Consider the following 60,948-nt stretch of genomic DNA (forward strand, 5'->3'; position numbering starts at 1 on the left):
GTGGGAATGTTGATACTTGCTGCCACTGGAGACATTTGAGATCTGTAGCCAGAGGAACTTAGTGAAGGGGAACTTGGTGCTAAATATGAGCTCTACTATTTCATAATAACTAAAAATCTGACCTGTTGTTTGGCTGGTGTTACTCAACTAAACAGTGGTGACTGAAATTCGTGCATATCAAAGCCATGCAAAGTTGGACAAGCTGTGTAGACATAGATTTTCATGCATACCTATCAACACAAATTTGTAGATGCTTAAAAGTTTTTCCTGGCAGAGTGGGTCTTCAGATACTTAGGAGAACTCTTACGTAAAGGAGTGTTCCCAAGATTACACATTATCTATGCCCTGAACAGACCAGGGCATTCTATATCATTAAAGACCCAAATTCAGTTCTCTCCTGACTTTATGCTATTTGTTAATCCAGTTTGCATCCATACCAGATTCTAAGCTTCCTGAGAGTAGAAACAGTGTTTTATGTATTTTATATATCCACAGAAACTAGGATGCTTTCATGCCTACAATGTATTTTATGTTTGTGTGTACTTATCTATACGTATATAGTGTAAGGGAGCAAAATTTGCAACCACAAAATGTGTCCTTTGGTATGAGGATTAACTTAAGCTGATTATTTTTAAGAAACAGAAGACTCAGGACATCTATCTTTTTACATAAAGAATTTAGATACAGGGCCAGTTCCTGGAGTAGAGCTGCCACCAGAGAATCTGCAAAAAATGAAGGCTAGGCATGGTGGGGGAAACTGCAGTCTAGAGATCCCAGCCTACTCTGTGTCCCATTGTCTCTGCAGAGCCCAGCAAACATTTGTTCATCAAACGTTTGCTTTTCCATCTCCAGGTAAATTGATTTCCTCCCTTTTGAAATCCCAAATCCCTGCCACCAACATCCTCTTTTGTCTTTTGCTAAAGATGGTGTCTAAAGTGAGGGTTTGGGGCCATTTTGACAAGTTACTTAGTTTTCCTGGGTCTCGCCTCTGTATACATTTTATTAAATTTTTGTTTGATTTTCTTTTGTTAATCTGTTCCATGTTAATTTATTTTATTTTTATTTAAGTATAATTGATTCACAATATTGTGTTAGTTTCAGATGTACAGAATAGTGATTCAGTATTTTTGCAGATTATACTCCATTACCAGTTATTACAAGATAATGGCTATAAGTCTTTGTGCTATACAGTATATCCTTGTTACTTATCTGTTTTATGCATAGTACCTTGTATATGATAATCCCATACCCTAATTTGTCGCTCTCCTTTTCCCTCTCCCCTTAGTAGAATTGTAAATTGGTGCACCCATCATGTAAAACAGTATGGAGTTTCTTCAAAAACCTAAAAATAGAACTCCCAGACTATCCAGCAATTCCGCACCTGGCTGTATACCCAGAAAAAAAATGAAAACACTAATTCAGAAAAGGTATATGCACCCAGTGTTTATAGCAGCAGTATTTTTGACAGCCAAGACATTGAAGCAACGCATGAGCCCAACAGAAGACTGAATAGGATGTGTGTTACGCAGTCATAGAAAAGAATGAAACTTTGCCATTTGCTACAGCGCAGATGGACCTAGAAAATATTTGCTTAGTGAAATAAGTCAGACAGAGAAAGACGAAACTATATGATATCATTTATATGTGGAATCTAAAAAATAATACAAATGATGCATATGCAAAACTGAAACAGATTAACAGATACAGAAAACAAGCTTGACGTAGAGAGTATTATCTTTTGTTAATGTGGTGTATCACATTGATTGATTTGCAAATGTTGAACCATTCTTGTGACCCTAGAATAAATCCAACTTGGTCACACTGTATGATCCTTTTTATATATTGTTGGATTTGGTTTGCTAATATTTTGTAGAGGATTTTTACATTTGTATTCATCAAACAACCTGGCATATAATTTTATTTTTTGTAGTGTCTTTGGTTTTGCTATCAAGGTAATGGTAGCCTCATAGAATGAATTTAGAAGTGTCTGTCCTCTTCAGTTTATTTATTTATTTTTGATCCTCAAGTTTCTTTTTTTTAAATTTTTTTAGAATTTATTTTTAATTGGAAGATATTGTTTAACAATGTTGTGTTGGTTTCTGTCATACAGCAGCATATCATCAACATGAATGATAGACATCATGCAAGTATACATATGTTCTCTCCCTCTTGAACCTTCCTCCCATCCCCCTTCCCACCCATCCCTCTAGGCTGTCACAGAGTACTAGTTGAACTCCCTGTGTTATACAGCAACTTCCCACTAGCTGTCAGTTTTGCGCATGGAAATCTCTTCAGTTTTTTGTAATAGTTTGAGATAGGTGTATGGTAGAATACCCCTGTGAAGCCTCTTGGTCCTGAACTTTTTGTCCAGGGTGTTTTAAAATTACATATTCAACTTCACTTCTAGTGATTGGTCTGTTCAAATTGTCTGTTTCTTCTTGACTCAGTCTTGGCAGGCTACATGTTTCTAGAAATGTGTCCATTTCTTCTAGATTTTCCAATTTGTTGGCACATAACTGTTTCATAGAATTCTCTTATAATTTTTTATATCTTTATGATTTCAAAATTTAAAAGGAAGAGGTAAAACTCTCATGTCAATTTAATTCTTAGACCAGTCAGAAGAATCTAGAATGAAAGAGGAAAATTTCTTCCTCCCTGACAACATTAATACATGAATTAATAAATTAATTGGGAATTTTCACTATGTTTTTCTTTCTCTCACCACAAATAACACAAAACAGGTAGTGTACTAAACATCTTATGTAAACTTTTTCTAATTAACTCAACAGTGAACTTGGTGAAGAATTAGTTCCTAAATGTCTTTTCTCTATCTTACAATTGTGATTATTTCAGATTAATCAGATATTTCCTGTTATAAGGATCAACTTCATTTGAGGATTCGACTGTGAACTTCACCTGCTCAGAGGGTCTTGTACAGGGACATAATGCTAGAGAACTACAGCATCCTCATCTCACTGGGCAAGCAGAGTAACAGCATCAGCCTATCCTCTCTTTGTTACCAGAACATATGGATCATTTGTAGAGTTTAATGATATTTGATTTTGGATACCAGGAATATAAGGTGGCTCAATGGTAAAGAATTTGCCTGCCAATGCAGGAGATGTGATTTTGATCCCTGAGTCAGGAAGATCCCCTGGAGGAGGAAATGGCAACCGACTCCAGTATTCTTGGCTGGAAAATCCCATGGACAAAGGAGCCCGCTGGGCTGCTGTCAAAAGTGTCGCGAAGAGTCAGACACGACTTAGTGGCTGCATGGACCAGGAATATTGTTTGTGTTTTCACCTGCCCATTGAAAGATTCCAATGGATTTTTTCATTGTGCAGCTCCTGAAGCTGGATCTTGGTTTTTCTTCTAAATTCCTGAAGTCAGACAGCTTTCTCTATGTCCTATATCACTTTCTACTCAGGGTATTGCATTACCAAATCAGAGGAGATCATCAAGTTAGAGCAAGAAGCACCATGGATATCAGAGGAAGAATTTACAAGTTAGTGTTACCCACGTGAGTAATACAAGGGAAACTAGATCCTTGTTGGTTGTTTTAGGTACAGGCATCTTTGGAGCTTCAACAACAAAAAATCTTTGGAGCATTTTCAACAAATCCTTTAGAAGCTCAATCTATTTGGAAATGACTAAGGATATTTAGCTTACTTGCCTCAGATTCCTGAATTCACCACAAGATATAGTCTCACACATAAATGTTTTCTTTCTGGCTTGGCTTTTTTAGGAGTTTAGTCCCTATTACCTGTACCTTGAGTTTCATTTCTGTCTTGTAATAAGTATTTTATCTTCATTAGTTCTCTTTCCTCTAGCATTCTCCGTTGCCCACATTCCCTCCTATCAAGGACTTCTTTTGTTTTCAGGAGTTAATTAATTAACCAATACTAAATTGAGTATTTGATCCATTCCAATCATGTTCTAAGTGAAAGAGCTACCACAGTGGGTGAACTAAGTCTTTTGCTATTAGGGAATTTACATATTTGCAGGAAACAGACACAGGAAGGTGACTGCAAAAAAATGGTTTAGAAGAGTGGCAAGAGTAGAAGCAAGGAGATCAGTCGGGAAAAGTGATAGGGCCATGGACCAGGCCTAGGAGGACAGAGTGTATATAGTGATGGAGTTCTATATGATGACAGTGGGGTTAACAAAATTAGCATTCAGACTCTAATATACCTCCTCTGGTCATTTCTTGGAACACTTTCATTCCTCTGATAAATTCTTGGAACAACATCCTTGTCTGCTTGTGCTCCATGTCACATTTACTGCATAATTCTCTGATTGAGCATGTTTTATGGTGAACTCCATTCTTGGTAATTCATCCATTCTTACTCAACCTTTTATTCTCTATTCCTGGTGTTTCTTTCACCTCTTCTATCCATTTTGAAAGGTATGTATGTGAAGGGCCACATAAATATATGTACATTCATTGCCAACTTTCCTCTCCCCTTTTCTACCCCAAAGTAGCTTTGATTAGTTGGTTCATTGTCACCCCTTCCCCTCAAATCCTCAGAAAAGTGGAGGAAATGGGAAAATGTATTTGGGAATTTTATCTCAAAAAGATGGTTCTGAAACCAAAGAGATAAATAGAGTGTATTTGTGTATTAGTCCAATTTAAGAATTATTTTCATTCATAACATATGTTTAATTTTTCTTGTCTTTAGAAGAGTTGAAAGTTGATGGCATGATAAAGAGCAAAGAAAACCAAGATAAACATATATGGCAAGGTACATTTATTATTAATAAAAAAGTAATTACAGAGAAAGAGAATATATTAAGAAAGTAATTTTATTTTTACATAGACTATTCCTTCCAGAAAAATGTGGAATAAATATAACCTAGAAGAAATCAGTTTAGAAAATAAGTCAGAGTTAACCACTAATAATAGAAACTATTCAAGAAAGAAATCTGGTGATGCCAATGGATGTGAGAAATTACTTCCTGAAATTAATCATGAGAAAACTCATACTGGGGAGAAACATAATGAATTTAATAAAAATGGGAGCACTTTTTATCTTAATGAGGATTTTATTCAACAAGAGAGAGGCACAGTGTGGAGCAACTATTTGAATATAATTAGTGCATTAAAGCCTTCCAAAGTAATGCTCTTTTCATTACTCAAGAGGGAACTCACACTAGAGAGAAACTCTGTGATTATGATGATTGTGAGAAAACCGTCAGGGATGAGTCAAATCTTATGTTACTTCAGATAATTTACTCAAGGAAGACTCACTATAAACAATGCATCTAAGGAAACCTGTGATAAGTCAGTCTTCTAGAGGAAATGTTGTCCACTTTAGACAGGTGAGAAATACCACGAGTGTAACATATGTGGAAAAAGTCTTCTTCCAGAAGCCAAACCTCACAGTACACCAGAAGGCACACACAGGAGAAAAACCCTATCAGTGTAATGAAGTGGGAAATCTTTTTATCATAAGCCAGCCCTCACTGTACATCAAAGAATTCATACAGGAGAGAGACCCTAAGAATGTACTAAGTGTGGGAAAACCTTCTATCAGAACTCAGCCATCCATCAACATCAAAGAACACACATGGGGAGAGGCCTTATAAATATAGTGAGTGTGGAAAATCTTTCTCCCAAAAGTCAAATTTGACTGTGCATCAGAGGTCTCACATGGGAGAAAAATCTTATAAATGTGATGACTGTGAGAAATCCTTCAGTATAAGGTCAAAACTCACAGTACACGAGAGAATACACTCAGGGGAGAAGCCTACAAATATAGTTAATGTGGAAAATTTATTAAATGAAGTCAACCCTTGGTAAACATCAAAGACTTCACACAGGGGAGAAAATATATGAATGCACTGAATGTAGGAAGACCTTCTGTGGGAAGTCACTTCTTCTTAAACATCAGAGACCTCATACAGGAGAGAAACTTTGTGAATGTTTTATGTAGAAAAATAGTCAACACTTACCAAACATCAGAGGATGTTTGGGGAGAAATCCTATGAATGTAACAAGTGTGGCAAAGCTTTCTGCCAAAAGCCACAATTCTTTCAACATCAGAGAATTCATACAGGGGAGAAACCCTATGAATGTCAAGAATGTGGGAGAACATTTTGCCAGAAGGCATCCCTCTAGGTACATTAGAGAACACATACAGGAGAGAAGCCCTTTGATTGTGAAGAGTGTGGAAAATCATTCTATGACCGTTCAACCCACCTTAAACATAAGAAAATTCACTCAGGGGAGAAACCTTATAACGGTAAAGAGTGTGGGAAGACCTTCAGGTACAAACCAACTCTTGTCACACATCAGAGAATACATGCAGGAGAGATACGATGTAAAGATGGGTGTACAAAACATTCCTCCCATAATTCAGAGCCTTTGGTATGATAGAAACTGTATCTGGGAAAGAAACTTTATGCATGTAATGAATGTGGGAAGTCCTTGCACCCGAAGTCAGCGTTCAGTTTACATCAGAAAACTACATGGAAGGAATCCTGGCAGTGTTTTTATATGCAAAAATGCATTTCCCTTTGCTGCTAGACACATTGCTCATCTATATTTCTCAGCCTCTCTCACATCCATATGGGACAATGTGAATGAGATCTGGCGAATGGGATGTGAACATAATGATGTCATTCACCTCCGGGCTCCATGGCAGTCCTTCATGTTCTCTGTTCTCTGTGAGGTAGGAAGGTAGTTGACTTCCATTGAGAGGTCTGTACACATTGTATACTGGTGAACTGACACAAGAGTAGAGACTTCTGTCAAAATCCTGAATTAAACATGTGCACACGGAACAATCAGCGCGACTCTCAGTGGAGTGCTACTCCATTTGGCCAGTTGGAGGATGCAGTACCTGGGGCTTTTGAAGTGGATGGGCTTAGTGACTCCGGTGTGACTAGGACAAATGTGTCATTTCTAGCTTTTGTCCCGAACCAGGGAACGGGTACCATGCCGCACCATCACCACGGCTTCGGGACGAACCTGAGCGTGTGCGACGCCGGGATGGGGTGCGTAGGGGGGCTCCCAAACCCATCGTAGCAGCGCGGGTGGGACTGGGCTGTGGCCCGGGGCGGGGTGGGGCTCCGGGTAGAGCGCACAGCGTAGTCGTTGCAACATCTGCCCTCAGCCAATCACAAGCCTTCCTTCTGGCTTTCCTCTGAAAGTCTTCCTCCCACTGCTCTTTTTCTTTTGCCTCCTTGTTTCCCGCCGGCGTTTAGAGTCCGCTGGTAGGTTACATTTCCGCTTCCGGCGCTGTCCATGCGGGCCTGAGGAAGAGTAGCAGTTGTGAACCCGGTAACGGCCGCGGGCTGGGGGAATCGGCGGCAGTGGGGTCTTCCGGCCTGGGGCTCCAAGAGAGTCACGAGTCGCGCGCGTGTTAAGGTCCTCCCTCGGTTCTCCTGGACAGTCTGCTCCTGAGGAGCGTCTCTTCCGCGGGCAGACATATTTCGTAACTGCCAGACAAGTGTTGAATGAAATTCACTCAAGAGAGCCAGGACCAGGAGGGAAGGTGACAAGGTGAGGTGAGAGGTCGTTTCATAGCTGGGTAATCCTAGCAGTGACTTAGACCTGAGCCAGATCTGTTGACTGTAAATTGTGCTTTTCTCATCACCCCCACCCCCACGCCACCACGCCCCACCCAGCCGTAAGAAGGAGAAAGTCATCAGTACAAGTTCGGAACCAAAATATATTCATAGTAGAGAGGAAAAATAATGTCTCTGAAATTCTACACGTGTTTAGTCAAAGCGTTCCTAGAACCCAGCACTCCCAACTCCCTGCTAGTGTTTTTCTGGGTATTTGTTTTTATTTTTTACATTATGCTGGTATATGTGTTCTTTCTGTTTCCTCTGGTGAGTGTCCGTGGGAAGTCTTTGCCAACAATTGTGCAGACTTCTGATGTCCCTATAGAGTATCACAGAACATGGGTTTGGGTTTCCTCCACTGGATCTTAGGTGTAGTCGTCTCCATGTACAATGTCTAGCTTATTATAGGCCGATGCAAATATGTATTGAACTGAAATAAATTTAGTACCTTAATTGAATTAAGTAACCTCACCCCCCGCCCCCCAAGCAAGCACCAGATTGTATGCGACCTGTTTTCCTAAAAAACTCTCCAGTCTAGTGGTTCCTAATTTATGGGCCATGAATTCCTGGGACTCAGAAATCATTGTAAGGGTTTCTGCAAACCCATGTGGTATCCAGGCAACATCCAGAGTCAGTCACATCTCAGCAGGGAGCTATTGCCATTTTTTTTAAATATATATATACACATGTATTAGAACTTAGAAATGTTGCATATTCAACAGTTGATAAAAATAATACTGCTAATATGTTGGAAGATGATCAGATCAGATCAGTCGCTCAGTCGTGGAAGATTATAAAATGATTTTATTTTTCAAAATAAAATATCTTAAAAATATGTAAGTATGAAAGCCATTTCATTAATCCAGTTGATTTTTAAGGCTGAGTTTATAGGGTAACCACTAGTCACATGTGGCTATTTAAATTTAGAGTTGAATTAAGTAAAGTTAAATAAAATTTAAAATTCAGTTTCACTAGTTCTCAATACCTACATGTGCCTGGCAGCTACTGTGTTGAAAAATACAGGATATTTAAGACAAAAGTAACCTAAGCAGAGGTAACCAATTTATAGCAAAATAGAAAAAAGTGAAATTGGGGATAATATTAAGCAGTCCCCCCTCCCCACCCCCGTTGAGTAACAGGGGTGGGAAATATGTATCCCCTCATAAAGATTCAAATGAAATTTACTATGTTTCTCTGGGGTTTTATTTTTATTTTTTTTTTGATTGTAAAATGCTTCTCTTGCCTTCATCCCACTCAGTGTAGGTTAGAGTTACTTGTGAATTGGTAAAAAGCCATTATGGAGACTAAGGACCAGAAGAAACACAGAAAGAAAAACAGTGGGCCCAAAGCTGAAAAGAAGAAGAAACGGCATCTGCAAGATCTCCAACTTGGTGATGAGGAAGATGCCCGGAAGAGAAACCCCAAAGCATTTGCAGTCCAGTCTGCTGTGCGGATGGCGAGATCCTTTCACAGGTATGTTTAACTGGAATCTGAAGGAAATGGCAACCCACTCCAGTGTACTTGCCTGGAGAATCCCAGGGATGGGGGAGCCTGCTGGGCTGCCATCTATGGGGTCACACAGAGTCGGACACGACTGAAGCGACTTAGCAGCGGCAGCAGCAGTGGTTCTTCCATTTATTTTTTTTAAATAGTAGGAGCCTCTCCAGTTATTTCAGTTCATGAGTCTGTTCCAACTCTGAAGGACATGGAGGTGCAAGCTGTGTTTCTTTTACTGAAATTTAAGAAGTCTTTCCTGTGGAAGCCACTTAGCCTCCAGCATTTGCATACAGATTGGCTTCTTTTGTCCAAGAGAAAAGCTTAAGAATTTATAGAATTTGTAAATTTTAAACAATTTCTATGATAATGGGTACACTTGTGTTACTTTCTGGATATCTTTCATAAAGTTACAGTGTGTAGTATTAAATAGCTTTCATTAATGAGTCCTTATTATAGGTATGTTAAACATTATTGAATTAAATTCTTCTAGTAGGAGAGCCAAATTTAACCCCAAAGCCTCCTCTTTTATTTATTATGGTACACTGCCTCCATGTTTGTCTCTTGTTTTCTTTTTAAACTATTGAAGTCAACTAATAAGGCAAACAGATTTAAGGTGTGTATAGTTTTCAAATCTGTACTATTGAAGTCAGCCTGATATAAGTATATTTACTGAAGTGGTTATTTGGATTGGGACCAGAAGTTAACAATGTATAATTGTATTCACATATTGTCTGTTCTGCTCGCTTTAAAGTCTTTGCTTCTAGGAATAATGCTGTCTATATTGAAAGTGAATTTATTTATTTTTTTAAAAAAACAAATAGGACTCAGGATTTGAAGACAAAAAAGCATCACATTCCAGTGGTTGATCGAACTCCACTAGAGCCCCCACCAATAGTGGTGGTAGTGATGGGGCCTCCAAAAGTTGGAAAGAGCACTTTGATTCAGTGCCTCATTCGGAACTTTACCAGACAGAAGCTGACAGAGATCAGAGGCCCAGTAACAATCGTGTCAGGTAAGAGGTGCTATCACAGACTGGCATGGCAAGTGTTGTCATCTAGGGGACATGCCTGTCTTTGTTGAACACTTTCTTGACTGGTAAATGTTAAAGTAATACTGTCGCTTCATGTTACTGCTCTTGTACTTTTATTGTGGCTGTAGCTTCAGAAAAGGATAGATTCCCCAAGGTAATAATAATGTAGATTTATACCTTATTCTGACTGCTATATGGATTTGCAAGCTGTGCTCCTCTGAAAGGCTTGGCTGACCTGGGTGGGCTGACTTGGTCATGGTGAGCACCTTCATTTAACAGATAATGAGTACCTGCTTTGCACCAGGCACAGCTGCTTGCCCTCATGAAGCCACATTCTTGTGGAAGTGAGTTTTTCATTTCTTTTTCCTGTGAGAACTCATCTGCTCTGGGAAATGGTGACCTTTCTATAAAGTCTGAGGGAAGATGAAACAAATTCCCATGTGACAGTGGTAAAATGTGAAGTCTCTTCTGATAGCAATAATATATTTGGATTAAGGCTTTTCTTTTTCTTTACGGCATTCCCATGATTATGACTGATTTCTTTTAGTTTAATTTAAAAATAATGATTGCTACAGGAACTTTCTGTTGCACTATGTTTGAGGGTTTTTTCCGCTGTTATGAGAACAGGGAAAACTTTTATAGAGATAGAAGTGTTAATCCACTTCTAAATAGCATGATCGTGGCCATCATGAAGCCTACTTATCTGCCCATCCAGTTGGAATTTTACCTGTTTGAGCACTTAATTCATAGGATGGACTTTTGATACTCTTTTAAAGTTAGAGAACATAGCAAGAAAACTAAGATGGAATTTGTTTGATTAGTTTTCTCCCATAAAAATGAATTTCTGATATACTCTTGTGAATGTATAAGGTGCTTTACCAGATGCAATTAAAAAATAATAACAATTATAGTTAACAGATTTTTTCCAAGATTTTTTAAAAGTAAAATTTTCATTTTTTCATTTATAGGTAAAAAGCGCAGACTCACCATTATTGAATGTGGCTGTGACATTAACATGATGATTGACCTGGCTAAAGTAGCAGATTTGGTAAGTCACTGGGGACAGCATGGGTTTCTGATGGGGACTTATAGCAATGAGATAGGTTATTTATCCCATGTTGAAGGAAAGAAAGGTTTAAGATTATAGAAAGAATGATGAGTATCATCAGGAATACAAAAGATGTGTTTGAATTGGTGATGATAATGATAATTGTTATAATAAAAATAGAATGTGCGTAATGAAACATATTCGGAAATCTAAAGGCAAAGAAAGGTCAGAGAAAACGTTTAATGAATGTAGCTAATAAAAGCACATTGATGGAACTTCCTTGGTTGTCCAGTGGCTGAAACTCCATGCTCCCAATGCAGGGGGTTCAGATTCAATCCCTGGTCAGAGAATTAGATTCCTCCATGCTGCAACTGAAGATCTTGCGTGTTGCAGCTAAAACCTGGCACAACCAAGTAAATAAATATATATATTTTTAAAGCTCATTAAGATATACATACGTACATACATACAAGTTTATAATAATACCACTTCTTGGACCTTTACTAGGCACTGTGCTAACCGTTTCTACAAATTTAGCTCAGCTAATCCCCCAGTATGCCTTTGCAGTAAGTAGGTATTAACTCTAGTTTACATATGATGAAATTGAGGCTCCCAGAAACTAAGCAACTTGTCTCAGGATGGAACCTCTGTTCTTGGTTGTGTCAGAAACTCTGTTCTTAAATTATGATCAAATATGGATCTTTTTACCATATTGGGCAAAAAAATCTCATGACAACTTCTGAGCATTTACAATAGAAAAATCTGTGTTTTACTTAGCATAGGGAAATTTTATAGCCTTGATTGCATTTATAGAAATGTTAATTTCTGTTAATTACCTTTAAAACTAGCAAAAATAAAGCCAAAGAGAAAAAAAATTAAACCATATTGATTAGTAAGTGTGGGTTGACAGATACCTTTTTAAAAAAAAAAAAAAAAAATTTGTTTAGCATCTCTGAAGAGTTTGTTTAGCACCTCTGAAGAGCTTTTTGGGACAAAGAGCTGCAGATTTTATCCTTTGGCCCAGGAACTCTCCTAAAACATAAAAAGTAATTTAATATAGGTGTTACAGTTATGCCATCTTAATATCAGAGAAATAAATACCATTCAAATTTTGAATATGTAATACTACCATTAATAAAAATGTGCTATTGCCAATACAAAATAGTATAAACTTATTAAATCTTGTATACTTAAAGTGATTGAAATAGTTCAGCATGTCATTAGTTTCTCTTTTATGTAACGTACACCATATACTAACTTTAAAAGCGTACACGTAATAAGAAAAGTGCCTTTCATATACATACAAGCTTTTAAAAGGCACACATGCCTTTGATGAGATATTCAAATTGCTACAGGGTATGCACAGCGCAGGATTTTTGCTTTCCTTTCTCTGACCCCTCATTCTCAGTCACCCTCCAATATCTTTCCAGATATGTATATAAACACACATACAACCCTTTTAAAGCTAACACTATTTATCATACATGCTGTCTGTGCTTTGCTTTTTTTTCACTTAGTATGCCTTGAATGTGTAAAATAAGTACCATAGTTCAACCTCATTCTTTAAGTATCCAGTTATGTAGATACTTAAAATATTTATTGATTTATTTATTCCAGCTTAATTTGATTTCTCTGTTCTGGGTTGTCACAAAGCCTCTGAAGTCACAGTGAAGGCACAATGGTATATGGATTTGTGTGCACGTGTATGAACATTGAAGGAGTAATAGTGGCTTCATTTATCTTGAGTTGACAAAGGGTAGTGCTCTTCTCTATCACGGTGATTCCCGAAATAATCATTTGTTTTAGTCTAGAGCAGGAATTGGCAAGCTTTTTCTATAAAGGACAACACAGTAGACATCTTAGGCTTTGTGGGTCCCAGTTTCTGTTGTAGTTACTGAGTTGGCGGTTGTAGTCCAAGTGCAGTATAGACTATATAAACCAATCAACCTGGCTGCGCTCCAGTGGAACTTCAGTGATAAAACAAGTGATAGGCCAGATTTGGCTCATGAGCCATAGTTTGGTGGTGGTCTATTTTGGGTAGCCTCCTTAAGAAATTGTGTCTTCTGTTTTTAGGTTTTGATGCTTATAGATGCCAGCTTTGGGTTTGAAATGGAAACATTTGAATTTCTAAACATCTGCCAAGTACATGGCTTTCCTAAAATTATGGGTGTTCTTACTCACCTGGATTCCTTCAAGCATAATAAGCAACTGAAGAAAACGAAGAAGCGACTAAAACATAGGTTCTGGACAGAAGTCTACCCGGTAGGAAAAGAATTAATTATTGAATACTAACACTGTAATCCTTTGAAAATAGAATAAGTAGGAGAGATTAACAAGCGTCTCTACAGGATCACCTCCTTAGTTTCCTTAATATATCTGTTCATAGTCCCTGAAATATCGCCTTTAGATAGTCTTTGTTCTGGGCCTCTTTCTGTGTCTCATTTGTCTCTGCATTCCTCCTGCACCAGGCAGTGTCTCGCTCTTAGGTATTTTGAATTTGTGATTTAAGAGAATTTATCCAAAGTTTTTCCTTGTTGCGGGACCAGGAACTACAGTGCACACACACTGCCCCTCGTTCCTCTCCGCAATACCACTGTGTCCCATCCGTCATAGAATTTTTTCTGTGCCAGGGAGCCTGTGTTCCTTACGTACCATACTCCAGACACATGCTACTGCTTAACTTGAAACTAAATATATTTGCAGTTCTGTCCTTACAGAGCCCTAACAATATGAATCCTGAGAGAAGCCAGAGAAGTTCTGGAAGCGTTGGCACAGTGGGTTGCTAGAAGTCTCCCTTTCTTAGAATTACTTCTTTAAAGGCCTTTATTTTTGTGCTGTATTGACAAGAATTTGATTTTTTGTTTTTCGTAATATTTAGGGTGCGAAGCTATTTTACCTTTCTGGAATGGTACACGGAGAATACCAAAACCAAGAAATTCACAACCTGGGCCGTTTTATTACAGTTATGAAGTTTAGACCTCTTACGTGGCAAACTTCTCACCCTTATATCCTGGCAGACAGGTAAAAAGTGAATGTAAACTTTTTCCTTCCTGACTCATGTGTTTCAAAGCTAAAAAAGGTTAGCTTATTTTGTCTTAATTATTGAAAGTATGGAGAGAATTATAGTTGATGGAAAATATCTACTGTTTTTGTACCATTACTTATAGATACTATGGCTTCAGGAGTAAAAAAAAGTATGAAGTGTTCAAAAAAATGTGAGGATTTTGAAGGCTATAGGATGTGAGCCCCGTCCTGCTGTTTGAGCCTTAATTCAGAGTGATGCTGTTTTTGGACTGTGGTGCTCCGGTCACTCCGATGTGCTGTGCGCTCTCCTTTCTTTATGCTTTTTTCATATTTTTTTATCAACCTGGAATACCCTTTCTCCACCTACCAAAGTCTAAGCCACACTAAAAAACCCAGATCAAAGCTTATCTTCTCCTTATAGGGTTTTTCTGGATTTGTTCTCTACTTTTCCTTAACCCCAGGTACATGTCGTTTCCCATTTCTGGTGTCTCGCTTATGGAATGGGGATCTTGTAGAGCCTAAGAGAGATATAGTCAGGCCTTGCTTCTTTTTCTCTGGTAGATGGTGAACTCTGCTCCCTTATTTTTGTATTTTCTATACTTTTCTAAATAATATGTGTAGTGAATTACTGAATGTGAGAATCATTGAAATGTGAAGAGAGTTATAAGAGCTCTGACATTCATTTCTGACATTGGGTTTGTTTTTCTAGGATGGAAGATTTGACAAACCCAGAAGACATTCGAACAAATACCAAGTGTGACCGGAAGGTGTCTCTTTATGGTTATTTAAGGGGAGCACACTTGAAAAACAAAAGCCAAGTTCACATACCAGGTATCCTTTTGCTGTAAAATATATCTGTAGAACTCTTGGCCTGACTTCAGTTCTCTGTTCAGTGGCTCAGTCATGTTCAACTCTTTGCAACCCCATGGACTACAGCACACCAGGCCTCCCTGTCCATCACCAGCTCCTGGAGCTTGTTCAAACTCATGTCCATTGAGTCGGTGATGCCATCCAACCATCTCATCCTCTGTCATCCCCTTTTCCTCCTGCCTTTAATCTTTCCCAGCATCAGGGTCTTTTCCAGTGAGTCAGTTCTTCACATCAGGCCAAAATATTATAGCTTCAGCTTCAGCATCAGTCCTTCCAATGAATATTCAGGACTGATTTCCTGTAGAATAGACTGGTTGGATCTCTTTGCAGTCCAAGGGACTCTCAAGAGTCTTCTCTTTTGAACCACAGTTCAAAAGAATCAGTTTTCAAGAAAACTGGAAAATGGCCAAACAAGATAAAGCCATCTTGCTGAAGTTTTAAGAGTAACTCAGGTCTATATTGGTCGCCAGAGGTGTTGAGTTGACCACATTTCCTCTACTTTGATGGTGGTGTTCAGCTGGACAGGCACAGTGCTAGTGTCAGGCTCCGCCCTTGTGGTTGAAGCCTTCTGTCTGTGTCATTTCTGCCACCAGTCACTTGTCAGCAAACGCCGACTTTCTGTGTCTGTCTTCCAGGTGTAGGAGATTTTGCTGTGAGTGACGTCAGTTTCCTCCCAGACCCTTGTGCGCTGCCTGAGCAACAGAAGAAGCGCTGTTTAAATGAGAAGGAGAAGTTGGTGTATGCACCTCTCTCTGGAGTTGGTGGTGTGCTGTATGACAAAGATGCTGTCTATGTGGACCTTGGGGGCAGCCATGGCTTCCAGGAATCGGTGAGAAGGAAGTCATGGGAAGTAATGTAGTCAGCTTTTATTTAACGAAGCTTTTTATCTTTATTCATATCTATGGTAAAGGCCACAGTGCATGTTGTAAATGTTCAGAATATGTAAGTACAACAAGCAGAAAGGGAAAAGTCATGCTCTCCATACATCCCTGTTGCCAAGACACACCAGGGATCCCATGTCACCCAGTGTGAGCTTTGGAAGCAGTTTAGTGCCTGTACTTCCCATTTCTCCAGCTCTCTTGGTCATTGTCTTCTTTCTGTTTTTCTCTAAACATATACGTATTTACTTAGATTATATTCTAGATGATTATATGCAGATATCATATACATAGTATTTGTGTGTTAGAGAGACAGAGATAGTATTTGTTAGATGCTGACTGTAAATGCTTTTGCAACTTCTGGGAAGCACCTAAGAATATGTGAATCTGTTTTTCCGCATATTTGCTTCAGGCTTTTCATAGCCATGTTGTATTTCATTGTGTAGATAAACTTTGTTTACTGAACCAATCATTGGAGGACTATGGGTCTCAGTCCCAGTGTCCCCCTAGTTTGAGCAATTGAGTATTATAGTGAGTGCCCTCACACATGCAGCTTTGGTCACTGGGAGGGATCTTGTTATGTAGTAAATTCCTTGAATTGCAATGTTTATATCAGAAGATAATATATTTTTAAAAACTAGACTCCAGATTTTTATTTCTTTGTTCTGAAATGAGATTTTTCTGTAATTGCTCTCTATAGCATTGGCAACACAGTATTCAGGTTATTAGATTATTTACTCCATGAACTTTGGAAGAGTTTAATGAGGACAGAGATCAGTTGTAGGCTTTGTTGTAGAAATTCTTTTTTTTGTTTCTTTGAGGCAGTAAGAAAGGTTCTCAGAAACTGTGTTTAAGGTAATTTTGAGAAACTGATTGAAACCAGTGTGTTTTTCTTCAGAATCCTTGCGCGTTCCTCACTTTCCCTTTCTTGGTGACCTTGACAGGAGGAGGTGAGGCCCACTCATGAACTGGTCCAGAGTCTCATTTCCACCCATTCCACTATTGATGCCAAGATGGCTTCAAGTAGAGTGACACTGTTTTCTGATTCCAAACCACTGGGGTCAGAAGATATAGACAACCAAGGGTAAGTGTGCTGTTTTTCTATTCTTAATATTAAAAAAAAAAACTTTATTATGTAAGATTATATCATACATCATTTTGCCATCATAAAACATTTTGGTGGGAATCATTCCTGGTGGTTTGGTCCTGCTTTGCTTTGTATGTGCTTCTGTTTCTGAGGGCTCTTCATTTATGTAACGATACATGGAAATATTTTCTTGAAATTATATGAAGGATTCAGTTTTCACAGACTCAGAATATTTCTCAAACATTACAAAGCCTTTTCCATGGGTTGTTTTTATTTCTTAGGAGTCCTGAAGCCACTTGACTTTAATTGGCCAAAATAACAGGCAGAGTTCAGGTCTCTGTCTAGAAATCACATACCTTGTCTCTAAAATTTTTACTTAGATTGTGTTGTAATATCTCTTGTGGGTTAATTTGGACTAATATCTGACTTATGTGAGTTATTTTCAGTCTGGGTTGGGAATTTGTACATATCTATACATAGTGGGTATTTTGGTTGTATATAAGGCAGAAAGTGAAGAGGAACTAAAAAGCCTCTTGATGAACGTGAAAGAGGAGAGTGAAAAAGTTGGCTTAAAGCTCAACATTCAGAAAACTAAGATCATGGTGTCTGGCCCCATCACTTCATGGGAAATAGATGGGGAAACAATGGAAACAGTGTCAGACTTTATTTTTTTTGGCTCCAAAATGGTGATTGCAGCCATGAAATTAAAAGACGCTTACTCCTTGGAAGGAAAGTTATGACCAACCTAGATAGCATATTCAAAAGCAGAGGCATTACTTTGCCAACAAAGGTCCGTCTAGTCAAGGCTGTGGTTTTTCCAGTGGTCATGTATGGATGTGAGAGTTGGACTGTGAAGAAGGCTGAGCGCCGAAGAATTGATGCTTTTGAACTGTGGTGTTGGAGAAGACTCTTGAGAGTCCCTTGGACTGCAGGGAGATCCAACCAGCCCATTCCGAAGGAGATCAGCCCTGGGCTTTCTTTGGAGGGAATGATGCTGAAGCTGAAACTCCAGTACTTTGGCCACCTCATGAGAAGAGCTGACTCATTGGAAAAGACTGTGATGCTGGGAGGGATTGGGGGCAGGAGGAGAAGGGGACGACAGAGGATGAGATGGCTGGATGGCATCACTGACTTGATAGACGTGGGTTTGGGTGAACTCCGGGAGTTGGTGATGGACAGAGAAGCCTGGCGTGCTGCGATTCATGGGGTCGCAAAGAGTCAGACACGACTGAGCGACTGGACTGAACTGAACTGAAGTAATAGTGATTTATGACTGCTAATAAAAATTAGTCTGAAAATGATTGAGATTATCTACTTTATAACTTACTATATATATATATACAAAAACAGGAAAACATTTTTAGAAAAAGATCGTCAGCTGCCCTCTAACTCAGTTCAGTTCAGTTCAGTCACTCAGTCATGTCCGACTCTTTGTGACCCCATGAATCGCAGCATGCCAGGCTTCCCTGTCGATCACCAACTCCCAGAGTTTACTCAAACTCAGGTCCATCGAGTCAGTGATGCCATCCAGCCATCTCCTCCTCTGTCGTCCCCTTCTCCTCCTGCCCCCAATCCCTCCCACCATCAGAGTCTTTTCCAATGAGTCAGCTCTTCACATGAGGTGGCCAAAGTATTGGAGTTTCAGCTTTAGCATTAGTCCTTCCAATGAACACCCAGGACTGATCTCCTTTAGGATGGACTGGTTGGATCTCCTTGCAGTCCAAGGGACTCTCAGAGTCTTCTCCAACACCACAGGTATATTGTGGTAGTTAAATTCAGTGTGTCTGCCAGTTTGGAGAAATCCGTTTCCTAATATCTCATAGGAGTTATGATGATTAAACACAGTAGTGCCCATGCACTACTTAGCATGGTGCCTGACAGTTAGGAAGGATCACTAAAAGATCCCTGCTATTATGATCATTATTATTATCTTTTACCATTTTTGAACATTCCTCTAATCATTCTTGTGTACATGGATACTTTAAGATAGTTACAGTTAGTTATAAAACATGTAGAATTCTTGTATCTAATTGTAAGCACTTGCTTTTTCTATACATTCTCTTTATATAGTCATCATTTTGTTATTGATGTATTCTAACTTACCCATTTTCATTTAGTACAATTTTTAATATTTTTCTAATTGATTTTTTTTCACAGTTTTATATAATGCTGCTACATTAAATAGCTTGATAGTTTTTTATTTCTTACCCCAATTTTGGCATCTTGATTCTTCTTTATCAATTATTGTATTGGTATTTTCAAAATGGCAGTATTTGTCATCTGTTACTGCTTCTATGTTTTTTAGCTGGCATTCTTTGACACAGAACTTTCACCTTTTTATTTTAGTATCACAATTGAATAATGGGGTTTCAAAGGGGAATTTCCCAGCAGTCTAGTGGTTAGGATTTGGTGCTTTTACTGCTGGGGCCTGGGTTTGATCCCTGGTTTGGAAACTAAGATCCCTCAACCTGTGGGGGCAGCCCCCCAAATAAAAAATCTACTTGTTATTATGCGATTACTATCATTATTGCTTGTGATGCCTTTATTGCCCCTTCAGTCTGTCTTCTGTGTCCTTTTGGCATGTTCCTGTTAGTGCCAGAGCACATCTTGCTTTCTAATAATAGGATATTTCAGGCTTGCTTTGTACTTTCCCTGCCTTGGACCTGGAGTCAGTTATTTCCCTGAGGATCATCGGTTTCAAGCTTGGAAATAATGGGTTTTCTAAAAGATCTATTAAGCGCCCACTTCCCTTTTGAGCCATTTCTTTGTAAAATTAGACTTTTTTTTTTTAAATGAAAGTTATTTCTCTATTTTCTCTGTAAGTTCTTTTGAAGAGTGGTACTACATAAATATACATGAGTTTGCATATGACTATAACTATTCCAGTATTTATCAAATCATTCCATTATATCTTGTGTCATTAAAACCATTTCTTGACATTTTTTTCTGTTTCTTTGCATATTTATTGACCTGCCATCTCTGGCGTAGCTGATTATTGTACAAATAGAATTATTTTGCATTTTTTTGTTCATATAGGCAGTGGATGCCAAAAGAGGAAAAGCAGGTGGATTTGAAAACTGGTCGAGTGCGTCGGAAAGCCATTTTTGGAGATGAAGAAGAAGATGAGTCTGGAGAGAGTGATGATGAAGATGATGAAATGTCTGATAGTGACAGATTGGAAAATAGCTATAGTGATGATGAAACAGAAGAGGGGCAAGATGCTGAAGTGACTGATAAACAGTATATGTCTGGTAAAGGTATAAAACGGCAAAAACTTGAGACGGAAGAAGACTTTGAGGTGGATTTGCCAGCGTTTGCTGACAGTGATGATGACCTTGAGAGGAGCTCAGTGGAAGAAGAAGCAGAGGAAGCTGATGAAAGCAGTGAAGAAGAGGATTCCACTGCAGAGGAAGAGAGGGATATTTTAGAATCTGAGGCTGTTAGAGAAGGTGGTAAGCCAGAACTGTTACAAACTGATGATTCAAGTGATAGTTTGAATATGGAGAAGTCTTTGACAAGGAAAAAAGCAACTTTCACCACTTCAGATTCAGGTCATTGCACAGCTGAAGAGGCGTTTGCATCTGAAGACGAACCTGAAGGAAATTCCTCTCTCAGTACAGAGGAGGAGGATTCAGAAAATGAAGAGGCTATTGGGAAAAAGTTTCCAAAACCTTCTCAAGTTGTCAGTAGTCAGAAACTGGGATCAGGGAACTTAATTGATGAGACCAGTGATATAGAAGACTTACTCAAAGAAGAAGAAGATTATAAGGAAGAAAATAACTATTCCACAGAAACTTCAGGTATGCTTAAATTTATTTAACTGCCATTGTAAACTTGGCACTGAAAGGGTTCTACAGATAGAATGTCTACATTTGAGTTTCAGCTGTTTTGGAGATTTTGTTAACTGTTCAAATATTATAACTCATAAAAGGTTTTCAGGATGAATGAGCAATGAGCACGAAGCATAGGGACAGATAAACAGACTTAACTGGATGTCTGTGTTGTCTTTTCAGGTGCCCTCAAGTGGAAGGAAGACCTTTCCAGGAAGGCAGCTGAGGCCTTTCTGAGGCAGCAGCAAACAACTCCAAACCTTCGAAAGCTTATTTATGGGACAGGTAAAAGAGCTCATTCTAATCTTTTAAACTGTTTTCTGAAAAGGAGATGAGATTGGTTAGAGGATTTCTGTCATACTTTTGACATCCATAAGATATTCCTGGGTGTCATATTTTATGTTTGGCAGATGTTTTTAATCTTCAGCTGATGAGAACTGTAAATCAGTCATACAAAGTAGATTTACGGGTTTGCCATAAAACAAAACTTTTGATAAGAATACTCTTCTGTTATGTCATTTTGTACCCCCTGTAGAAAATCCTTCATGGGAATTTTTTGTAGAATTTAGTAGCAGAAAAAATTCTCTAAAGGTGTTTTTTTTGCTCTCTGAGAATGAGTGCTCTGTATAACTCATTCTGTTTTTTCCTTTTACCCTTCTCTGATCTAATTTGTATATATGTTCTTTATGGAAAGAGCTTGACTCAGTAATGCAAAAGACAAAGTGGTGAACCTGATATTGCAGTTCCTATTTACTATATGATTAGAACAAAGCCAAAGAGTATATGTGACCTAGGAGCTTTGAATTGGGTTGGTGTTTAATGATTTCTGTTCAAGTTTTGCCTGAGTAATCTTAGTGATTAGAGACTCAATGCTCTTAAAGAGAAACTCTTTATGATATTTGAAAGCTCTGTCTTTAAACGTCCCCTCCCTGCCCCAACCCTCAGTATTCTCCCTCCAGACTACATGCTGAGCAGAAGTTTCCTGGCCTTTCTGTGTCTGTGGCTGATGTGCTTAGGGGCATCACCATATCTACCGCAAAGAGGGAACCTCAGTGCCAGGTCCTCTAGTGGGTAGATTTGTTCTCACCTTTCTGTCATGGTGATTTCTTCAGTGACAGAGGATAACGAAGAAGAAGATGGTGATAATGGAGAAGAGCTTGGAGGGTTGTTTCGTGTCAGCCAGCCTGCCAGCGAGTGTAAGCACAAGGCTGACTCTTTGGACTGCTCCAGATTTCATGTAGAGGCGCCCCATGATTGGGATTTAGAGGAGGTAAGGCTGAATATGAATAGTGTATTTGACTTACAGAGAATTCAGGAATTGTTCTAAAAGATTATATAATTTCAAAATTGCCTACCTGTTATTAGGCTTATTTTTATAACATAACAGAGGACATTTCTCCAGATATTGGAATGAGTATTTCATGCATCCTAAGCAATACTATGTTCTGAGTTTAGTCAGACCATATACATGTGTTAATGGAACAAAGGAGAATGGTTAGCTCTTAGTGTGGATAGTATTATTAATCTTTATTTCGAAGTGTTGCATGTAGGTTTTCATACATGTGAGATATTTTGTATTTTATAACTAGGAGATGTATAATATCCTTGAGTTAACATTTAGAATTTCTACTATTTATAAGGAAACAGATATCCATAACACTGGTAAATTTTCATCTCCCACTCATCACTGTCTAGTCACAGAATTCATTCAGTTCTCAGACTTTCAAGGTTTAATCCCATCTTAGACCTCTTGCCTTCTATTTTCTGTTCTGGAATGTTCTGACATTTCCGTGGCTGGCTTCTTTTGATCATTCAGTTTAGTTGAAATGTCAGGGAGGGCCAGTCACTGTCAATTATCTGTTTTAATTTATTTTATATAATCCTTTTTTGGAGGGGGGGCAAAATTTAATACAGATTATAGAAAAACCACATAAAGTAATTGTTTGACTTAATGGCTGACTGGGTGAGTACCTCTGTAGCCACCATGTGTCCATCCTAGTCACAGTCCACTCTTCTCTACGGAAGAGGGATAATAAAATGATCTGTGAAGAACCATCCTGTGTGGCTACTTGTGGCTATTGAGCACTTTAAATGTGGCTACTGAGACAGAAGAACTAAAATTTTGTTTGTTTTGTTTGATCTTAATTAGAATTTAAATAACCACATGTTATAGCTACCCTCTGGACAACACGTCTCACTGTGTTTTTGTTGTTTCTTGTTTGGTATCATATCTAGGAAACCATTGTCAAATCCAGAATCATAAAAATTGACTCCTATGATTTTGGGTTAGAGTTTTATAGTTTAACTCTTACATTTAAGTCTTTGATACATTTTGAATTAATTTTTGAATTTGGTGTGAGATGAGCCCAACTTCATTCTTTTGCATGTGAATATCTAGCTGTCCTAGCCCCATCTTTTGAAGTCTGTTTTCTCTTCCATTGACTTGTCCTAAAACCCTGGATGAAAATCACTTGACCTTAATACATGGGTTTACTTGTGAATTCTTAATTATATTCCATGTATCTATCCAACTATCCTTGTGCCAGTATCATAGTATTTTGATTATCATTTCATTGTAAGTTTTGAAATTAGGAAGTGAATCTCCTGACTTCGTTCTTTTTCAAGAATATTTTTTCTTTACTGCATCCTTTGGATTTTCTGTATGTTAGAATCAACTTTTCCATTTCTACAAAGAAACCAGCTGGGATAAGAATTGCTTTCAATCTGTATTTTGGGTAGTATCAATACCTTAACAATATTGTCTTCTAATGTGTTAACACAGGATGCCTTTCCATTTATTTAAATATTTTCTGTGAATAATGTTTTGTAGTTATCAGAGTGTCAGCTTTGCACTTTTGTTGAATTTATTCCTTGTGTTCTTTTTTTAAAAAAATCCTTACTTATTGGGCTGCATCTGGTCTTGATTACAGCATGTGGGATCTTTGTTGTGGTGTGCAGGCTCTAGAGCACGCGGGCTCAGTGGTTGCGGTGCTGATAGTTTTTCTGTGGACTCCTCAGGGTTTTCCATATGTAAAATCATACCACCTGCAAGTAGAAATAGTTATTCTTTCTGAACTGGATTCCTTTTATTTCAATTTCTTGCCTAATGGCCCTGACTAGAACATCTAGTACAATGTTGGATAGAAGTGGTGAGAGGAGACATCCTTATCTTACTCCTGATCTTAGAGGGAAAGTTTTCTCAGTCTTTCATTGTTAAGTATGATGTTAGCTATGGGTTTTTTAAAGGATGCCCTTTGTCAGATTTAGGAAGTTCCCGTCTAAGTTGTTGAGTGTTTTTTATCATGGAGGGTCTGTTTTTGAAAATTTATTTGATCCCTGGTTTCCATAAGTCAGTTGTTAAGCTTCATGACAGCAAGGATCTTCTTAGAACAGTTTGTCATTCAGTGCCTGCAAAGCTTCTTGGCATAGAACAGATGTTCAGTAATAATTAGTGAGTGAGTGTAGACATGAAGGGATGAGTGAATGCACAGACTTGCTTTTGCAACCATTGTAATCATACTAGCTTCGAGGCTACTTTTTCTTTTTTTTGGAGGGCGCCACTCCATGTGGCATGTGGGATCTTAGTTACTTGACCAAGGATTGAACCTGTACCCCTTGCAGTAGAAGTGCAGAGTCTTGACCACTGAACTACCAGGGAAGTCCCCCAAGGCTACTCCTAGAGAGTGGGGTTATATATGAAAAACATGAATCATGGTCAAAATGTTATGTGAAGATTTGAGCCCTTGGCAGTGAGGGCCGTGTGCTGTCTTAGGTCAGGTTCCCTAGGAAGCACTCTGAAACACAGAGTTGTGTACAAGTTTTAGTCTATATTTGAGAAGTGCACCTGGCATCCACTGCATGTATATACTGGATGATCTGGCAGATCTGGGACTGAGAGCCTCAGTACTTCTTTGCAGTGTTGTACTGATACAAGACATTTTGTCTTTGTTAGAGTATTGGCTAGAGGAATTAGGTTTTCAAACAGCCACGATAAGTACAGATTAATGAATTGTTAAATGTCTGATTGTTTACTTATGAAGTCACTAGGCAGATAGTATTTCCCTATCCACTGTTAATGCTATGATATGTTTTTATCTGTTATTATACTATCTACGTCAAAGTTTGGAATGAAAATATCCATAGAATTAAAATGAATATATCTATAGAAGTATCTTGAAAAATATTTAAAGGCTACTGTTTCTAAAAGTGGTTATTTATTGAATGATTGGAGCCTGTCAACTGAGTGCTGACTTTTCTGTATAAGGTTATGAACAGTATCAGAGATTGCTTTGTGACTGGGAAGTGGGAAGAGGATAAAGATGCAGCCAAGATCTTAGCAGAAGATGGTAAGTAAAGTACTGTATTCTTCAGAGAAGACTGCCTTCTCTATGTCTTATTTTCGTCCATGTCTTTAATAGTCAAGTTGAAGATGCTAGTCAACTGTGAAATGCTTTGGGCATCTCCTTTGCTTGGTTCTGCCTGGATGCATATTGTGTCTAAGGTGGAAGAGGAGAGTCTCATGGCCAGTGGAATTCCCCCTTGCTGATAACCGCTGGGCACCTGCTGTATCTCGGTGGAGGAAAGGAGATTCAAGCTCTTTGGGAAAGTGAGCACTTTCCTTCATCACTTACTGTCAGTGGGATTCCTGATTTATCTGGATTGCTGGTGAGATCTAGTTCAGTCTGAGGCAAGAATGAGCCTGTCTGGGCTGCCTTCTCTTGCTGCTTGGCAGTTGGGAAACACTGGCATTAAGTTGCTTTTCTGTGGGTTGTGGTATAGGGAGACACAGGCCACTATGTCATTCCTCTGCTCCTGGGGACTCTCACCAACCCATCTTTGTCTTTCCACCTTTGAGAGTTCTCCTTTGGTTATCCCTTGTGCTCTTGCATCATTTCTGGAGTTGATGGTTATACACAGTCAGGAGGAACAGAGGAAATATGTCTATACCATCTTTTCCAGATTAGAAAGCCTTGGTGATTATTTTCATTGTAACTATATAAACAAGAGAATTAAAATCTTCATGATACTGAATCTTCCTTTCCAAACACACGGTAGTCGATTTGTTCAGTAGATAATACCTTCTCATTGAGCCATGTTGAAGAAGTTGGTTAAGGAACTTAGAGCAGTGCTTAGTATGTGAAGCACTTAAAAGCATCAGATAAGGTTATTCCATGTGTCCTTTAAAAAGCATATTAAAACTTTCAGCATTTTTTGAATGAAGTTCCAGCACATTTCTTGTTTAGATTAGTCCTAAGTATTTTATCCTTTTTTATTTTTATTACAAATGAAATCTTCCCATCTTTTGTATCTCTTCTGGTCCTTTTCCTTTATGTTACATGAAAATATTTTGATACCTTTCTAAATGATGCCTCCCAAAGTTTAACTTCTCTGTTTCTTTTAAGGGTAGGATCCATAACTAAACTTAGAGCTCTAAAAATGAACGAATGAACACTTCTTCTGGGCTCGATATCCTTTTGGTTACTACTGTTACTCTCAATGCTGTGTTTTATGTAATCTGAGATTTTCCCTGGGCTTCCCTGGTGGTTCAGTGGTGAAGAATCCATCTGCTAATGCAGGAGATTTGGTCTTGATCCCTGAGTTGAGAAGATCTTCTGGAGAAGGAAATGGCAACCCACTCCAGTATTCTTGCCTGGGAAATCCCATGGACAGAAGAGCCTTGCGGGCTACAGTCCATGGGGTCACAGAAGAGTCAGACACAATTTAGTGACTAAAGAATAACACAACAACAAGATTTTCCCTAGGTATATCATATGGTTGTACTGTGTTAATCTTATATTGAGACTCCTTCACATGTGTTGTTATCATGACAGGGATTTTCAAGTCACTCTTTGAACTTTTGGTTTGGGGACTGATGTACATGGCCATGCTTGCTACCTCTGTATGCTTCTCTACTGCAGAATATCTATCACTAATCCTGGGAAAATAGCTCTTGGCTAAGTGGGATTTTGAAGTAAAATATGGAAAAGTGGATTAAGTTCATTTACTTAACCTAAATAGGTGATGAAATACAAAATTTGACAAGAAAAAGAAGGCTGTGTAAATGCAGGATTCTTTAGGGGTAGGTAGCTATACGAACAATGAAAATGAAGTTTGAGATGCAGAGCAACTAAACACTCTTACTGCTAGGTGGTGCTAGAGTGTCACATGCAGGGGAGTTATTTGAATGTTCTTTTCCCAGAGGAACTCTATGGTGACTTTGAAGACCTGGAAACCGGGGACGTGCACAAAGGAAAACCAGGCCCAGATACTCAGGTATGACTTGGCCGTGGCTCGCTGTCAGCCACTGGCCCTGCCTTGATCTGTGGTCGGTACGTTCTGCAGGAGGCCCCATATTGAGAAACACAAATCTTGCTTATCTGTGTAGATTACAGACTGGATGAATTTCTTCCTAAAAGTGAAGTGGGTGAGAACAGAGTAAAAAATGTTGGTTTATTTGTTATCCTTGATTCCTTGAGTTTTTTGAGTGATACTTGTTATCTCTTCTTGTTATGATTCTTCAGTCATTGAAAGTTTTAGCTCCTGGGTCACTGTAATTTGTCATCATTTTCCTCTTCTTACACTAAGTGCCGTTTTAAAAAAACGAATTCCCTGTTCTCCCTAGTATTTTTAGAGAAGTTCCTGGGAGCATTTGGGTTGGGGATGCTTGCTGTTACTTCTATTCATGTTTGGCAGTCCCAGCCATATTAAGGAATTGCAGTTCATTGTAATGGAGTTGTCTAAATGTCTCTTGTTGCAGTGCATGTTATTTAGAGCCAAAGGCTTTGTTTTATTTTGTTTTCATGATGGGCATAACTATGATTTTTGCAGCTCAAATAGAACTCTTAAAATCTGCCTTAGTATTTAATATGTAAAGAAAAGGTCTCCACAAATTTTCACAAAATTTACTCTTCTGGAAATTTAAGATTGAAGATGTGGAGGAAGAAGTTAAAGAAGAAATTGACCCCAGTGCAGAGGAAAGTGCCAAGAAAAAGCATTTAGATAAAAAGAGAAAATTGAAGGAGATGTTTGATGCAGAATATGATGAAGGAGAAAGCACATACTTTGATGATCTTAAAGGAGAAATGCAGAAACAAGCACAGGTGAGAAAACTCAGTTCCTATCAGCCTCATTTCAAGGTTGTAGTAGTGATGTGAATATGTAACTTTGTTTAGGTCTCTGCTCCGTGACCGGCATCTGGGCCTCTTGTTTGCACTTCTAGGTCGAGATGCAAATGAGTGTGTTTATTCATGCAGTCATCTAATTATGTCTTCAGTCAGACATTCACCAGAATTATATCCGTATCTATTTTGTACCAAGCATTATATGTGGAGGAGGCAGAAATGGCTGAGACATGGCCTCCATTTTTGAGGATCTCACAATGTGGTGATTTGAGACAGTGTGTTTTGATTACTGCTCCCTGGAGTGATGATTGAATATTTTGAATGGGCATGTGATTCTTGGCCTTGTGTGGCTTATGCACATACCAGTGCTCTCCAGGGAAGATTTTCTGAAAACCCTCCTTGATCAGAGTTCAAAGGATACTTTGAATGTAAGGTCAGATACAGAGGTAAAGGGAGGATGTAGAATGCTGGAGATGGTCTTTCTCTGCTGTCTAGGGATGCTGAGCAGGCTGTTGAGTTGATGAACTCTAAAGTTAGAGACACAAAGATGTGTACATAGTTGATGGTGAGTGTTTAAGTTATGCTTTGACAGATGGGGCCACCAAGAATCCCTGTAAACTGGAGCACACCTTAATATGTCTTAAGCAGATTAAGTATATGATGATTTATTAGGGAGTTTTCTGGTGGTCCAGTGGTTAAGAATCCGTCTTCCAGGGCAGGGGTTGCAGGTTTGCTCCCTGGTCAGGGATCAAAAATCCCACATGCCACAGGGGAACTAAGCCTGCATGCTGCAACTAAGACCCAGTGCAGCCTTATAAATAAATATTTTTAAAAGTATGCGATTTCTGAAGATGCAGTTGAAGGATTTGCTCAACCTAGTCCTTTATTTAGTCAAAGAAGTATGGTTAGTCATTAACATAGTGATTCCTACTGGGTATTCACCTTTGATAGAAGTGACTAGGGAAGTGTAAGGCTGCTGCTGCTGCTAAGTCGCTTCAGTCGTGTCCGACCCTGTGCGACCCCATAGACGGCAGCCCACCAGGCTCCCCTGTCCCTGGGATTCTCCAGGCAAGAACACTGGAGTGGGTTGCCATTTCCTTCTCCAATGCATGCAAGTAAAAAGTGAAAGTGAAGTCGCTCAGTCGTGTCCGACTCTTCGCGACCCCATGGACGGCAGCCCACCAGGCTCCTCTGTCCATGGGATTTTCCAGGCAAGAGTAATGGAGTGGGATGCCATTGCATTCTCCAAAGTGTAAGGCTAGTTCTGTTTAAAATCACCTGGAACATTGTGGGTCATTTATAAAGAACTTTGAATGTGAGATGTACAAGGGGAAATAAGGATGACTTACTTTAAGGACTGGGTTGTCATAAGTAAGATAGAAAAGCCTTTCACTGGTGTCAGTCTACCAAGGAAGATGAAGTTGGGATTGGTTAGGTTTGAGATACTTTTCGGACAAGAGCGGTGTCAGGTGGTCAATGAGGAGAGCTGTTGGGGTCCAGGGACTGAGATGTGCTGTCCTCAGCATCTGGGTGCTTTTTAAAGTTATGAGATGGGTGGAGTGACCTGGGGAGTGAGTGTAGGGGCAGGAAAGGAGAAGACTGAGACTGACCCCAGGTACTCTGTGTGGCTGGGCAGAGAGGATGAAGCAGCAGTGGGGACTGAGCAGCACTCAGGAGATAGAAGAACTCTAAGAGGACATGAGGTACACGGGAAACCACTGTAGATGGAAGTGATAAATTGTTTCAGATCCTGCTGATGTATTAATTTTGGTGAAGACAGAATTGACCACTAGATTGTGAGGCCTTTAGTGACTTTGACAAGCATTTCAATGGAGTGTTGGTTAAAGTCTTAATTTTAGAGCATTTAAGGGGATAGGAGTGGCATAACTGGAACCAGCCTTTTAGAACACATCTGTGGAATTTTGCTTCAAAGGTAAGTGGATAAATGGGGCAATAGTTATAGGAAGTGAAGTCAAAATGTTTTAAGATGAGAGAAATAACAGGCAAGATTTGTTGGAATAAAGTCCAACAAGAGTACATGATCTAGGGTGCAAGTAAAGGTTGGGATTAAATTGAGGCATGGATAGTCTCTTAACAGCTGCCTAGCAGAGCTTCCTGTGATAATGGAATGCCACATGTTGATACTGACCTCTTGAAATATGGCTACTGTGAATGACAACTTAAATTTTATTTAGTTTTGATTAATTTCAATTTAAATAGCCATGTGTTCCTACCATATTGAATAGTGCAGAGCTACAAGGCTGAATATGGGTATAAACCCTGGTAGAAGGGCTAATTAGAAGTTCTTTTACATTGCTTAAATTTTGAGTGAATTAGGAGACAGTCAACAGTTGAGAATGGAGATGAGGAAGGAGATACTGATTGATGAAACGAGAAGTGTGAAATAATTGGAGAGTAAAAAGACAATGTGTGGATGAAAAAGTTCAGGGTGTGTGTCAACCAACATTAAGGGCTTCCTTCAGAGTTGTTTGTATTTGCTGTGCTATAGCTTGGAGCACCAGAGAAGACAGTTGGGACATATCCTCAGCAAACTCTAAAGATAAAACATACACTATTTTTAACTAGTATAAAGCCTAAGTAATTCTGTTCATGATTGCTTTATTTAGAAATTGGCTTTTTTTTTAAATGTTAATCTTGTGGATTTTTAATTGTTTTCTTTTTCCCCCTCTCACGTATATAGCTTAACCGGGCAGAATTTGAAGATCAAGAAGATGAAGCCAGAGTTCAGTATGAGGGTTTTCGACCTGGGATGTATGTCCGAATTGAGATAGAAAATGTCCCCTGTGAATTTGTGCTTAACTTTGACCCTCATTACCCAATTATTTTGGGTGGTCTGGGCAATAGTGAGGGCAATGTTGGATATGTACAGGTAGGTACCCTTTGCTGCATACTTAACAGCTGAGGTTCTTTGGTCATACTTGAGGCAATAATCTTACTGAAATCTCTTCTCCCCTCAGATGCGTCTGAAGAAACATCGTTGGTATAAGAAAATCCTCAAGTCCCGAGATCCAATCATTTTTTCTGTAGGGTGGAGGAGGTTTCAAACCATCCCACTTTATTATATTGAAGACCACAATGGAAGACAGAGGCTTCTAAAATATACCCCACAGCACATGCATTGTGGAGCAACCTTTTGGGGTAAAAACAGATTAGAATAGACTTCTTTATAGGTTAATTTAGACCTTTTAGGATTGATCATTGTAGTTTTGCTTTTTTCCTTTTATGAAATCAAAATTCATAAGATTTTTCTCTTTTCTGGGGTTGGAGTATATATGTGAAACAGAATCCAGAATGTGTGGTTCACTGTATTTTTTATTTTTTTCTGTTTCCTTTAAGGTCCTATCACTCCACAGGGTACTGGGTTCTTGGCAGTACAGTCTGTCAGTGGCAGTATGGTAAGTATCTTGGTTGTTTTATTTTATAGATTGTGTTTGAGAAATAATGTCTTGATTATGAATATGTACTGAAACTTTAAGTTGAAAATTACTCATTTTTGGTATTTATAGTCTTCAGGGAATGGCAACCCACACCAATATTCTTGCTGGAAAAATCCCATAGACAGAGGAGCCTGGTGGGCTATCGTCTATGGGGTCGCAAAGAGTTGGACATGACTGAGTGACTAACACAGTCTTCTCTTTACTTTCAATTTTCCTTCGTCTTTTTAATAAGTAAGGTGTGGGAGCAGAGAAGAGGGAAGTAGAATTATAATGGTACTGATAATGTTTTATATTTTTATGTTTTTACGGACATATTTTTCTAAAATTACTTAAGCAGTGCTCACCATGAGCTAACCACTCTACTGGGTTCTGACTTCCACTGGATACCAGCTAGACATTAGACTACCCCTAATGATGCTGGAAAAGAAATGCAAAAAAGCAAAATGGCTGTCTCAGGAGGCCTTACAAATAGCTGTGAAAAGAAGAGAAGCAAAAAGCAAAGGAGAAAAGGAAAGACATAAGCATCTAAATGCAGAGTTCCAAAGAATAGCAAGAAGAGATAAGAAAGCCTTCTCAGCGATCAATGCAAAGAAATAGAGGAAAACAACAGAATGGGAAAGACTAGAGATCTCTTCAAGAAAATTAGAGATACCAAGGAAACATTTCATGCAAAGATGGGCTCGATAAAGGACAGAAATGATATCGACCTAATAGAAGCAGTAGATATTAAGAAGAGGTGGCAGGAATACACAGAAGAACCGTACAAAAAAAGATCTTCTTGACCAAGATGATCACGATGGTGTGATCACTCACCTAGAGCCAGACATCCTGGAATGTGAAGTCAAGTGGGCCTTAGAAAGCATCACTATGAACAAAGCTAGTGGAGGTGATGGCATTCCAGTTGAGCTATTTCAAATCCTGAAAGATGATGCTGTGAAAGTGCTTCACTCAATATGCCAGCAAATTTGGAAAACTCAGTAGCGGCCACAGGACTGGAAAAGATCAGTTTTCATTCCAATCCAAAGAAAGGCAATGCCAAAGAATGCTCAAACTACCGCACAATTGCACTCATCTCACACGCTAGTAAAGTAATGCTCAAAATTCTCCAAGCCAGGCTTCAGCAATACATGAACCCTGAACTTCCAGATATTCAAGCTGGTTTTAGAAAAGGCAGAGGAACCAGAGACCAAATTGCCAACATCCGCTGGATCATAGAAACAGCAAGAGAGTTCCAGAAAAACATCTATTTCTGCTTTATTGACTATGCCAAAGCCTTTGACTGTGTGGATCACAATCAACTGTGGAAAATTCTTCAAGAGATGGGAATACCAGACCACCAGACCTGCCTCTTGAGAAACCTATATGCCAGTCAGGAAGCAACAGTTAGAACTGGACATGGAACAACAGACTGGTTCCAAATAGGAAAAGGAGTAGTCAAGGCTGTATATTGTCACCCTGCTTATTTAACTTATATGCAGAGTACATCATGAGAAATGCTGGGCTGGAAGAAGCACAAGCTGGAATCAAGATTGCTGGGAGAAATATCAATAACTTCAGATATGCAGATGACACCACCCTTATGGCAGAAAATGAGGAACTAAAAAGCCTCTTGATGAAAGTGAAAGTGGAGAATGAAAAAGCTGGCTTACTGCTCAACATTAAGAAAACGAAGATCATGGCATCTGGTCCCATCATTTCATGGTAAATAGTTGGGGAAACAGTGGAAACAGTGTCAGGCTTTATTTTTTTGGGCTCCAAAATCACTGAAGATGGTGACTGCAGCCGTGAAATTAAAAGACGCTTACTCCTTGGAAGAAAAGTTATGACCAACCTTGATAGCATATTGAAAAGCAGAGACATTACTTTGCCAACAAAGGTCCATCTAGTCAAGGCTATGGTTTTTCCAGTGGTCATGTATGGATGTGAGAGTTGGACTGTGAAGAAAGCTGAGCGCTGAAGAATTGATGCTTTTAAACTGTGGTGTTGGAGAAGACTCTTGAGAGTCCCTTGGACTGCAAGGAGATTCAACCAGTCCATTCTGAAGGAGATCAGCCCTGGGATTTCTTTGGAAGAACTGATTCTAAAGCTGAAACTCCAGTACTTTGGCCACCTCATGCGAAGAGTTGACTCATTGGAAAAGACTCTGATGCTGGGAGGGATTGGGGGCAGGAGGAGAAGGGGATGACAGAGGATGAAATGGCTGGATGGCATCACTAACTTGATGGACGTGAGTCTGGGTAAACTGGGAGTTGGTGATGGACAGGGAGGCCTGGCGTGCTGCGATTCACGAGGTCGCAAAGAGTCGGACATGACCGAGCGACTGAACTTAATGATGCTGGTTTAGCCTTCATTTGACCAATCAGAGCAGGTTTTTGGCCTCATTTAACAGCAAAGAAAACAGAATAATGGGCAAATGTAATCCATCCTAAATGTCAAAAAATTTAATTTTTCAGCCATTGTAGCCAAATTTTCATATTCCCTTTCATTTATTCATATTTGTGAAACTATATTACTATGAAATCACCCTGAGTAAAATGCTCAAGATATCATCAGTTTTGGCTTATGTGTATTATAATTTCAGATAACTTTTGTTAAAATACTGGTTTGTATGTTCACATATTCTTTTTCTTAGGTGACTGTAAGTGAATTGGACTTCAGTAATTTATTGCATTACAGAGAATGTAGTTTTTCTCTTGTTGATATTATTCCTGTATTCAAATTTTGGGGGTTCCTTTTTAGCCTGATTTCCGGATAGCTGCCACAGGAGTTGTCCTTGATCTGGATAAATCTATAAAAATTGTAAAGAAATTAAAACTAACTGGTTTTCCATATAAAATTTTCAAGAACACTTCATTCATTAAGGTCTGTATATCTCTTTATATATTCAAATATTTTTAATGTATATATTGTTAAAGGAGGCATGAAATACTTCTCATTTAGGTCTAAGAGATCTAATGCTTTCAGAAAAGTATTTGAAATCTTCTCTAAACTTGGTTTTTTATATTTTTAGTTTACTCCTTTATATTATTCTCTATGTTACTTAAATGTGCTCAGAAATCTTAAGGTGAAATAAAATAGAGATATTTAATCATTAAGGCTATTACTTATTATTTCCCTGTGAGATTGTCACAGAGCCAATATTGAAAATATGTAATCTCATTCACTAGGTTTTGTTTCCTACCTTTTTGGTTTGTGTTGAGAGAGGGGGAAAATCATGGGTTTGTCAAACAGATCAGTAGAAAAATAGACAAAGCAGTTCTCAAAATACTTGATTGGCAGGGGTATGGAGAAATGGATGTTATGTCAAGCAGTAAGTATAACATGAGAGGGTAGTTTGAGCAACATTTATTGAAAATTTCATTAGTGGGTTGTTTCCATTAAAAATATAGAGTTAAGATGATCATAAAATGTTCTTAAGGTAATATACAACCATCAGCATTTATTTGTCTAGCTTTCTTTATTTTTGAAGTGTGTACATGTAAGTAATAGGATATGAGCTGTAGTCCAGCCCCGTGAGATGACAGCAAAGGCCATCTAGGCTAGTTCAGCCAATAAACATCATTCGTTCCTTTCTTCTACAAAGATAGCAGTAATGAGCATATGTATGAGCTCACAATAGTCTTAGTGTTATTTCAGGAAAAATAGAGTTGTACTCCTGTTGACCTAGTAATTCTACTTTTGAGGAGAAATACATTTTGATTATTTTATTACCCTTCAATGAATTATTGTCTGTTTTTTAACCAAGGATATATTTATGAACTAAGAGATAAAATATCTGACTTTGTGTCTATATACTTTTTAAATATTTTTATATATATATCTCTAGGGAATGTTTAATTCTGCCTTGGAAGTGGCCAAATTTGAAGGTGCTGTGATTCGAACGGTCAGTGGAATAAGGGGACAGATCAAGAAGGCGCTCCGGGCTCCAGAAGGAGCTTTCCGGGCCACGTTTGAGGATAAATTGCTGATGAGTGGTAAATCTCCTTTGTGGTGTGTTCTTAACAGCATGTTACTGTTCTGTATTGATTTCTAGCCAGTGTGAATTATAGGTGGGAGTTTAGATCTTTAGAAACAGAGGAATCGGGACTTCCCTGGTGGTCCAGTGGGTAAGACTTTGCCTTCTAATGTGGTGGGTGTGGGTTCAGTCCCTGGTGGGTTAGCTAAGATCCCACATACCTCATGGCCAAGAAACCAAAACATGAAACACAAGTAATATTGTATCAAACTCAATTAAGACTTTAAAACGGTACACATCAAAAGAAAAGAAAAACAGGAGTCAGCTGTAGTTCTCCCCGCTTGGAACATCTTGCGCACTGCGCCCAGCAACAACCAGAGAACTTATATACTATTCAAAAGTAGTTCACTTGGCACAGTCTCTCTTCAAATACTATGCAACCAGCTAGAGAAGTTTGGAGTATTTTGTTTTTGTGTGTGTGTACTAACATGGATATGAATCGTCTCCTCAAAACAGTAATGTAAATACACTCTCTTTCCAGATATTGTCTTCATGAGAACTTGGTATCCTGTCTCCATTCCAGCCTTCTATAACCCAGTAACATCTTTGTTAAAACCAGTTGGTGAGAAAGACACCTGGTCAGGAATGCGGACAACTGGTCAACTCCGGCTTGCCCATGGCATCAAACTAAAAGCCAACAAGGATTCTCTCTATAAGGTATAGTTGCGCATGTGTTCTGTAGATGCGTGTCATTCAGAAGCTTTGTATGTAATGGTTTTTTGTGGTTTGAATTTTCAAGTAGAAAGTCTAACATTAAACTTGAGTGAATCTGTTTATGTTCATAGACTATTTTGGAAGGAACACAGAAAAAGTGGTAGAAGTGGTTTTCTCTGTATTGGAAAGGAGACTTAAACTTTTCACTGTATATACCTCATTTGAACTATTTTTCTTGGCACTAAACATATATTACTCCTAAAAACATTAATATACTTATTCTCATAGAAACAATGTGGAAGGTTATTTTTGAAGGTTTTAATAAACTTTTTTTTGAAGTGTTAACATACATACAACTTCCCTGATAGCTCAGTTGGTAAAGAATCCGCCTGCAATGCAGAAATCATTGCAGGTTCAATTCCTGGGTTAACAAGATCCACTGGAGAAGGGATAGGCTACCCACTCCAGTATTCTTGGGCTTCGCTTGTGGCTCATCTGGTAAAGAATCTGCCTGCAGCGTGGGAGACCTGGGTTCGATCCCTGGGTTGGGAAGATCCCCTGGAGAAGGGAAAGGCTACCCACTTCCTGTATTTTGGCCTGGAGAATTCAATGGACTATAGTCCTTGGGGTCGCAAAGAGTCAGACACAACTGAGCGACTTTCACTTTCAACATACATACAGAGAGGAGGTACACAAATAATAAGTGTATACAGCTCAATGAATTTTTTTTTTGCTTTCTTTTTAAACTGGAGGATAAGTGCTTTACGGTATTGTGTTGGTTTCTGCTGCACAACATTGTGAATCAACCCTAAGTATACATATGTCTCCTCCTTCTTCAACCTTCCTCCCATCCCCACCGCATCCTACCCTTTAAATCTTAAGTTCTCAGTCCCTGCCTGAATGCCCATTTTCATTCAGGTTTTAGTCTCTGAGAATGTCCATTATTTTGTTCACAGCTTAACAAGGCATTTGAAAAGATTTGTTTGTGTTAATGGTGGATATTTAATTGTTTTGTAATACGTGGATAATTCAGGGTTTTGGTTTATCATTCTGCTAGAAACAGTTTTCCAGGCATTAGTTTTTCTGTAAAATAGTTAATAAAATTTGAGTCATGTTGCCATGAATTGCCCTTAAAATATACTTGAGGACACAGTACCTGTTGTCCAGTTTGTGGAGCTTACTTATTTTTGAGAAGGATATTTCTCTGAATTCTTTCATTCTAAAATATTTTGGTTTTTAAACAGAGAATATTGAATATTATTGTGGGCAATGTCTTTAACAATAAATTTAAAGATACTGCAGAAATATTCTCTATGTAGTCTACTTTAGTAAAGGTTTAGGGCAAAACTGTCAGCTTACTAACTACTTTTGAGGCAGTTAAGGATTTTTGTCATCTCAATTTAAGTATAGAATTTGGTTAGCTTGAAAATTGAATGTAGAGAGAGTTTTGCCTTCATTTGTCATTTAAATCTCGCTTTTTTAAATCAGCCTTTTATTAGAAACACAATAAACTTCTTAATGAGAATCAGGGGTGGGGGCACTTTGGCTCTTCATTGGAGGAATAAATGTGTCCTTAAATCCAGAGAGGCTGATCAAGATGAAAAGCTAGATTATTCTTGTCAGGCTAGAAAAAGCCATCTCAGTGCTCCAAAGATAAGGCCTGAATTTGCCATTAACAGAAAGGTTGGATCTTTTCATCAAATCTATTAAGATCCCATTGCCCATACTGTAGAAATTTGCACAGTTGATTTCTTGGAAGAATTATAAATATGTATGCTATGTATATTCTATATATTCCTTTGTTTTTCCTGTAGCTGTGCATGCTCACAGAAGCGATTTATATTTGATGGATGATTGAGTCCTCATTTCTCATGGTCAGCAAACTGTGGTATTACTGATTTGTGGAAAAATCAATCCATTGAGAAGATTTCATGCAAATTTTAAGTGTGCATAGATCATAATTTAAATATGTCATAGTCTTTGTTTTCTTTTTCTTTTTCAGCCAATTGTGAGGCAAAAGAAACATTTTAACTCACTGCACATTCCAAAAGCCTTGCAGAAGGCCCTGCCGTTTAAGAGCAAGCCCAAGACCCAGGCAAAGGCAGGCAAGACTCCAAAGGACAGAGTGAGACCAGCCGTCATACGGGAGCCTCATGAAAGGAAGGTACTGTCAATGGATGGCTTCCAGTACTTTGCATTTAGATGTGAAAATCATGCTGTCAGTAACACACTTGGCGTTCTTACTGCATTCTCACTTTACATGAGGAAAGGATAAGGGTCAGACACTCAGGGCACTAGATCTGGAAGTTAGAAGAAAGGCCAGAATCCATTTCCCTTCTTTTGTTTAGTCATGCTCTGCCTTATGCATTTTAATGGGGAATAAGAAGCACACAGCTGGCACATCACTCTATCAGCTGTACAGAGTATCCATAGAGTGATTAACAAAGGTGGTTTTGTGGTCAAGGCTGTTATATAAGTATTTTGCTAAGTCAGTATGCTCCTACTTATATTTCCATGCAAATTATAATTCCCTAGTTCAGGATCCGTTTTCACTAGATTAATATTCATTTGGATAATGAATTGATTCTCATTTTGATACAGTCAGCTGCAGTGTTTAAGATCCCTGAAACTTAGAACGAAGGCATGCTATAACTGTAAGAATATTTTGATGCTCAGTGGGTTTTGTCCTTGTCAGATCCTTGCACTGCTGGATGCTCTGAGTACAGTGCACAGTGAGAAGATGAAGAAAGCCAAGGAGCAGCGACATCTCCACAACAAAGAACACTTCAAAATGAAGCAGAAGGAGGAAGAAGAGAAACTGAAGCGACAGAAGGACCTCAGGAAGAAGCTCTACCGAATTCAGGGTCAGAAAGAAAGAAGAAATCAGAAGTCCAGTCTAAAGGGGCCTGAGGAGCAGTTGAAGTGAGCTGCAGACAGACTAGACTGTCATTCGAACCCGCAGTGATGAATGTTTTCGCATTGTAAGTGACAGGTCAGGGGACTGGACAAGCCTATTTGTCGGGGCATTACCCAGACTGTGCCTTCGAGAGGAGAAATGAGACTGCTCAAAGGACGCCTGTTCATTCTCAACATCTAGGTATCCTGCTCATAGGACATCTAGGTTATGGCAAAATAAAGCTACATAATTTATGGTTTTCTAGATCCCCTCACATTCCTCTTAACCTGTCTCAGTTTAATTTTGTGCTACAAAAGTATTAAAATATTTTCTTGTTAATTTTGCCTGAGTAGTTTTCATTAAGGATGAATACTTGATAATTGCTTTTTCAAGCAACTTCATGATGCGTTTTCCAGGAGCGAAAAAATGTTAACTTGAATCCTTGGCATTAAGGTAAAATTTTAGAGACGGATATGTAATTTTTGGTTTTTTGTCTGTTACATGTTGTGTTCTTTGATCATTGATCCTAATGGACATTTTACATCTTCACGTTTTGCAAGTTAGTGTTAGCTGTGCATACTCAATCACTTCAGTCGTGTCCAACTCTTTGTGACCCTATGGGTGGTAGCCCACAAGGCTCATCTGTTCGTGGGAATCTCCAGGCAAGAATACTGGAGTGGGTTGCCATACCCTCCTCCAGAGGATCTTCCTGGCTTGCGGATCAAACCCACATCTCTTACGTCTCCTGTATTGGCAGACAGGTTCTTTACCACTAGTGCCACTTGGGAAGACAATAGTAGCTAGTTAACACTAAATACTCATTTAATGTTTTAGACCAGGGATGATGTATACTGTCTGAAGTTCATATTGGTAAACCCTCTAGGTCTAAAGCACATAACTGAGAGACAACACCACCTACCTGGGAGTGAGCGGAATCATCCAGGAATAGGAAAGGATCAAGATGAAACAGCCAGGTCTCAGTGCAGTGTTCCTGCCATTAGTTAAGCATCTCCACATACGTCAAAGAACATCATCAAGTCCAATCCCCATGTTCAGGCCAGGGCTGAAGAAGCCCAAGTGATCCTGCTAAGACATCCACTCATCTAAAAGCTGAACAGGTCCAGCTAAGCCAGGCTGTGCACAGAAGCCAGACACATAACTTACATAAACAAAGAGGGCAGCCTGTCCTTCCCAGTGTCCTAGACTGCTACATGCAGACTTTACCATCACAGTGCTAGATGCAGGGAGGGGCTCGGTGGGGCTCCTGGCTCTGCCACTCTTTATGGTGTGACTCTGGAAGATGATGCTGTGAAAGTGCTGCACTCAATATACCAGCAAACTGGAAAAATTCAGCAGTAGCCACAGGACTGGAAAAGGTCAGTTTTCATTCCATTCCCAAAGAAGGGCAATGCCAAAGAATCCTCAAACTACCACACGATTGCATTCATCTCACACACTAGTAAAGTAATGCTCAAAATCCTCCAAGCCAGGCTTCAACAGTACATGAATTGTGAACTTCCAGATGTTCAAGCTGGATTTAGAAAAGCCAGAGGAACCAAATTGCTAACATCCACTGGATCATCAAAAAAGCAAGAGAGTTCCAGAAAAACATCTGCTTTATTGACTATACCAAAGCCTTTGACTGTGTGGATCACAATAAACTGGAAAATTCTTTAAGAAATGGGAATCTAGACCACCTGACCTGCCTCTTGAGAAATCTGTATGCAGGTCAGGAAGCAACAGTTAGAACTGGACATGGAACAACAGACTGGTTCCAAATAGGAAAAGGAGTATGTCAAGGCTGTATATCGTCACCCTGCTTATTTAACTTATATGCAGAGTACATCATGAGAATGCTGGGCTGGAAGAAGCACAAGCTGGAATCAAGATTGCCAGGAGAAATATCAGTAACCTCAGATACACAGATGACACCACCCTTATGACAGAAAGTGAAGAAGAACTAAAGAACCTCTTGATGAAAGTGAAAGTGGAGAGTGAAAAAGTTGGCTTAAAACTCAACATTCAGAAAACTAAGATCATGGCATCAGGTCCCATCACTTCATGGCAAACAGATGGGGAAACAGTGACAGACTATTTTGGGGGTGCTCCAAAATCACTGCAGATGGTGACTGCAGCCATGAAATTAAAAGATGCTTGCTCCTTGGAAGAAAAGTTACGACCAACCTAGACAACCTAGTCAAAGCTATGTTTTTTCCAGTAGTCATGTATGGATGTGAGAATTGGACCATAAAGAAAGCTGAGCGCTGAAAAATTAATACTTTTGAACTGTGGTGTTGGAGAAGACTCTTGAGAGTCCCCTGGACTGCAAGAAGATCCAACCAGTCCATCCTAAAGGAAATCAGTCCTGAATATTCATTGGAAAGACTGATGCTGAAGCTGAAACTCCAATACTTTGGCCACCTGATGCAAAGAACTGACTAATTTGAAAAGACCCTGATGCTGGGAAAGGTTGAAGGTGGGAGGAGAAGGGGACAACAGGATGAGACAGTTGGATGGCATCAGCAACTGGATGGACATGAGTTTGAGTAAACTCTGAGAGTTGGTGATGGACAGGGAGGCCTGGCATGCTGCAGTCCATGGGGTCACAAAGGTCAGACACGGCTGAGTGACTGAACTGAACTGGGCAAATTCCCAAGTTATCTCTGAGTTTCAAGTTTCTTATCTGTAATATGGAGGTAATAAACTAATCTTGCAGTTTGTGAGGCTTTAATGAGACCTAATGCAAAATGACTGGCACAGAACAGATTTTTAAATTTTTTGTTTCTCCTGGTCCTATTTTAAAGAGTTGTATAGGATCCAAGAGTTTTAACACTTACATAGATTTTAACACATTATATATATATGTTCATGTAACCACCACTGTCAAGATACCAGAGTCCCTTCTCCAGAGCACTTCCTCATGTTGTGTAGCCCAAGCCTTCCTCACTTCCAACCCCCATTAACTGCTGATGAGTTTTTCATCACTACAACTTGTCATTTCAAGAATATGTAAGTAAAACAACAGAGTATGTAATCTTTTGAAATTGGCATTATGTCTTTGAGACTCATCCCAATTGTCCTGTGTATCAGTGGTGTATTCTTTTTGTTTACTAAATAGTTACCAGCTGTACAGACAGACCACAGTTGGTTATCCATTCTCCAGTGAAAGGCCTTGTGGTTGTTTCCAGTTTGGGGCAATTATGAATATAGCTGCTATAAATATCTGTATAGAGGTTTTTGTGTGAACATGTTTTCATTACTCCAGGGTTAAAAAATAACCCAGGAGAAGCACTTCTGGGTCATATGGTTTAAAAGAACTGTCAAACTTTTCTGGAGGGGTTGTACCATTTTGCATTCCCACCAGCTAATGGATATGTAGTGGTATCTCACTGTGGTTTTAATTTGCATTTCCCTAATGACCAATAATGTGGAGCATCTTTTCATATGCTTACTAGCCTTTCATGTACTGTGTCTGTCCTCTCTGGTGATATGTTTTATTTTCAAGTCTTTTGCCTACTATTTATTTGGATCATTATTGTTGATTTTGAGAGTTCTTTGTATATTTTGGAAGAAGTCCTTTGTCACATATATGATTTGCTAATACTTTCTTCTAATCTACTGCTGTTTTTTCATTTTCTTAAGAGTATCTTTAACAAAATTTAAAAGATTTGTCAAGCCTAATTTATTAATTTTCTCTTTTATGGATTGTGAATTTGGTGTCCTCACTAAGAATTCTTTTCCTAGCCCCAGGTCAAGAAGATATTCTTGTATGTTTTCTTCTAAAAGCTTTATAGCTTTATGCTTTTCATTTTGAGTTAATTTTTATATAGATCTGAGATTTAGATTGGAGTCCTTTTTTTTTTTTAACTTAAATTGTTCTAATACCGTTTATTGAAAGGCTATCCTTTCTCCATTGAAATACCTTTGCATCTTTGTCAAAAATCAGTTGGGCGTATTTGTGAGGGTATATTCTGGGCTGTATTCTCTTTGATTGATGCATCCATCACTTTTCCACAGTATCTTGATTATTGTAGCTTTATATTAGGTCTGAAAACTAAGAAGTGTGATTCCTCTATTTTTTGAAAATTGTTGCTGCTGTTCTAGGGCCTTTCCCTTTTGATATAAATTTTAATAAGCTTGCCTACATTTACCAAAGAATCCTGCTGTGATTTTCATGGCTTTTGATCTATAGATCAACTTGGAAAGAACTGAAATCAATATAGAGTCCCACAGTCCATGGCATATCTCTCTGTTTATTTAGGACTTTTTTGGTTTCAAATTGTTTGCTGCTAGTTTTTAGAAAAATGATTGGTTTTTGTGTGTTAAACTTACATTCTGTGACTGTAATGCGCCCAGTTAGTCTAGATCTTTTTGTGGGGAAGAGAGCAGATTTCTTGGGATTTTATACTTAGACTATCGTGTTTTCTGCAAGTAGAAAGGGTTTTTATTCCTTCCTTTATAACTGTGAAACTGATGTGTTTCGGTGGCTAGGACTTTCAGGGTAATGTGAAATTGAAGTATTGAAAGTGGACATTCTTGCTTTGGTCCCATTGTAGATACACTTTCTCAGTTTGAGGAAATTCCTTTCTATGCCTGGTTTAGCTGGGAATCTTTATCGTGAATGAATGTTGTAAGGGATATGGTTCTGTAGAGTTCTTACGTCTATTTGATTATGGTATCAGGGTAATGCTGGCCTTATGAGATGATTTGGAAAATGTTCCCTCTCCTTTTACATTCTTGGATTGAGGGTAGAATTGTTATTTCTTCTTTAAATGTTTGGTAGAATCTGTCAGTGAGGGAATTCCTCAGTGATCCAGTAGTTAAGACTCCATGCTACCAAGGCAGGGGAAATGGGTTCAATACCTGATTGAAGAACTAAGATCCTGCAAGCCGTGAACTGTGACCAGAAAGATTTTATTTTAATGTTTATTTAACAATGAATTTAATATATTTAATAGTTATAGGACTACTCATTATTTCATCCTAAGTGAATTTTCATAGGTTATGAAATGGAATTGATTTATTTCACCTAAATTGTCAAAATTATGGGTATAGAGTTATTTGTGTGTCCCTTGTATGTGTGTATGCTCATTCAGTTGTGTCTGACTTTGTGACCCCAAGGACTGTAACCCACCAGACTCCGCTGTCCATGGAATTCTCCAGGCAAGAATACTGGAGTGGGTTGCCATTTCCTTCTCCAGGGGATCTTCCCTATCCAAGGATCAAATCCGCATCTCCTGCATTGGCAGGTGGATTCTTTACCACAGCACCGCCTGAGAAGCCCCCTATATGAATCTCTTTATCCTTTTACTGTCTTTTGTGTCTGTAGTGACATCACCTCTTTCATTCCTAATATTGGTCATTTGTGTCTTCTCTACTTTTGTTCTTTGTCAGTATTCCTAGAAGTTTATTAATTTTTATTTCAAAGAATGAGCTTCTGGTTTCATTGATTTTTCTCTATTCTTTTCCTGTTTTTAATTTCATTGGTTTCTGCTCTTTATTATTTCTTTTCTTATGCTTGCTTTGATTTTATTGTGTTCTTTTTTCCTAATGTCTTAAGATTGAAGCTTAGATTAATGATTTGAGACTTTTCTCTTTTCCTAAAATAAGCATTTAATGGCATACATGTCCTGCAGAGTGCTACAGCCTTCTATGGGTTGTGGCCAGTGTCAGTTCCATTTACAAACAAAGCCCTTGCAGTGTTATTTGGGTCAGTCTCACATGTGCATTACCTATAGCCTGTGTGGGCCTGGGACATTGATCTAGTTCTTTGACCCTTCTCAGAGTCAACGATATGCTGCTTAGAGTCAGATCTATGCGTGCACAGCTCAGGAGGGAGCCCAGGAGCTCATTAACAACTTTGAGGGGTCACTGTCCTGAACTCTTCCCACTCCATGACTTCCTGGTACTTTCCCAGTTTCCTTTTCAGCCCTCAGTCTAAACACTGCAGCTTCCATACCACGTCTGTGCCCAAATCCAGAGTCAAGCCAAGGACCAAGAGAGTAAGAAAACAATGAATAAAACACCACCAACAAAACTCCTTCCAACCTGGATCCAAAAAGGGCGTGCTTATGGGCTGCAGGGGGCTGGGCAGGAGAAAACGGAGTAGAGAAGAGGAGAGATTTCTTGCACTCTCTCTGGGTTTTAGGAGACTCTTGTTCCTCAGCCTGAAGGCTTTCTTGAGTGGTCTCTGTTTGCGCCTATATCCACCTCGAGGTTTAGGCTGCCTCACTTGGGTGAGGATAGCTGTGAGGTACCAGGAAAGGGAAAATGGTAAAACTCACCACCAGCTCAGTGTTACTTTGAATTATGGTCTCCTGTCCCAGTTCTGCTGCTGTTCTTTTATTTGACTTTCAGTTCAATTCAGTCGCTCAGTCGTGTCCGACTCTGTGACCCCATGAATTGCAGCACGCCAGGCCTCCCTGTCCGTCACCAACTCCTGGAGTTCACTCAAACTCACGTCCATCGAGTCAGTGATGCCATCCAGCCATCTCATCCTCTGTCGTCCCCTTCTCCTCCAGCCCCCAATCCCTCCCAGCATCACAGTCTTTTCCAGTGAGTCAGCTCTTCGCATGAGGTGGCCAAAGTACTGGAGTTTCAGCTTCAGCATCATTCCCTCCAAAGAAATCCCAGGGCTGATCTCCTTCAGAATGGGCTGGTTGGATCTTCCTGCAGTCCAGGGACTCTCAAGAGTCTTCTCCAACATCACAGTTCAAAAGCATCAATTCTTCGGCCCTCAGCCTTCTTCACAGTCCAACTCTCACATCCATACATGACCGCTGGAAAAACCATAGCCTTGACTAGACGGACCTTTGTTGGCAAAGTAATGTCTCTGCTTTTGAATATGCTATCTAGGTTGGTCATAACTTTCCTTCCAAGGAGTAAGCTTGGCTGCAGTCACCATCTGCAGTGATTTTGGAGCCCCCAAAAATTAAGTCTGACACTGTTTTCACTGTTTCCCCATCTATTTGCCATGAAGTGATGGGACCAGATGCCATGATCTTCGTTTTATGAATGTTGAGTTTTAAGCCAACTTTTTCACTCTCCACTTTCACTTTCATCAAGAGGCTTTTCAGTTCCTCTTCACTTTCTGCCGTAAGGGTGGTGTCATCTGCATATCTGAGGTGACTGATATTTCTCCTGGCAATCTTCATTCCAGCTTATGCTTCTTCCAGCCCAGCGTTTCTCATGATGTATTCTGCATATAAGTTAGATAAGCAGGGGACAGTATACAGCCTTGAAGTACTCCTTTTCCTATTTGGAACCAGTCTGTTGTTCCATGTCCAGTTCTAACAGTTGCTTCCTGACCTACATACAGATTTCTCAAGAGGCAGGTCAGGTGGTCTGATATTCCCATCTCTTTTCAGAGTTTTCCACAGTTTATTGTGATCCACACAGTCAAAGTCTTTGGCATAGTCAATAAAGCAGAAATAGATTCTTTTCTGGAACTCTCTTGCTTTTTTATGATCCAGCGGATGTTGGCAATTTGATCTCTGGTTCCTCTGCCTTTTCTAAAACCAGCTTAAACATCTGGAAGATCACGGTTCATGTATTGCTGAAGCCTGGCTTGGAAAATTTTGAGCATTACTTTACTAGCATGTGAGATGAGTGCAATTGTGCAGTAGTTTGAGCATTCTTTGGCATTGCCTTTCTTTGGGATAGGAATGAAAACTGACCTTTTCCAGTCCTGTGGCCACTGATGAGTTTTCCAAATTTGCTGGCATATTGAGTGCAGCACTTTCACAGCATCATCTTTCAGGATTTGAAATAGCTCAGCTGGGATTCCATCACCTCCACTAGCTTTGTTCATAGTGATGCTTTCTAAGGCCCACTTGACTTCACGTTCCAAGATGTCAAATAGCTCCTTTATGCATTCCATTCAAGTTTTTACACTTGCATTTCTGTGGAAGAGTGAAATGTACTTACTGAATGTTTTTTCCTGATCTGAAGTCCCCTTTTGTTTTTCCCTTTAAAACAAATTCCTATAAATAAGATTCTGAGGCCACTTTTTAAAAATTGCTTTTTATTTTGAAATAATTATAGATTCACAGGAATTTGCCCAAAAATTTGCAGGGAGTTTTCCTTGGGGCATTTACCCAGCTTCCTCCAGTGCTAACATCTGGCAGAACTGTAGTACAATATCAAAATCAGGAAAACTGACCTTGGTACAAATCCACAGTTTTTCAGATCTCATGAGTCATTTATGTACTAATTTATGTGTGTTATCCTGTGTGATAGCATGTGTGTAGCTTTAATGATCACAGTCATACATAACTGTGACATCACTGGAAGGCTTCCTCATGCTACCACTTTAAAGTCACACACACCTCACCCATCCCTAACCTCCAACAACTATTAATCTGTTTTCTATCTCTATAGTTATGTTACTTCACAACTTTATGGAATCATATAATATGTGTCCTTTTAAAATCAGCTTATTTCAGTCAGCATAATTTCCTTGAGTTCATGCAAGTTGTTGCAAGTGTCAATAGTCTCATCCTTTAAAAAACATTTTTAATTATTTATTTTTGGCTGTGCTGGGTCTTTACTGCCGCCAGGACTTTTCTCTAGCTGCAGCGAGTGGGGGCTACTCTAGTTGCAATATGTGGGCTTCTCATTGCAGAGCATGGGTTCTAGGCACGCGGGCTCAGAGTTGCAGTGCGTGGGCTTAGGTGCTCCACAGCATGTGGAATCTTTCCAGACCAGGGATCAAACCCACGTCTCCTGCATTAGCAGGCAGATTCTTTACCAGTGAGCCCCAGGGAAGCTCAATCTCTTTCTTCTTAATGCTGCATGGTATTTCATAATATTTATTATGTTCTACAGTTTGTTCAGCATTCCACATTGAAGGACATGTGCATAGTTTCTGAAAAGTGAAAGTGAAAGTTCAAGTCGCTCAGTCATATCTGACTCTTTGCAACCCCATGGACTTTACAGAATACTGGAGTGGGTAGCCTTTCGCTTCTCCAGGGGATTTTCCCAACCCAGGTATTGAACCCAGGTCCCCTGCATTGCAGGCGGATTCTTTACCAACTGAGCTATTAGGGAATCCCTAGTTTTTTACTATTACAAATAAAACCGCTCTGAACATAACATGCATAAGATTCTGTATAAAAATAAGTTTTCATTTCTCCAGTAAAATGCCCAACATTGCATTTTCTGGGCCAAATGATAAGTCTGTTTTTAGTTTTCAAAGGAACTTCCAAACTATTTTCCAGAGTGGTGGTGCCATTTTACAGACTCACCAGCAATGTACGAACACTCTGGCTCTCTGCATTCTTGCAAGCATTTAGTGTTAGTGCTTTTTTAAAGCCATTCTAATGGGTGTGTAGTCATAATTCATTGTGGTTCTAATTTGCACTTCCCTAATGACTAATGATGTTGCCCATATGTTCATGTGTTTATTTGCCATCTATATAGCCTCTTTGGTCAAATATCTGTTTAAATCTTTAGTACATTTTCAATTTTGTTTAATGTTGACTTCTGAGAATATTTTTTTTAATAAATTCTAGACATCTTAAGTTCTTTGTTAGGTATGCAATTTGCAAGTATTTTATCCCATCTGTAATTTGTCTTTTCATCATCTGAACAGGATGTTTTGCAGAACAAAAAAAAATTTTAATTCTGATGAAGTGTGGTCCAATCTATCAACTTTTCCTTTCATGGATTGTACTTTTGGTGTCAAGGTTTCGGAACTCTTTGTCTAGTCTCTCCTCCCTCCACCCCCTATTTCTGCCTGTGCCTTGATCGCAGATTTCTCAGCCTCCAGAACTGTAACAAAGAAGCTTCTGTTGTTTAAGCCACCCAGTTTAATGGCATTTATTTAGCCCAAATGGACTAAGACAATGGGAGAAACCCAGGAGCTCAGTACAGTGCCATCTCTCAAGTCTCCTTCTTCCTGCCAGTCTGCCTTCCTCTTCCCACCTTACAAATCCTTTTATGATTGAAGGGATTTCCAATGCATTTAGTCATATTTAGAGGGAAGGAGTAGGAACAGATGAGTCTATACCATCTTGTCATGGAATGCCCAATCTTTCAAGTGTTTGGAATGTGTTCCATTCAATGTCTGTCCCTTGGGATGGCTGTAACAGTTCATAACCCCACCAGTAATGTTTGCATGCATCCATTTGCTTCATCCATGCAAAAGCATCTGATGTTGAGATCTTGGTTTTAAATTTTGCTTCTTGTTCCTATATTAGGAACACCTATATTAGATGATTAATTAATATGGGCTGCTAACTCTAGTCTATGAACCCAAACCTTCGAGAAATCACAAATGAAATAACTGATAGAGCCCAGAACAAAGGTGAAAATGCAAGACAAATCCAGAGGAGGCAGAGCCAAGCGGGGTAAGGGGGGAGGGGAGACATTCCAGTTTGGAAGCTGCTGCTCAGCTACCTAGGACCAGGCCAGAGCAGCATCTCTCCTACTTGTACCACCCTGGGGTCCCTGCCTGCCCAGCATTGCTCTTGTGAGGAGCAGATTCTGTGCCAGACACAGGCAAGACCAGAGCAGCCTGGAACCTACCTGGAGTGAGTGCCACCCCACCTGGGCAGATCAGCTGGCTGTCCCACGGCACCTCCCCATCCCCAGGCACAATGCAGGTTGACAGCCCCAGGACAAAGACGACAACCAGGCTAGAAGAGAGGGAGGTTCCCTAAGGCCAGAGTGGCCTTGCAGGGATGAACGAAACAGGGGATGCTGAGCCAGCCCATCTCGCCCTGTGCTCTGCCCTGAGGAGCATCCTGCCCGCCTTCCCTAACCGACCTGGAAGGTGCAGCCTAGGGCAAAGGCTGCCGGCTCCTCCTCCCAAGTGTACTCAACCGGCTAAGTTGGCTGACCTTCATCAGGGAAAGTGAGTGGCTTGGACTTCCTTGGTGGGCCAGTGGTTAAGATGCCATGCCTACACTGCAAGAGCAGTGGTTAAGGGAGCGTGGGTTCAATCCCTGTCAGGAAACTAAGATCCTACATGTCTTATGGTGTAGCCAAAAACAAACAAAAAACCCAACCAAACAAGTGAGACAAAACAAACAGAAATAAAAGAGAAAAAAAATGGCTGTAGGGAAAAATGAGACATGTGAGAAGAGTAAACATCAGTAAACATCAGTTCACAAACTGAATACCAGAGGGAGCAGATAGACAGAAAAGACAGGAAAAGCATTTACATGTGACTAATAAATACCCTCAGTAGGGTACTGGAAAGACGAGGCTAGATGAGGCAGTTATGAAGAAGAACCAGCTGGGGATAAAGGGTGTAAACAATGAAGAAATGATGAACTTAATGGGAAGGTTAAAGGGGAGAAGAACAAATGAATGAACGGGGAGGAACCAACGAGATGGAGAGTTAAGGGAGGATGGAGGTGAGAAGGGAAAGTGTTCCTATTTATCTATTAATAATATGAGTGCCAGAGGGAGAGGGAAAGATCAACAGATAAGAGGAAATATTTGAAAAATAACAGAATTTTCCCATTTCCGATTCCTGCCAGTGACACTTGTGCTCAATGCTTTTAATTTTTGCCAGTCTGGTGGGTACAAGAAATATTCCATTATCATTTAAATTTGCATTTTTATTAGATATCTAGAGGGCTTTAGCATCTCTTCAAGTGTTTATCAGCCATTCTCATATCTTCTGTAATTTGTGCATATTCTTTGCTTGTTTTTCTGTTGGTCCATATTGACTTTGTAAAAGCTCCTAAGGTATTCTGGATATAAACCATGTGGCTGTTTATAAATCTTATAAATATTTTTTCTCCAGTATAACACTTGTCTTTTGAGAAGTCCATGATGCCTTTCCTTGTACAGAGGTTTTAAATGTTGATATGATCAAATCTGGTGTTTTCCTTTTTGGCTTTGAGGTTTTGTGTCCTGTCTGGGTGAGTCATTCTTACCACTTTAATTACAAAAATGACCCTCTATTTTAAATATCCTCTTATTTTTTCAAAAAATATTTCTGTATGTTTTCTAAATTTTTAATTTTTATTCTTTAGCTTAAAATATGAATAATTATTAAAGTATTTTTCTTTTCAATTTCATATTTATCAGGTGATTATTGGTTTTATTTTGACTAATTTATTTACATTTAGTTTAATTATTTTGAAGTAATATATGAACATAGATTGTAAACATTCCAGCAATATAGGAATAGCATAAAAGGAATGGTTTTCTCTTTAACTTCCTTCTAAACTCTCTGCCTCACAGTTAACCGTGTACTCTGTCTGATGTGTATCTTCCTGATCTCTAATTTTAGACACTTGTATTCATGTATATTTATTTTCTTCCATGGGAGCTCTCTATTTTCACTACTGTATGCGTCTGGAGGATCTTTTATATCACTGCAGCCTGTGTGTGTGTGCGTGTGTGATCCTTGTCCAGTCTGTTAATCCTGTAGAGAGAACTGGGAGCTTCCCATTCTCTCCTGTGTTCTGGTAACATCCATAACAGCAATCCCTTGTCTCTGGAGGTTGAGGGAGCCCTCCTTCATTACCTTTTCATTTATGTTTATTGTTCTTTTCGGGCTTCCCAGGTGGCCCTACTGGTAATGAACCCACCTGCCAATGCAGGAGATAATAAGAGACACCAGTTTGATCCCTGGGTTTGGAAGATCCCCTGGAGAAGGAAATGGCAACCCACTCCAGCGTTCTTGCCTGGAGAATCCCATGAACAGAGGAGCCTTGTAGGCTACAGTCCATAGGGTCTCATAGAATCAAACACGATTGAACCAACTAGCCTGCACACACGTCCACATTGTTCTTTTCAGGTTTTCTGCCTCTTGTTAGGCCTATTTTGGTGATTTATATATTTCAGGAAAATCTTCCATTTGAAACCAATCAGAGTGAAGCTGTGCCTACCATCTTCTTGTGGTTTAAAACATCTCCTTCATATCTGCAGTTGTGTCCCTTTTTTTAACCTCTTATTTTCAGCATCATACTTTTTCCCCTTTTTCTTTTGATTTTTCAGAGCTCTGCCTATTTTAATGGTCTTTTCAAAGAACTGGCTTTTGGTTTTACTTATCAAATCTACTTTTATTGTTGTTTTAAAATTAAATTAGTTTATTTCTTATTTCAGCCTTTTTTTTTTTTTTAAAGCTTGGCTATATCTTTCCTATATTTAAGAATACTTATCGATACTCAGGGCTTACCCAGTGGCTCAGCAGTAAAGAATCTGCCTGCAATGCAGAAGTTGCAGGAGATACGGGTTTGATTCCTGGATAGGGAAGATCACCTGGAGGAGGGCATGGAAATCCACTCCAGTATTCTTGTCTGGAGAATCCCATGGACAAAGGAGTCTGGCAGGCAACAGTCCATAGAGTCACAAAGAGTCGGACACGACTGAAGTGACTTAGCAGGCAAGCATGCATACTCAAAGCTAAGAAATGTCCCCTTATTTGATAGGTTTTGATAGATCATGCTCTTATTGTACTGATCTTTCTTCACTTACAATGGGGTTACATCCTGATAAACCCATTGTAAGTAGAAAATATCTTAAGTTGAAAATGCATTTAATACACATAATCTACTAAACATCGTAGCTTAGCCTGGCCTACCTTAAATGTGCTCAGGACACTCAGGTTAGCTATAGTTGGGCAAAACCATCTAATACAAAGCATATTTTATAAGAAAGTTGTTGATAGCTCATGTAATTTACTGAAAGTGAAAAACAGAACAGTTGTCTGGGTACAGAATGGTTCTAAGTTATCAGTCATTTATCCTTGTGATCGTGTGCCTGACTAGGAGCCTCAGTTCCACATCACGAGACAATATTGTACCACATTTCCCTAGCCCAGGAAAAGATCAAAACTCAAAAACTGAATGTGGTTCTACTGAATGTGTATCACTTTCACTGTATTATGAAGTTGAAAAATCATTAAAACATTTTTAGTCAAGGACCATCTGTAAAGAGTTTTTCATTTTAGCTCTTATTTTCTTTTCAACACAAGCTGCCTTTCTCTTACCGCCCACCCCCCCCCCCTCCGCTTTATTCTGTTTACTACAAATTCATTTGTGGATATGGATTTCTCTCTACTTCACAATTTTTTTGAACTCCATATTTTATATAAATACCTTATGGCTGTTGAGATCCAACATTTTATAATTCCTGTTGCGGAAATTAATTGGGGTTCCAAAATGCATTTCTAATGTTCTTATTGTCCATAATTGTACTGCACCCTGGCGACAGAATGTGATCTGTGAGAGATGCTGACAGCCCCTCGCTCATCGGGCACAGCATCAGTGTTTCCAAATGCTCTACAGGAGCTTGACAAGAACATATGTTCTCTGTTGGGTTCAAATCTTTCTGTAAAAGCACATTAGAGATATTCCAATCTGTTCTCTTGTTTTGTAATAGCCTCATTTGTTTTGTTTGCTGAAATCTCTCAAGCTAGTGAGACTTTTAATGTATCCAGGATGTTTCTCTGCTTAGGCTGAAGGGGTAGAGTAGGCCCAGATGCCTGTCGTCCAGGACTGGCACCTTTTCATTTACTCTCGTTGCATCTTGCCAGGTAAGCACTCCCCTGTCTCAGAGCGTAGTGAGCACAGTGGCCGGGTGGGGTGCATTTCCCTTGGGTCGGGGGCAGTCCCACCTGTGCTGTTGCAGCTGAGACACTGCCCAGTCCCCTGCCTCATGATAGATCTTGTTGGTCAGCTGGCTCCCACCTGGCCTGGGATCCTGGCCAGCCCACAGTGTGGACATGGTCCCAGCAGGGATGGAGAAGAACTTAGGTTCCTTTGAGAGAACCAGGGTCTCCCCAGGCTGCTGCTGCTCTGATATCAGGATGTCTGGGAAGCCCCATACCTCTTCCCCAGTGGGCGGTCCTCTTCCTGTGGTGGCTTTCAGGGTGTCCCTCTCACAGCCTGTCTCTCTTGTACTCTGTCTTGCCCTGCTCTTTCACTGCTTATCCTCTGCTCTCCCAAACTGACTCACATCTTCCATGAGGTTTATGAAAACCAACTCCCACACGGTGCTCTCAGATCAGATCAGTCCACTCAGTCGTATCCGACTCTTCGCGATCCCATGAATCACAGCACGCTAGGCCTCCCTGTCCATCACCAACTCCCGGAGTTCACTGAGACTCACGTCCATCGAGTCAGTGATGCCATCCAGCCATCTCATCCTCTGTCGTCCCCTTCTCCTCTTGCCCCCAATCCCTCCCAGCATCAGAGTCTTTTCCAATGAGTCAACTCTTCGCATGAGGTGGCCAAAGTACTGGAGTTTCAGCTTTAGTATCATTCCTTCCAAAGAAATCCCAGGGCTGATCTCCTTCAGAATGGACTGGTTGGATCTCCTTGCAGTCCAAGGGACTCTTAAGAGTCTTCTCCAACACCACAGTTCAAAAGCATCAATCTTTGGCGCTCAGCTTTCTTCACAGTCCAACTCTCACATCCATACATGACCACAGGAAAAACCATAGCCTTGACTAGACAAACCTTTGCTGGCAAAGTAATGTCTCTGCTTTTGAATATGCTATCTAGGTTGGTCATAACTTTCCTTCCAAGGAGTAAGTGTCTTTTAATTTCTTGGCTGCAGTCACCATCTGCAGTGATTTTGGAGCCCAGAAAAATAAAGTCAGACACTGTTTCCACTGTTTCCCCATCTATTTCCCATGAAGTGATGGGACCGGATGCCATGATCTTCGTTTTCTGAATGTTGAGCTTTAAGCCAACTTTTTCACTCTCCACTTTCACTGTCATCAAGAGGCTTTTGAGTTCCTCTTCACTTTCTGCCATAAGGGTGGTGTCATCTGCATATCTGAGGTGATTGATATTTCTCCCGGCAATCTTGATTCCAGCTTGCGTTTCTTCCAGTCTAGCGTTTCTCATGATGTACTCTGCATATAAGTTAAATAAGCAGGGTGACAATATACAGCCTTGACGTACTCCTTTTCCTATTTGGAACCAGTCTGTTGTTCCATGTCCAGTTCTAACTGTTGCTTCCTGACCTGCATACAAATTTCTCAAGAGGCAGATCAGGTGGTCTGGTATTCCCATCTCTTTTAGAATTTTCCACAGTTTATTGTGATCCACACAAAGACTTTGGCATAGTCAATAAAGCAGAAATCGATGTTTTTCTGGAACTCTCTTGCTTTCTCCATGATCCAGCGGATGTTGGCAATTTGATCTCTGGTTCCTCTGCCTTTTCTAAAACCAGCTTGAACATCAGGAAGTTCACAGTTCACATATTGCTGAAGCCTGGCTTGGAGAATTTTGAGCATTACTTTACTAGCGTGTGAGATGAGTACAATTGTGCGGTCGTTTGAGCATTCTTTGGCATTGCCTTTCTTTGGGATTGGAATGAAAACTGACCTTTTCCAGTCCTGTGGCCACTGATGAGTTTTCCAAATTTGCTGGCATATTGAGTGCAGCACTTTCACAGCATCATCTTTCAGGATTTGGAATAGCTCAACTGGAATTCTATCACCTCCACTAGCTTTGTTTGTAGTGATGCTTTCCACTTGACTTCACATTCCAGGATGTCTGGCTCTAGGTCAGTGATCACACCATCGTGATTATCTGGGTTGTGAAGATCTTTTTTGTACAGTTCTTCTGTGTATTCTTGCCATCTCTTCTTAATATCTTCTGCTTCTATTAGGTCCATACCATTTCTGTCCTTTATCAAGCCTATCTTTGCATGAAATGTTCCTTTGGTATCTCTGATTTTCTTGAAGAGATCTCTAGTCTTTCCCATTCTGCTGGTCATAACTCCTCTATTACCTCTATTTCTTTGCATTGATCGCTGAAGAAGGCTTTCTTATCTCTTCTTACTATTCTTTGGAACTCTGCATTCAGATGCTTATATCTTTCCTGTTCTCCTTTGCTTTTCACTTCTCTTCTTTTCACAGCTGTTTGTAAGGCCTCCCCAGACAGCCATTTTGCTTTTTTGCATTTCTTTTCCATGGGGATGGTCTTGATCCCTGTCTCCTGTAGAATGTCATGAACCTCATTCCATAGTTCATCAGGCACTCTATCTATCAGATCTAGGCCCTTCAATCTATTTCTCACTTCCACTGTATAATCATAAGGGATTTGATTTAGGTCATACCTGAATGGTCTAGTGGTTTTCCCTACTTTCTTCAATTTGAGTCTGAATTTGGCAATAAGGAGTTTCTGGTCTGAGCCACAGTCAGCTACTGGTCTTGTTTTTGCTGACTGTATAGAGCTTCTCCTTCTTTGGCTGCAAAGAATATAATCAATCTGATTTCGGTGTTGACCATCTGGTGATGTCCATGTATAGAGTCTTCTCTTGTGTTGTTGGAAGAGGGTGTTTGTTATGACCAGTGCATTTTCTTGGCAAAACTCTATTAGTCTTTGCCCTGCTTCATTCCATATTCCAAGGCCAAATTTGCCTGTTACTCCAGATGTTTCTTGACTTCCTACTTTTGCATTCCAGTCCCCTATAATGAAAAGGACATCTTTTTTGGGTGTTAGTTCTAAAAGGTCTTGTAGGTCTTCATAGAACCGTTCAACTTCAGCTTCTTCAGCATTGCTGGTTGGGGCATAGACTTGGATTACTGTGATATTGAATGGTTTGCCTTGGAAACGAACAGAGATCATTCTGTCATTTTTGAGATTGCATCCAAGTACTGCATTTCGGAATCTTTTGTTGACCATGATGGCTACTCCATTTCTTCTGAGGGATTCCTGCCCGCAGTAGTAGATATAATGGTTATCTGAGTTAAATTCACCCATTCCAGTCCATTTCAGTTCACTGATTCCTAGAATGTCGACATTCACTCTTGCCATCTCTTGTTTGACCACTTCCAATTTGCCTCGATTCATGGACCTGACATTCCAGGTTCCTATGCAGTATTGCTCTTTACAGCATCGGACCTTGCTTCTATCACCAGTCACATCCACAGCTGGGTATTCTTTTTGCTTTGGCTCCATCCCTGCTCTAGCAGGTGCTAAGAGTGCGTAATTCCTTAAAGCAGGGACTCAAACAGATATTTGCACATCCGTGTTCTCAGCAGCATTATTCCCAATAACCAAAACTTAGAAGAAACCTAATTGTCCATCAGTGTATGAATGGATGAACAAAACGTGGTGCATACATGCAATGTAATATTATTCAGCCTTAAAAAAGGAAGGAAATTCCAATATATGCTATAAGATGGATGAACCTTGAAGATATTATGCTTAGTAAAACAAGCCAGACACAAACAGGCAAATATTATGTTATTTCACTTATATGAGATATCCAGAAAAGACAAAATCGAAGGGATAAAAAATAGGACAGTGGTTGCCAGGGGCTGGGGGAAGGGAGGACCAGAGTTGTTTCATGGGTTGGGAGTTTCACTTAGGGAAGATGAAAAAATTCTGGAGATGGTGGTGACATTTGCACAACATTGTGAATGTACTTAATACCACTGAACTGGACACTTAAAAATGGTTAAAATGCAAGTTTTATGTTATGCAGATTTTATCACATTTCTTTTTTTAAGGCCTGGATTTTGGAACCTGTCTGTCTGCCTTGGGTGTTAAGTCACTGGGTCTTAGGCAGGTTACTAAACCTCTTTGTTCCTCAGTCCTCATCTGTAAAATGGAAATCCTAGTATTTTAAGCATGATTCTGGGGGCTAACACTGGCAGAGTTGTTCCATCGGCCCCGCCCAGTGTTAGCAACGGCCACTGCCACCTTCCCTGGCTGCCTCCTTGGGGGTGGGGATTGCAAGAAGAAACTCATTTTATCGTCTGGTTTATTCCCAGTCTTCTTCCAGGAGAGCTTAGCCAGGTTTGCCTTCCCGCCCAATCCTCAGCACCCCTCCTCATCCTGCCCTACTTGTTCCTTGACCTCTAATAACATCCGTTCATGCTCAGCTCTAAAGAGGCCGCCACCAGCCCCTGACCACTGACGTCCGGGTTCTCGGTGAGCTCAGCGCAGGCGTTCATGTGATGTCTCCTAACACTTCATTGCATGTTTGTTGAGACACCTGCTTCTGCCACTGAATGTTAAGATCCTGGACAAGGTCCTCAGCTGTGACTGACCGAGGCCGTGGGGCCCTCCTGGATCCTCCGCTACCACAGTCAGCTGGCCGGGCTCGGCGTTGCGGGCCCCACCTGGGAACTGATCACAAGGTTACGTTCTTTGCTGCCCTAACATCCGGCCCTGCCGCCCGTCAGCAAATGCTGTGGGGCTGGACTGGACACAGTGTCTCCTCTTCTGGGGCGTCACTTTCCCCAACTGTGATATGAACCAACAAGGCTATCGTAGCACAGATACCGTGTGCCTGCCTTCCTGATAGTGAGCTGTGTCTAACCGGTGTAAGCGGAGCAGAGCCATCCAGGTGCAAAAGATTGTGCACAAGTGTCCGTGCGTGTGCGTGCATGTGTGTCACGTGTACGTGCGGGTAAGCGTGCACAGGTGTGTGTTCAGACAGAGGACGGCCCGAGCTGCCAGCAGAGCGGAAGACTTTCTTTCTCTTCAGACCCTGGAGGATAAGAGGAGGAGGACTGTTTCCGACGTCTTGGGTGAGTAAATTCGCCGCTCCCGGGGCTTGGGCTCCGCTCCCCGGCCTTCGGCTCCGCTCCCCAGCGCTCGTCCAGGGAACTACACGCAGAGGCCAGGAGGGGGCGCCCCAGACAAGCAAATGCAGAGCGACGGCCGGTGGGCCTCCGGCGGATGGCGAGGGAGCGAGCAGCGGGTGACGCTGATCCTGGCCTACCGCAATTGGTGAGAGTAATAATTATGACTGTTCAGGACAGTTAGTGCTAATTTAGCGCTTATGCTCCCAGGCACTGGGCTGACCGCATAATGTGCATTGTCTCATTTTATTTCGCCAAAATTTGGAACTCTGTATTTTTGTACATCTGATGTTAAACACCCCTGCTCAGGATTGAGCTAAAAGTATAGAGACCTGAGTTCTGCCACTCAGTAGTTGTGTGACTTTGGACACATCTTTGAGCCTGAGATTCTTCTACATAAAATAGATTTTTTTTTGTTTTTAGCCTGTGTGTGTACATACACAGATGTGTGCAGGTGTGTGCAAGAGTGTGCATGCACACGTGTGTTTTCATGGATGTGTCTGTGTGAGTGTGTGCTTGCACGTATACATTAAGGCTGTGTGAGCTGGACTTGGAGAAGTCAAGCGAAGCCAGGAAGGCAGTTAACACGGGGCATTTGGTGCCCAGGAGAGATGCCGTGGTCCAGATGCATCCCCGGTGTCGTGTTTTGGGGAGAGGCTCAGAACCTGCTTACAGGAAGAAAAGAGGAGCACTGGTGACTGGATCAGGACAGTCCCGTACTTCAGGGGAGGTGAAGAGAGAGTGACTGAGAAGACGGAGACAGTGGTTGGAGAAGGGAGTGGAAAGAGGGGGCACTGAGAAATGCACACGCTGCCAGGAGGGCATCCTGGCCCCTGGGCTGAGCCTGTCCCTTGGGAAGGAGGCTGCAGTAGGAACTATGCTCACAGCTTGGAGTAGAAGCCCTCGAGGGAGGCCCACAGAGTGTGAACAAGTGGGCATAAGGTGATGTTGCCACTTCATGGCACCACAGGAGAGGTGAAGCAGGAGGCAAAGCAGGAGAGAGATGGGTTAATCTACAAAGGTAGTTGAGACAGGTAGTTAATCCAACTCATAAACTCACTCCTTACACTATGGTTTAACAAAGATTCCAGATGGTTTAAACCTTTAAATGTAAAAAAGAGAGGAAAATTTAAACAGAAGACTTGCAAGCGCGTGGTTAATTCGAAGATGAGTGCAGGAAGCAGGTGTGAGGGAGTGGAGAGGAGACGGGGTGGGGGAGATGCTGACCTCGGGCCTCTGAGGCTGCCAGCTTGGTGGCGCGGTGTGGGTGGGGTGAGGGGGTGGGGAGCGTGGGGGTGGGACTCCTCCTACCACTGCTGCCTCGGGAGTTCCTCCGAGGTCTGGATGCCTCTCACGTACAGGCTCCCTGAGTCAGGAAGGACAAGTGCTAGGGAAGACACAGTATTTGACATCACAGGGTCCACCGAGACCTTCCAGGGCACAAGCAGCACCTGCTTCCACAGGTTTGGGGAAGAGAAAAGTCCTGACCCGCCAAGACCATGGCCTGAGGACCTACTTGTACTTGCTTAGACCCTTCCATACCCACTCCAGTGTTCTTGCCTGGAGAATCCCAGGGATGGGGGCGCCTGATGGGCTGCCGTCTATGGGGTTGCACAGAGTCAGACACGACTGCCGTGACTTAGCAGCAGCAGACCCTTCCATGCTTTTTTTCAGGTCTGCATATATTTCCATGGTTGCAGTCATGGAATGGTGCACTACTAAGCAGTCTGGACTTACGCACTTAGCTTTATTTATTTTTATAATTCATTTATTTGGCCATGAAATTTTGGGGTTCTAGTTCCTTGATCAGGGATTGAACCTAGGCCCTTGGAAGTGAGAGCTCAGAGTCTTAGCTACTGGACTGCCAGGGAATTCCCAATCTACTTAATATGAGTATCTGGATCTCTGTCCTGATATTGCCATTGCTGAGACCTCCCCCGTGGCTAGACACTCAGGTTGCTGCCATCATTATGCTCTTCCCACTGTAAGGGTTCTGCCCTGGGGCCTCTGTGCGGCTGGCTGGCATGGACTTTCCAAGGTGGACCACACTGTGAACTGCCTTGTTATTTCCATCCTCACCATCATTGTCAGCACTGATGGAGAACTTTCTGTGCACAAAGCCCAATTTCAGGTGCTTTATAGGAATTTAGTCTCAGCTCTTATCTGAGAAGCAGAGGCACAGTTGTCACCTGATTTACTGATGAGGTGCTGGAGCTTGCGGAGGTTAAGGAACAAGACCAAAGGCCTACCCTTTTCATCTGCTTTGTCCCCAGACCAGCCCTTCTCCCTCTGCCTACTCCCCTTCCCAGCATAACAGAGACACCACCAGGAATCTTGCTGGGTCCATCCAGCCGGCTCAAGGGGTTTTGTCAGCCCCTCGGTCCCTGGGCTGCCCTGAGATATGGAGCTGACCGGGCTCTCCTAGCTCTGGGAAGGTGGACTGTAGTGTGTATCTTGC

General features: G+C 40.3%; 1 protein-coding gene across 5 annotated transcripts; it reads left to right on the forward strand.

Annotated features, from left to right (window-relative positions):
- Nucleotides 1-7,224: 7,224 nt before the first annotated feature.
- On the forward strand, nt 7,225-39,316 carry BMS1 (BMS1, ribosome biogenesis factor). 5 transcript variants are annotated; one of them, XM_027530501.1, is made up of 23 exons: nt 7,225-7,509; nt 8,828-9,042; nt 9,888-10,078; nt 11,065-11,144; nt 13,218-13,406; nt 14,023-14,165; nt 14,878-14,999; nt 15,674-15,867; nt 16,861-17,000; nt 20,040-20,803; nt 21,017-21,118; nt 21,946-22,103; nt 25,098-25,179; nt 27,033-27,106; nt 27,757-27,933; nt 30,656-30,844; nt 30,933-31,113; nt 31,312-31,370; nt 34,152-34,274; nt 35,239-35,386; nt 35,909-36,084; nt 38,084-38,245; nt 38,777-39,316. In XM_027530501.1, the coding sequence occupies exons 2-23, from the start codon at nt 8,867-8,869 to the stop codon at nt 39,005-39,007; spliced, it is 3,861 nt and encodes a 1,286-aa protein (XP_027386302.1). In that variant the 5' UTR covers nt 7,225-7,509; nt 8,828-8,866; the 3' UTR covers nt 39,008-39,316. The 5 variants fall into 5 exon arrangements, with proteins under 5 accessions (XP_027386302.1, XP_027386304.1, XP_027386301.1 ...); XM_027530503.1 differs by having other exon boundaries at nt 8,833-9,042; XM_027530500.1 differs by having other exon boundaries at nt 7,225-7,504.
- Nucleotides 39,317-60,948: the final 21,632 nt, after the last annotated feature.

The sequence above is a fragment of the Bos indicus x Bos taurus genome, chromosome 28 (genome assembly GCF_003369695.1).
Source record: "Bos indicus x Bos taurus breed Angus x Brahman F1 hybrid chromosome 28, Bos_hybrid_MaternalHap_v2.0, whole genome shotgun sequence".
Lineage (NCBI taxonomy): Eukaryota > Metazoa > Chordata > Mammalia > Artiodactyla > Bovidae > Bos > Bos indicus x Bos taurus.

Coding starts and splice junctions, on each gene's coding strand:
- BMS1 (XM_027530501.1), top strand. CDS start 8,867: ATGGAGACTAAGGACCAGAAGAAACACAGAAAGAAAAACAGTGGGCCC. Junction 9,043..9,887: donor ATGGCGAGATCCTTTCACAG/GTATGTTTAACT, acceptor AAAAACAAATAG/GACTCAGGATTTGAAGACAA. Junction 22,104..25,097: donor ATGATTGGGATTTAGAGGAG/GTAAGGCTGAAT, acceptor TTTCTGTATAAG/GTTATGAACAGTATCAGAGA.